The sequence below is a fragment of the Cryptomeria japonica genome, chromosome 8, assembly GCF_030272615.1.
Source record: "Cryptomeria japonica chromosome 8, Sugi_1.0, whole genome shotgun sequence".
Classification (NCBI taxonomy): Eukaryota; Viridiplantae; Streptophyta; class Pinopsida; order Cupressales; family Cupressaceae; genus Cryptomeria; species Cryptomeria japonica.
In genome coordinates this window covers 7,013,690-7,085,778 of record NC_081412.1, presented here as the reverse complement: position 1 = coordinate 7,085,778, position 72,089 = coordinate 7,013,690, and the positions used below count along the sequence as shown (strand labels likewise).

The window sequence follows — 72,089 nt, the reverse complement described above, 5'->3', positions numbered from 1 at the left end:
TGTTGTTATTGTTCCATTTACATAATGACGAGTCCTTTTTCCATTAACTTACTCCATGATTTAATTTTCCATGATGCATTTTTATATGGAGTTAAAAGTGGAAATTTAGGAGAACCCATAGCACCAAAATGAAAAAAAACAAGATATAAAGAGGCACAATCACACATGACACCTCCCCAAATTCACTCAATCAAAGACCCCCCCCCCCCCCAAAAAAAAAATAATAATAATAATTTTTTTTAAAAAAAAATGATGATTGGGCACTTTATACTTAGTGCGTGTACAATGGGCCACTTGCAAAAAATGGCAAAGTTGACTTATGATTTCAAATTTACAACTACCTTAAATAGGCTAGAAGAGACTCCAAAAAATATTGCAAGAGATTTAAACAGAGATCCAAGCAAAATACAAGTACCAAATAGGCCAAAAATGACCAAATATTGAAAGTACAATTTCTCCTCAAAATGGTGAAAATCAGATAGCACTATGTGAAAGCAGACAAAAAATTATGCACTTAAAAAAATGGCACCTGAAAAGGAGATTGTATGACCCCAAACAAAGCCTCTGAAGTTGCAAAATCGAGGATTGAATAGGTATATCTGTGAAAACTTTGTGCATCAAAATCAGAAAATTCCACCACCACTACGAAGAGCATGAAAAATTAGCCCAAATAAAAAAAAATTGCACCAAAAAAGGAGCTAAAATGAGCAAGTTATGGGCCTCCAAAGTTGGCCTACAAAATCAAAAGGCACATTGGAGAGGAGATCCAAATTTTTTTAAAAGACGCTAACATAGTACTAACGTCATAAATCCATGAGGTTAAATTTGACATTCGTCTGCTTGTCACCAAACTGTCACCCTCCCCTATGTAGCAAGTACATACTGTACAGATGTGACATGTGGCAGACTGCGATTGGGCTAAACAATGACATGTCAGTACTGTTGCTAACTTGGCCTATAAGGATAGTCGTGATGGACTTGAAAAGAACTGAGAGGGGGGAGTGAATCAGTGACACCAAAAAACAAACTACTTCAACACTAACCAATAGATGAACTTAACAGAGCTTTTAAACACAATGCATGTAATCCAAAATGATATAACAACATTTACAAAAAGTAAAGAACCCACCATAACACAAGTGTTTGTACGTGGAAAACCCAAATAGGTAAAAACCATAGTGAGATGGAACTCACAAGTTAACTATTTGTAGTAATAGATAATTGACTGGTTAAGGTCTACAAAGTGCTCTGTTAGGTGATAGGCGTTGTGTAACAACATGGGAACTATTGCATACCCACCACTATCATTCTCCAGGACATCATTTGTGTTACTCTCCCTCTTTCTCTTCCTACCGGTTGTTTCCTTTTGAAAAACATATTGTAGGTGCTCTGACTCATCATTTTGCTTTGTTGACACTATTTTCCACATCTACTTTGCTCATTAGAAACACATTCGAGAAGAATATTGCTACAGGTTTCCTTGTTTGTCACAGTAATGCACCCATGGTTCAATTTCAGACCCTTCTTCCTCCTATTCAATACACACACACAAATCCATCAGTGAATTTTCTTAGGAGAGCATACATGATAAACATAATTTAAACAAACTTATAGTAAACATAGCGTGTACGCGTTGTTTATAGTAAACATAGCGCGTACGCATTGTTTATAGTAAACATAGCGCATGCGCACTGTTTATAGTAAACATAGCGCGTACGCGCTACTTACAACATAAGTACCCCGTACGCACTTTTGACTGTTTAGGCTTGGAAATAGGCCTGGATGACAAAGCTACGGTTTGGAAGTTTGATTTCCCTCCATTTCCCTCATTTTTGACGTGTTTTATTTTATCAACTTGGTTTATCGACTTTGTCATCATTAGGTTTACACTTCATCAAGTGGGTATTTCTAAAATTGCCACCATATTTTCACCCATCTTCTGAGCTTTCTAACCATATAATGTTTTTAAAATTTGAACAACAATAACATATTATTATATTGAATTTCTTTTACCAGTGTCTCCATAGTTCTCATAGACATAGGTGCACCATGTTTTTAACAAATTTTGATATACTTATCCAAATTTTTAAAAAATTATATATTATTGTAGTACACTTGATTATTTACAATTTAAAATAAAATAAAATTGTATTTTTGATTTGTTTAGTGCAACTTATGCTTCACGCACGAACATGTACCTAATTTTCAGGATGTGCTCGATTGTAAAAATCATTAAAAAAAATACTCAACAAAAAATTACAAAAAATACACATCTTCTAGTGCTCACTCTTAACTATCTTTTTGCCAAAGGATTTTTCAAAATACTAAATCTAACTAGGACTTTTTTGATGCACGACAGACACAATGTTATGTTTTTCATAAAAAATCAGGGTCTTTTTTTCGTGCGCGAAGGATTTGACCCCCTTAATCTTATCCAATTTTGAAAATGTTTAGTAGTTTGGAAACTAGATTCAGAGTACTACAATATTTTTTGTTTGATTATCTTCATATCTTGAGTGGATGACTTTCAAATTGTGCCTCCAAGTTCAGGTTCACCTAATTTCAGAAAAAAAAAAAAGTGTCCACTTATACCCCCCTTTTTGACCACCATCTTTGTGCACTTACCCAACAAGGGTTAGAGTTTCAAGATGAAATAAAGAAAAATGATAGCTCAATAGAGAGGATAATGCACTGACAAAGAGGGTATAACAACTTTATAAGACATCATACAATGAGCTCAAAGATTCAACAAACGATAATGATATGACTGAGACAATGTCCTGAAAAAAACTCTTCTTTCAATATAGTGAAATGATAAAGACATGGACATGGTTGCATAAGGATAAAGTGATAAATAATAATAAAAGTGTTGTTCATGCAAATAAGAGTCACATACAAATAGCCATAACAACCTCCCTTAGAGCAGTCTTAGCATGAATACATACCTAATACAATTTAAAGCCAAGAAGATATGTATGATAAAATATAGTTTGAAATGGAACATAACAGTCCATTATGCAAGAGTACAGGGTATGCAAAAAGAACATTAATGCAGTCTTCAAGGCATGGACATTGAGAAAGGGGACAATATTAATAAGACAAAGCACACAGGTTTTTGACAGAGAGAAAATCATGAAGCTAATAGCCATTGATAGTAAAAGTTCAGTGTTTTGTAAAAGTAAGAGAGGGGTTTTTGAGAAGTAAATCCTAGTTAGAGACAATCCTTCAAAGTTACCAAAAGAATGATAGAACCTATGATAAAGAAAGTACAAAGATAAATAAGGGTTGTAAAGCCATAGCATACTTATTCTGTTATGGCTATCAAATTAGGATTGACTGTGAAATCTGAGTTTTCTTTCACTGGCAATGTAAAAGGGAACTATTTTTGTAGTTCAAGAATAGAATTAAAACAATGAGAAGACATAAGAGTATGAGGATCCATAAGAAATTCATGAAGCACAAGAAACCACAAGAAATGTTTTGCATTAGTCAACACAATCCATACAATCCCAATGGTGATAAGATCGCAATCATAAGGGTTTTATGTTGTACAAAGTTTTTTCAAATCAAGGAAATCTAAGACAACAATTAGAACATATTGGGCATATGCTAATGTAAATACAATGCATGCTATATAGTCTTTTGGTAGCCTATGAATTGTAAGAGAACATGGTGACAGTATCATAACAGGACCCAAGTAATTCAAAACAGATTCAATGGAAGCAAAAGACATAGGAAGGGCATTTCTCCATATCAAGGATTGAGAAGAAACTACAACATTGGGACAGATTTGAAGACCTTTTCAAGAAAAAATAGTTATTAATGTATCAAATCATATCAAAGATAGAGGATCTTGTCAAGATAATACAAGGACAGTATGGAGACTGTAAATATTACAGTGTGTGGGTGGTCATTTAATCAAGCATGAATTCAAAAAATAGTGACAACAAACCTTAGACAAAATATTTGCAGTCATTTAAGCAATGATAGAGTTTGTGAAGTGTCTTGATGAAGACCATATTCACAAAGTTTATAATAGTCCATTAAAGGCATAATAGTCATAGAGGAAAGACTTAAAGACATGAAATGGATCAGCATGAGAACTCTAGGGAGCAACATAAAAAGACCTTAATGCAACCACAATGAGCAAGATTTCTAAGGGGCATCTATATAATAGGTCAGAGCAACAATGAAAAAGTTATGGTCCGAGCCAAAGAAGATCATCAATGCATCAAAATAAAGATAGTCTTGGCTCTGAAAACATATCAAGATAGAGGTGCAAGAGACCTTGGAATTTGGAAACCCAATCACAATGATCATGTCAAAGAAACTCATAGGTTGATGCCAAGAGTTCACAGTCATGGGACAATGTAAAGTACAATCAAAAGAAATGCAAATTTCAGTGGTAAAAAGATAGTGATACAACATTGAAAAAGGATACAAAGAAGTCAGATCTGCTGATAAACAATGCTAAGATCCTCAAATTCATGTGATGAAGATGATAAGAAAAGGGCAATACATAGTGAACTGTTATAAAAATAGTGTTAGGATGCATTGAGATTAATAAGTACAAGAATAACATAATCCTTACACAGAATAACAGTGGTAGCATCTTACCTAAGTATAAGGCAATCACAATGTATCTCTTAGTCCAAAGATCAATTTTGAAGCCTAAAAAGGTGGGGTTTTACTCATGCTTCATTTTAGGCCTTGAATGCTTCAGTTTAGACCTTGAAAGGAGAGTTTTTAAAAGTTTGAAGCAATGCTAAAAAGCCCATGTCATGGAAAATATATGAGTTAAGGGCAATTTTGAGAGAATGACTAACTAAGTTACTTCAGCTATAGTCCCCTTTTCAAGTAATTTTTGAGTGAGAGGGGGTTGTCTATGAATAAGATCCACATTTTTGTGAGGATTTTATGGCTTGATGAGAAATTCTACACTTGATTTGGAGGCCTCAATGAATTATACATCAGTAAAGATGAGTTTTGAAGCCAAGAACAACTTTTTTCTCTCAGTTTTGACCCTCTTTTAATGAGATTTTCTCTCATATATGACCCCAAGGTCCTTATCCACTTTCTTTGAGCTAAATCAATAATTCAAGAGCAATTCTTGGAGCCACATTAGCATGCCTTCAGTAGTTAACATCCAAATCAACAAGGAAGTAGGGAAGAACTTTTGATTTTACTTCATATACTCAATTTCTTAGCTTCAGAAGGGTCCTTGTCTAAGCATTTTCTTAAATGTAATCAGGTGCAAAATACCTATGGATGCATTTTGTAAATATTTTTAGAGTTGTTTCCATTCTTTGTAATCAGATTCTTCAAGATTAATAAAAATTGTTGTTCCTTCATGTTCTCTTGTATCAATTTCATAGTATTGTATGCAATCATGAAATCCATCATGGTTTAGCACGAGTCCTTTAATTTCTATGCATATTTACTATGTTTCAAGCAAGTTTCTTAAAGTTGCCTAGTTTATATGTTGTGCAAAATCTTGTTTTAAACTTTGTTATTGTATGAATTTCATCATCTATGCAAATCTGAGATAGGTAGCCTACATATTAAATGTTTATGGTCCTGTAAGTTTGAATAGGTTGTGAACAAGGCGGTCTTGAATTGGTCCTTTTGTAATCATTCCAAGCATTCTGGTGCATCACCTCAAGTAGTTGTAGTTTTCATTTCATATGCATACTTTTTACCCCTTTCCTAACAAGGCAAGCAGTTTCGGTGATATCTAGAGGAAATCCCAACCCTTTATTTGGAGGTCTACTTTCACCATAGGATACCCACAACCTAAAAAAATTCCCATGTTGCACATGGTTGCTAAACTCTCATAAGTTTGGCATTAGGCGCAACCCCTTGTGACAACAATTAGATTGTCCTACAAGGGGGGAAAGGAGCTTGGCGAGATAGGAGGCAAGTTTATAGATCAGGGAGTCTATGGTATCCATTATGGGCTTGAGGGGAATACTTGCTTTATGGATTTTTGGACCCCATTAATGCAGGGTGTGACCTCTTTGGTTAGGATAAGCCTCCTTTTTTTTTATAATATAAATGCTCATTTTGATATGATATATACAAGAGTTTGTCTTTGGTAACACATAAGATATACTCTTTAGATCTAGTGATATCATCTACTCTTTGCATGTTTAAAATACCCTTCTTAGGTCTTTTACATGGTTTGCTCTATTTTTAGAAATGAAATTATTTAGAAAAATTCAAAATTGTAGACTCAACTTTGCATATTGAAAAATGAATAGTGTGATCCTAAGGTGAATATTAGTCTTAAATTCTCTATTATAGATCCCATGACACTTCAAATTTCATAACATTCACTTGGATCATTTCTTCTCTGTATATCAAGCTAGCACTATTATTTTTATATTTATTTTTGCATTTTATTATCACAATACTTCATAATCAATGCCCCCAACTTATTTATTTAACAGTCTAGATAAATCTATGTTTGTGAACATGCATATTATTAAATTAGTCTAGACCATCCTTAACCAAAAGAAAATTTTCTCTATACAAATATATATATGAAAAGTTAATAAACAATAAAAAATAAAAATAAAATTGAATTGTACTAATCAATACTTATAATCACATTTTAAGATTATAAATACCAATCTATTTTTTAACATTATCATTAAATCATAACAATAAAAAATAAAATTTAACCAATACAAATAATAATTTACCACTTTTTAATATAAATAAAATATTAAATTATAAAACTTTTGATTATTGCAAATATATTTATACATTAATGACACTAAACAAAATCAACCAACCTTAAACAACAACACACTAACCTTTGACTTAGTGTGTGTTGTTCTACATAGGTCCGCCTCTAACTTGTGTTTGTCAGTTTCTTTGTTAGAGAGTAGAAATGTACCCTGGTTGGTGGCTCGTGTGGGCCCTCCCAACTCCTCATGCTAGATATGCACAATGCATTCGTTGAAAAGGAACTACAAGCTTCCAAACAAATGCGATTTGCAGGTGTAAAACAGAGTCTACAACCCCTACTAGCATTTTCACAACCTGTGTGAAAATGGGAGCTTTGGAACAGGGTATGGACATCCATCAATGACATGAGAATTTCGTAGATGTTGCAGCTGCAACTACCTTAACAAACGTGTATTCAAAATGTGTAAGCATAGACCAAGCATGTGAACTGATTGACAAAATGCCTCCAAGAAATTTGTTTTCGAATTTTGATATTTATCAAGCCATATCTACAAAGTTGTAATAAAGCAAATAAAGAGTCAATTCTATTAGATCTTCACAATCCATGATAATGAAGAGTGTTTAGTTAGCTATAAAGAGTGTTTGTCCACATGTTCTTACCAATTACAATCCACCCCTTATTTGATTTGCAGATAGGTTACATTTTTTAATATAATTATACATATTTCTAATTGTTATTATATCGTCATGAAATTTTCATCTCAATTTTTTCAAATTTCTTACCTCTTAAGTATGTCAAATAATCACATTCACTTTCTTGAGTCTCTAATGTTATAATTAAGGCATAATTGGTTCAAGTTTAAGAGAGAGTCTATATGCCTTCAAATATCAATGTTAAGAGTTTGAAAGTAAATCAATTATATTTTCTCAATAACCTCTTCAATGTTTGCGAGAGTATGTTTGTTTATACTAATGAACTTCTCTTTAGTCTTGATTAATTTAATTTTCCAATTTAAATGCATCCATCCACTCAATAAATAGTTTACATTCTGAATTATTAAGAATATTTTATGCTATCATGATTTTAAAGCTACAATCTTTATCTCTCTAATTAATGGAAAGTGAAATTCCGATGTCAACAACCTCAAATCCTCTTTTTTTTTTCGGTAATAGGCCAAAGACTGAAAATTTTATTGATTTAAAGTATATTACATCTCAGTTCAGTGTGGGCACTGGTAGGAAAGAACCGAGGCAAGAAAACCTCCAGTCTAGCCCAAGGAAGAATAACTTCCTAGAAAAGTACAGAATCTTATGATGGTATTTCTACCTTACATTGCTTGGCATTATTGCCATTGAAATAAAAACGTGAAAATTATACAATTTTGTGGAATTTATGGAAGTTCTGGAAACTTTATATTTTCTCTCAGATATAGACCCTAAATTGAGGCTTGAAAGATATTATCTTTCCCTCCTGATATCCTTGCCTTGCAAAACAGAACACCATACACTCAAAAATCCTGCAAACATCTTGAATTACCATGTCAACATATGTTAGTCCGATCAAGCACCACATTGAAATGGATCTCTGAAACAACTATACTAAATCTCAGATCGAGCCAAGAAAGGAGTTGTATAGCATAGTACCATCAGGGTGGTGGAGACTGAATATCACCAGAACAAACAAAATTATGGATCTGCAGGGGGCATCATGGTGAGTTAATCCACTTATCCTTGAGAGTGAAACCTCTTTTGTCAATTTGTCGAGCATTCATGGTGATATTTATCAGTTATCTTTACCAATTGCACAGTGGTTACAAAAGGCATTTATTTGAATTTATGATGAAGTGACATTTTTAAGATCTGTGTAGATCCTCGTGGCAGAAGGTGATCATTCACCTAGTAGCACTACATATCATACATTAGTGCATATCAATTTTATGGCCGCCCCATTTTTGATGGACTCATGAACTTTGGTGGCTTAACTTTAACTTCCCTCGAAATGTCATGTTTCATCAATGTCTCCTAAGTTTTGATGAAACTACCATCATTGTTAAGGAGCATTGTGGTTACATCGCTCTCTACACTTTCACCGAAAGGCTCTACCTCCCGCATTCATGTCAATGAAAACTTCCATCGGCTCATCGAGACCTTGCTTACGGGGTGTTGGGACTCATAAAATTGTGATGAATTTGGGAGGCCCATTTGAAAAAGTTTGTATATGCACTTCATCCTGGTGTGTTTCTGGCAGTTTTTGAATTTTTTCCTTATCAACAAAACCAACCCCGATCGGCAAGACTTACCTCAATGAGGTCACTGGACTGTGGAATAGACCAGAGTATGTTATCGGGTACCGGGGCGAGTGGTTTTATGCTACCCCAATGACCTGGTGAGCAAGCATGGGCACAAATGGTTGCATCGAGTATCGGCTTGCAAGGTTCTCCCTAAGGCTGATGACTCGATAAAAATGTGGACAGACCGGAGTGGAGCCATCGGGTATCAGGTGGAGCGGTTTAATGTTACACTGGTGACCCGATGGAAGTGCGGAGCACAGAAAGTCAGTATCGGTCATCAGAAGTTAGGTATTATTGTCTTCCCGATGACCCGATGGAGAGTACAAGTTGAGGGAGCGCACCGGTGATATCGGCTATCGGGTTAGCATGTTTGGAGAGGTCTCGGTGACCCGATGGAAAGTGGCCCAAGCATGAGGAAACTTTTGTCCCACATTGGCCGTGGGGAGGAGCATTTTTGTATTTAAGTACAAAGCCCCGTACATATTAAGTGTCAAAAGCTCACGAGCTTTTGACAAGGAGAAGTTTGGTATTGGTGGGTCCCCCGCGTGTGCGTGCATCTTAGAGCAGCCTAATTTTGCAGCAAAAAGGGAAATTAAATAGCGAGCAAGTTGTAGATGATCTGTTGTTCGTCGCTATACCGCAATGGAGAGATGCATGACAGTTAACCATCGCGACTTGGCGACTATATGGTGGGCCCGACAGGTGAGCGGTTCATGTGTTAAAGATCGAGCAGGTTCGAGGGGGATCAATGGTGGTCGTTGATCCGCTATGCGAAGATGCCTGATAGTTACCCATTGTGGATCAACAACTGATGAGGTGGTGGTCCAGTGGCAGGTGAGGTGTTGACCCGATGGACTCTGAGAAAATCCCAAGGTGCCACGTGGTGACACATGGCGGTCCAGTGGCAGGCGCAGGCCAGGTGGTGCCAAGACGAATCTCATAAGCGAATCAAAGGGTGCCACGTGGTGACACGCGGTAAAAGAAGAACAGCTCAAGTGAGCTAACAAGCGAGTCGATCCATCACAAGTAAACGGTGGTCGTTGATCCTCTATGTGAAGATGCACGCCAGTTATCCATCGTGGATTAGCGACAAGGTAGTGGTGGGTCCAGCGAAGGTGTGATGGCTAGTCACGTGGCGGTCTGAGAGGACTCTGAGAAAATCCCAAGGTGCCACGTGGTGGAAAAGAGGCAGGTGAGTTGGCAGGTCCAAGTCCAAGTGGAGGGCCCGACGATGATGATGTTGTGCAGACATGAAATTATAATTTTAGTTTTTAAATACAATTTACTCTTGATTTTAATATTTTAATAAAAAAAAGTTTTAACTGTTTTTCCACAACATCAAATCCTCTTTTTATTTTAACTCTTTGTTGTGATCGAAATCATCATAGATTTTGTGATGCAACAAAATAGATTCATCAATTAATTTTGAACCTCAAGCAGGGAAATTCCTTATCCAACCTTTGATGCCCTTGGTTACACACCCAATCTCATCTACTTTTGGTATTTCTTTACTAGACATTATAATATGTGAAGATATGAAATATTAGAAGATTGTACTAGGTCTATCAAATATTACACATCTTTATTCTTCACGGAATGATGGACATTGTAGTTTATTTTATTAATCTCTTTCTCAAATTTGCTTCATTGTTTCTCAACTAAATATTGGATGACTTTAATCATTATATTTTCACATCTATTTTATCTTTTTAAGTGTTAGGGGTGTCTTTTCCATCTACCTTGTACCTTGTGAATATGATTCATGATAATGGAAATAGTATCGACTTTCTTCGATTGTTGCATTGGGGTAGTAAATGACATTGCCATTGAACTAATCAACCAAAGGTTTAATGACTATTTTCCTCTCGACATTATCTTCCAACTAGACATGAGTAGTTGAGGAATCAATATTTGTTTGTATGGGGGCTTCAACTTGAGTCTTTTGTTCTTTCTCCTGAGATGATTTCTTTCTTAGGAGAAGATACATTTAATTTTTGTCGAGTAAATATGGAGGAATCTTTTCATGGACAAGTGTACTTTTAAAAGATGGAGATTTGAAAGGAGAAGAATCTATAAAATAGGAATCTCTTCAAGATGAGGACATATTATCTCATAGGTGAGTTAGTAGGGGAGGAAAGGACATATTATTTAATGCCTTGAGATTTTCTTAAGTAAGTAAGAATCTAAGGTTTTCCTTCTTGAAAGTTTCATTTCTTTTGATAAAGATTTCTCCTCATCAACAAAGACAAAAGTAGTTACCAAATATAATGGAACCTATTCTTTAGTAGAAACTACAACTCTTATTTTGGGAATAATCATTTACTTTGCTCCATAGAAATATTCACCTATTTACCCCTAAAATCTCAATCAATCAATGGAACTTTGCCTATAAGGACTTTTATTTTGACGCAAAATAATATTTATTTATATGATTCCAACATTGAAGATGATTAAAGGAAACATTATTACTCATATGACATTTATGGATTTGAAACCACCAATGCATCATGAGAGATGAAGTAATCCATGTGGGTATAACATCTTAACACAAAGCCTAGATTATTAATTGATTGGCCAAAAATTGGAGCATTTTTAATGAACGTGTATGCCATATAAGAGTTATTAAATGAATTTTAAACACTGTTTCATGATAAATAATGCAATGTGTTAGAATTATAATTGAGGCAAGTATATCTTAATGAACTTGTTAAATATTTGTTTCTACATAGAGAAAACTAATTTAGACAAGACCTACAATTAAGATATTACATGATGTAATGTCACAAATTGCATACCTTATAATTTAATATTAAATAAACCTACCCCTAGCTCAACAAAAGAAAATTTATTATAAAATAATAATATCATCAAATATACTTCCTTCTAACAATTTGGGACCAATCCCCAACCTTTGAGTTCCTAAATAAGTGCACTTTATATGAACATCCACATGGTGTGAGCTAGCAACTCCACCATTTTACAAACTACAAACTACAAACTGCATACAACTATGATAACATTTTCAAAATTAGATACTACAAAAGTGAATGAAAGTAAAATATTATTAGTTTGTAGATAAATAACAACATAGAAATTCACGACACATGAACAAATTTGTATGGATATAGAGAGCACTAGAGATTGACAACTTTGATGGTAATTGTGTCATGAAAAAATAAAAAGTCCAAATTGTAAAAGGGATTTGAAGTTTTAAGTTTTAGAAATTAATTTACATGTGTGGTGTTGATGAGCACAATAAATATAAAAAATTGAAAGGGCACAAGTAAAGCTGAAATTGGTTTAAGTAACAATTTTTTTTTCACATTAGAAGAGGTGAACGAAAGTGAAGGTGACTTCGATGATCTTGGAAATGATGGTGATCCTAATAGATTTGTTTTTTGTGACAATTGGGATGAGGTAAAAATTCCTTTATTTTGCAATTTTTTATTCTGTAAAAACCCTTGCTATGATTGGTGTGGCTTCATTATTTGATCAAGAATTTTTTCTTTTCATTTTCCAATCTTGAAGGTTACTCAAGAACTCTTCTAGAAAACCATTAGTTTTTAGGAAAGAAGAGCCTTTGTCTTAAAAATGTGTATTTATGTTGCAATTCACTAAATGATATGGTTCAAGTTTCCTATTTGGGTTATATTGTCAAGGCTAAGCTCAGAGTTATGGAATAAATTTTTATACTTGTTGTCAACACTTTTTGGGTAAAATTGTGCTACTAATATGATCACCGAATTCAAAAAGTGCTTCTTGTTTGCTAGATTTCATGTGTGTAGAAAATAAAAAGGTGCTCCACACTAAGATTACTTTATATTTCAAATATTGTGTTTGGGTACAACATGTTGAACTCACAAACTCTCTTATTTTTTATTGTTGTTATAAAGTGGCAAACACTTCAATGACTTATTCAAAAAATAAGAAACACCATTTTGTGTTTGAGTAAAAGGATCAAAGTCCTACTATTATTGAGGAGTTTGTCAAATTCTTTGAGGAGGTGCAAAAGGAGAACAAAAAAAGGAATTATTTTGTAGAAAGTATGATGTTGGATTTCTCTTTTATAACCCCAGGGTTGGAAGAGGATTCTATTTATTTTCTTATGTTCATTTGCTTTCTTTCAAGAAGAGAAAATTTGTAAAGAAAGACCCTTATAATATGGTTAAACAAAAATTGTTGGAACAATTTTCTAAATTACCTTAACTTTGGGTTGGTTATTTGTAAGGTTTTATAATGTATTGTCTTTTGTCTATTATTCCTTAGATGTCTTTTTTCGCATTGTTGGTCTTAATACTAAATATTTACTCTTGTAAGGGGTCTAGGCCCTTTCAAAACAACTGTTTACCTAAACAAAAAATACCAACAAATTTGAATGGGACATGCAAGGAAGTAGGGAAAACTTAACAAGAACATACACAAATAGGAATGTATGGGACTTTCAATTTACAAAGAACAAAATTTGACTTAGATGCCAACCAAAAAAATTTGTGAATAGTTTTGACACAGCTTTAATGGAACATAAAGACCCAAAGTGTAATCAAAATGGAAAATATATGAGAAAACCTAGAAAGAGTGAAGATATCTCAGCACAAAGTAATACTTGGACATGGACTTTTAAATATAGAATACCTTAAAAGCATCAATACAAACACAAAAAATTTCTAGGAGAATGATTTGTAAAGAGATCAAAGCATTATTCAAAATCAAAATCCAAGAAAAAAAGTACAAGTTCCTATATCTTGATTGATAGATTAATAAATATTTACCAATTTATACAACATTTTTCAACCATTGTGAACTAAATGCACTCCATTATGAACCCCCTACTGAGATTAAGAGCTTAACAACATTTTTCTCATAGTGTATAATTGGTAATATTTTAAGGTTTTAGAGTTTGATACCTTTTTCACCATCTTCAAGCCAATGTTCATTTGAATCCTAAAACCTGAAAGCTTTGTTCAAACTAGTCTTTCAAGCTAAAAAATTTAATTACTTCATGTCAAGTGTTGAGAAAACCCAAAAGCTTGAACTACAGGAGGATATTCACCTTTTTAGTTAGTAACTTTGTTTTATTGGATGGAACTCAATACATTTGAAGGCATATAGACTCTCTTTGAAAATTGAACAAATTATGCCTTGATTATAACATTAGGGACTTGAGAAAGTGAATTTGATTATTTGACATACTTAAGAGGCAAGAAATTTGAAAAAAATGAGATGAAAATTTGACGATGATATAATAATATTTAAAAATATGTATAAATGTTAAGATGTGTAACCTATCTGCAATGGAAATAAGCGTTGTATTATAATTCTAAGAGCATGCTTACAAAAAATCTTTATAGTTGTCAATTTTTTTTTATATGCATAATAACTAACATTATTAAAAATAATAAAGAATATACATTCATTTATCTTATTCCTTCATGTATATATTTTCATAAAAAAATCTTTTCCATTTGTACTAAGGAATCTTGGGCATTTATGTTGTATCAAAATTTTCTTGACATTGTATTTTGGCTCTAATTTTATTTTTTTAAATTATATTTAAAATTAATTTATTTGATTTATTACAACTTTGTAGATATGGCTTAATTAATATCAAAATTTGAAAACAAAAAATATTGAAGAGAATATAAAAATTAATATGCTAAACAATTTATTGAAGATGACAATGAGAACAAGTGAGAAGCATATAAAAAGAGGAACAAATGAATGTCGTAATGATAATGATACAAAGAGACTTATTACAGTAAACAAAATGGTATTTGAAGAACTCGAAGAACAAATGAGAAAACATGTGAATGAGATGATAACATCGTGAATGTGAATATCAAAAGAGGATTGAACTATAGAAAGAATAAGATTGTGAAGAGAAGTGTGTTTAAATCAATTTATTGAGACAAAAACAACTATTATAAGAACAAAATTATGAAGTAGTGCAAAGACATCAATAATTGAAACTAAATGTTGAACTTAATTCTTAAGGAGTGAATTCAATGACATGTTATGATTGAGATGATAACATTTTGCACATGAGATGATAATATGTTGTGTTTTGTTTTCCTTAAAAAAATTTCTTACAATTCAAATCTCTATTCGAGAAATTTTATTTTCATAAGACTTTAAGAATGATTTGTGTTAGAGTTGATCAAACTCTAGGTTCTACTTGATCAAATTTGCACTTGCATTAGATTTTAAAGCATAATTTCCTTATAAATAATGCAGAATTATTATTCAAAAAACTCACTGCCAATTTGTATAGTGTGAATAGTGTACATATATTCAAGTTTTAATTGTGAATATGTAAATTTTTAGCCAACATTTTATAACATAATTTTTTATCATATAAATGATTAAAAAAAACATAAAAAAATAACATGATGTAGTGTCAAATATGAAGAATAATTTTTTTATATTTATGATTAAATCTACCAAATTTTTTTTATCATTCCTAAAAAAGAGCTCTTAAAAGCCACAAAAATTCAGTCACAACATGAAGACACCCACATGAAATTCATTCCAAACCCATGTTAAATCCACAGTAACAGATCGTCCCTAGCTATCATATATTGTATGGAAAGTGTGACAAGTACATGTTGGTCTAAGAAAATGCAGTGACAAATGATTTACCATGTATATATCCCATGTCCAACCATGGTCATCCAAAGTGTTTGAAACCTACGAAGGACAAGGTTCTAAAGCCTTTTCAACAAACCCATGTTGTTAAAATCTTGCAATCAAAGTGCTCCATTATAAAAATTGTGCTCTTTGAGGCATTATGTCAAACAGTTTAGTTGTCTCATCTATGAGACCACATTTTACAAATCCTACATTCAGTTTGTTCCATGAGAACAAATTTCTTGGAGGTGTTTTCTCAATAAGTTCACGTGCCTTATGTAAGCTTACACATTTTGAATACATGTTTGCTAAGGCAATTGCAACTGCAACATCTACAAAATTCCCCCATCATTGATAAATGCAACATCTATGAAATTCCTCTATCATTGATGAGTGCCCATACACTGTTCCAAAGCTCCCATTTTCACATAGGCTGTGAGAATGTTAGCAAGGGTTGCAGACTCTATTTTACACCTCCAAATTGCATTTGATTGAAAGTTTGTAAATCGTTTTCAAGGAATGCATTTTGTGTATATCCTGCAAACCACATTTTTGCTTACATGTTTATCAGACCATTCCTAACTGCGATATATGACAATAAGCATTATTCTATCATGCTTCGATGGATGTCCATACTTGTTTCAAAGCATTGTATTTCGTACAAGTTGGGAGCAGGCAGTAATATGAAAAATGCTCGATTGAAAATATGCATATGGTGATTGGTTGGGTGGGAGAAACAGTTTTAAATAATTCAACTTTAGGTGGGACTAACACCGAGGAAACAGTGAATATGAGAGGCCAACATGATGAGTTGGGAGGGCCCACGCGAGCCACTAGCTAGGGTACGTTTTTACTCTCTGACAAAGGAACTGACAAATTCGAGTTAGAGGTGGACCCACGTAAAACAACACACACTAAACATTGATACAAAAGTTCTCACATGATTTAATCCATAAATATTGTATAATAATAACACACACTAAGTCAAAGCTTAGTGTGTGTTGTTTAAGCCAGTCCAAAAAATTCATGATAATGCCTACGACCTACTCTTTTCCACTAAAGAGAAAGGCTGACAATGAAAATAAATTAAAAATTATTAACGATGGTGCTTTTGGTCTCATAGACTGATGGTCTTGTAGATGTCATTAAAACTCATTCATTCATTCGGTCACTAATGTCACCTCAAACTCACATCTGTGAAAACTTTCTTAACTAGATAGGTAGATTCCTAGAGCCGTCTACCTAGACAACAAAATGAGTCTTGACAAGACTCTTAATTGAAATTAAAAATTAAATTAAAAAATCACCATTCAATTGAATGATGATTTTTAATTTAAATATTAAATTCAAATAAAAGTCTTGTCAAGATCCATTTTTGCTACCGGCATAGCCAATTCCCAGATTCCTACCTAAAACTAGACAAATTCATGATAATACGTATTGAATGGTGATTTTTAATTTAATTATTAAATTCAAATAAAAGTCTTGTCAAGATCCATTTTGCTGTAGGCATAGCCAATTCCCAGATTCCTACCTAAAACTAGACAAATTCATGATAATACCTATTGAATGGTGATTTTTAATTTAATTATTAAATTCAAATAAAAGTCTTGTCAAGGTCCATTTTGCTGTTGGCATAGCCAATTTCCAGATTCCTACCTAACACTAGACAAATTCATGATAATACCTATTGAATGGTGATTTTTAATTTAATTATTAAATTCAAATAAAAGTCTTGTCAAGGTCCATTTTGCTGTCGGCATAGCCAATTCCCAGATTCCTACCTAACACTAGACAAATTCATGATAATACCTATTGAATGGTGATTTTTAATTTAATTATTAAATTCAAATAAAAGTCTTGTCAAGGTCCATTTTGCTGTCGGCATAGCCAATTCCCAGATTCCTACCTAACACTAGACAAAATCATGATAATACCTATTGAATGGTGATTTTTAATTTAATTATTAAATTCAAATAAAAGTCTTGTCAAGATCCATTTTGTTGCAGGCATAGCCAATTCCCATATTCCTACCTAAAACTAGACAAATTCATGATAATACCTATTGAATGGTGATTTTTAATTTAATTATTTAATTCTAATAAAAGTCTTGTCAAGATCCATTTTGCTGCCCCCATAACCAATTCCCATATTCCTACCTAACACCAGACAAATTCATAATAATACCTATTGAATGGTGATTTTTAATTTAATTATTTAATTCAAATAAAAATCTTGTTAAGATCCATTTTGCTGCCGCCATAGCCAATTCCCAGATATTACCTATTTTTTTTTTTGTACTGTTCTGTCGCGTATGTTTTCTCTTGGAAAATTCAAGGAAGGGGAGACAACGTGTGCAGAAAGTTTTCCACTAGAGTTTTTATTTCTACCGTAGGGCTAAGTTTGCCGTGTATTCTGGCAATACGTTTACCATTCAATAGGTCTTCCACGCACTATTATTTCTACCCCTCTCTAATCTTCAGATTTCTGCAGATCTCGCCATTCTGATCAAATCCCCAGCCCAGTTGTGTTCATTAGTCTTGCTTGTTTCATTTTGTTCCAATGGAATCAGCTAAGCAGCTTTGCAATGCTTTTGAGGGAATTGCATCTTCATCTACATCTGCATCAAACAAGGTCCGCTACGAAGTATTCATTAATCATCGGGGCGTTGACACCAAGCATACTCTGGCCACTTCTATTTACAATGCCCTCAATGGCATTGGATGAAAAAGAGCTTGAACTGGGCGATTTCATAACAGCTGAAATAGAAGAGGCCATGCGCACCTCTCTAATTCATATTGCCATATTTTCACCTAGATATGCGGAATCTCCCTGGTGTTTGGCCGAACTGTCATATATGCTCAAAACCGGCACCACAATCATTCCAGTGTTCTACGATGTTGAGCCCAGTGATCTCCGCTACCTGAAAGGACCATTTGGTGCTGCATTTGAGGAGCATGAAAACAAGAAGAGAAAGAGATATGCCCCAGAAAAACTGGAGGAGTGGAAAGAGGCGCTATCCAATATTTCACTCCGTCATGGCCAAGTTCTGAAGGGGAAATCTGAGTAAGTACCCCTTCTCATATCATATCATAATGAAGCACTCACTCTATTCTAATTGTACCATGGAATCATTTTTGTGATGCAAATCGATATTCATATTTACATTAGCATATACCCGATATGTTCTGATTGTTGTCTTAGATTTCCTTGATTTGGCAAAACTTTGTACAATGTAAAACCCCTGTGACTGTGATCTTATCACCACTGGGACTGCATAGATTGTGTTGGCTGATACAAAAGATTGCTTGTGGGTCCTTGTGCTTCATGAATGGCTTGTGGATCCTCATACTCTTATGTCTTCTCACTGTTTTAATTCTATTCTTGGACTGCAAAATTAGTTCCCTTTGACATTGCCAGTGAAAGCAAACTCGGATTTCATAGTCAATCATAATTTGACAAGCATAAGAGAATCAGTATGCAATGGCTTCAGAACCCTTATTTCCCTTTGTGCTTTCTTTATCATAGGGTCTATCATTCTTTTGGGATCTTTGAAGGATTGCCTCTAACTAGGGTTTACTTCTCATAAACCCCTCTCTCACTGTTACAAAACACTGGACTTTTACTGTGAATGGCTATTATCTTCATGATTTTCCCTTGTCTCAAACCTCTGTGTGCTTTGTCTTATTCATATTGTCCCCTTTCTCAGTGTCCACGCCTTCAAGACTGCGTTAATGCTCTTTTTGCATACCCTGTACTCTGGCATAATAGACTGTTATATTCCATTTCAAACTGTATTTTGCCATACATATCTTCTTGGCTTAAAATTTATGATGACTGTATTTTGCCATTCATAATAGGTCTGTGACTCTTATTTTCATGAACAACACTCTTATTACTATTTGTCACTTTATCCTTCTGCAACCATCTCCATGTCTTTATCATTTCACTGTTTTGAAAGAATGACTGTCTTTCTGGACTTTGTCTCAGTCATATCGTTGTTGTTTGTTGAATCTTTGAGCTCATTATATGCTGACCTATAAAGCTGCTATATCCTCCTCGTCAGTGCATTATCCTCTCTATTGAACTGTCATTTTATTATCACAATAATTCATAATATCAATGCCCTCAACTTATTTGTTTAGTAGTCTATGTTCGTGAACATGCATATTATTCAATTTCTACACCCTCCTTAAGCAAAATTTCTCTATACAAATATATATATGAAAAGTTGAAAAACAATAAAAAATATAAAAATAATATTTTGTGGTTATAAATACCACTCTATTTTGAAACATTATCATTAAATCATAACAATAAAAAATAACATTTAAACAATACAAATAATAATTTATCATTTCACGGGGCCACCTTACCAAATGCGCCCACTGCATACAGTATATCAAGTATTGGAAGTACGGTAAGTTTGTGTAGTCTCTTGAATTTGTCTTTTTGTACTTAAATACTAACCTTTTCATTTGGTACAATTAATTAACAAAAGCGAACTCTTTTCAATCAATTATAATCTTAATAATATCATATTATATATTATTTCAATTGCCCACGTTAAGGTTTTTTTAATTAATAAATACAACTGCAATGTGTAAAACTAGTCATTAGGGTAATGTTCTTAGTAAATTATAATAGATATTACATATCAATATTATCTATGTTATCAATTTGTTATTTTTCAATTATTTATATAATAATTATATGATAATATATTATATATATTATTTTAAGTTAATTAGGTTCATTATTAATTATTATTATAATTAGGTATTATTCTTTTTGATATAATATTATAAATTATTATAACTATACTATATGATATATTATAAAAGTATTATATATTAACATTATTTAAAACATTAAAATATTAATGTTATTTTATTTAAAGTAAAATTCAAATTAATCATAATTTTTATTTGTTAATATCAATTTTTTTTACTAAGAGCGAGCAACTCAAGGTTATAAAGCTTATATTGATATTCAAAAAAGTTACATAGTTGATTTACAATAAAAAATCATGAAAATTTCTTTTGTCTTTTTCGCTTAACTCCCTATTAAGTATTAAGTATTACATTTGTTTTGGGCATTCCAACTATTCAGTATTTGTTAATATTGATTTCATTTTTAATTAATATTCATATATTCATTTCTGTCTTCCCCTTTTATATTTCTCAATGTATCCATCACTCTATCTCTCACTCTTTTTATCCTTATCTCTCCTTCTCTCCCTACTTAATATATTCATTTCTCTATTCCCCTTCCTAGATTTACTAGCAAAAATTGTAAAAATTTCCTTTGTCTTCACTTAACTTCCTATTAAGTATTACATTTCTTTTGGGTGTATCAACAACTCAATATTTGCTAAAATTAATTTTGTTTTTTATTAATATGAATATATTTATTTTTTCTCTTCCCCTTTTATGTTTCCTAATGTATCTCTCTCTCCCTCTCTCTCTCTCTCTCTCTCTCTCTCTCTCTCTCTCTCTCTCTCTCTCTCTCTCTCTCTCTCTCTCTCTCTCTCTATTTAATATATTCATTTCTCTATTCCCCTTCTATTGTTCTCAATGTACCTATCTGGTTTATGTATCTCTATTTTCATTCTTATCTCTCCCTTTTTCCCTATCACTCCATCTCTCTATTTCTCTCTACCTCTTTATTTCTCTCCTTCCATCTACCTATTTCTCCCTAACCCATCTCTTTATTCATCTCTTTATCTTTCATACAATCTCCAACTCTCTCTATTACTTGTCTCTATCACCTCCTTATCTCTCAATCCCATCCTCTCTATCTCTTTTTCCCATCTTCCCCTCTCTTTCTATATATCTCATTATATCCACTCTCTCCTATTCTCCCCATTTCTTTCTCTATATCTCTTACTCTTTATCTCTATACATCCCTCTCTACCAATCTCTACATATCACTTCCTATATCTTCATCTTTTTCTCTCCATCTCCACTTCTTTCATTGTCTCTTTTCTCCCTCTTCCTCTCTCCTTGCATCTATCCCTCTCTATATTTATATCTCTCTCTCCATCTCTATTTGTCTATCTCTAATTCTCTGTAATTGTTTGTCCCTCTGTCTCCCTCATATCCTCTCTATATCTTCTTATATCTTTATCTCTCTATCTCTTTATATCTATCTTCCTATCTCTCTATATTTACCTCTCCTTCTACCTCTCTCTATCCATTTTTCTTCGTCTTCCTCTCTTGCTCTATCTTCATCTCTATCGTTATCTTCGTCTCTTACTCTATCTTCATCTCTATTGTTATCTTCCTCTATCTACCTTTATCTCTAGACATGTATCCATCTCTCTATCTATACATCCATCTCTCTTTCTAGATCTCTATATCCATGTCTCTTTCTATCTTTTTTTCTCCATATTTCTTCCTTTCTCTCTCCATCTATCTCTAACTCATTATATGTTGATTATGTTTATATTTGCATTATTTTCTCTTTTTTGATAATCTATTTTCAATCCCTATGTTATTACACTTTTTTTCATAATTTTTATTTTTTGTATGTACCATTTATTTTATATTTTATAAATTTATTTATTTACATATTTTCAATAATGCAAGTTTAATTTATATTTTAAAAATATTTCCATTAGATTTATACTAGCCAAAATTAATTACAATGTTTTTAAAATTTATTTTGTTTAGCTTAATTTGAATCTATTTTTGTCGAACATGAATATGAACACAAATCTTGTGACATGATTCTACATAATGACATTAAAATTCAAGTGCATTCAATAGACACATATGTGAAGAGTAGAACAAGACAAGATAACTAATTTTGAATCAAATAGATTGGATATGAATATCTATAAAATCAAAATGCAATGACACTTTAACAACATATTTAACCTATGTGTTATGGAGATGCACCCTTGGCCCTTAGATCCATATCATTGTCACTAATGAATTTTTGAGTGCGTTGGGATGGCAAGAGATGTCCTTGAGTGTCCCCAAAAAATCTTCAAAATTTCAATAAAAATTAAAAACATACTATTACAATAAGAAATGTTTTAGGATGTTTGGTTCTCCCCAAGGAAAATTGGGACTGTTGATATATTCCTTAAAAATCATGGGAATGGCTAAATGTCACTAATGATAAGAAACCTTTTTACAATGTTTAAAAAAATTACTTCATGACACTAAAATAATATTGTTTTTAAATTATTTCATGAATTTGACTTTGATGAACTTATATAATTGTTGATCATTACACACATGTTTTAAAGTTCATATCATTAGATATAAATTTGAATCATAATATATTTTTTACTATATTACTATCGTCATTGTTGTCACTACTGTCTAGATAATTTTATTTCTATTATATTTTTGTCGTGATATATTTATTACTACCATGCTACTGTCTCTATCTCAATTTTGATGTCGTGTTAAACTCAGTATTAATTATTCTTTTAAAAAAATCTCTCTTTCCTCTATTTGTATATATATACACATACTACGATACCTTGCCATCCCCAAAAAATTGGCCTTTCGATTGTTATCCTTGAAATGCATCGCTTGCCATTCTCATCCACGTCCACATTCCTAAAACACTATGTAGCATATCATTTAGCTCTTTCAAAGTTATATAAACCTTATTACTATGCCATGTAGAAAATTAAATCCATTTTTTTCCATTTGTTGGTGCTCACATCATTAGTTATCCTCATTACATGCACTTTTCATACTCTTTGTCTTGCTTAGTTGTAACTATTTAGAAATATTTTGGATATGCATATACAAATGATACCCATATATTAGCTTCAATGAAGGAACTAATAATTGCTATTACAAAATCAAATTAAATATAACAAGAAAGGATATGAGAGAATAAAATAGAGTAATTAATGACACAACAATTTTAACCCTAGGGAACTAGAATTTACGGAAACAAACTGTAGCAAAAGTGAGGCAAATAGCCACCCTTTTCTACTATCTCCAATGAAAAATATAATCTTAGGTTTCTTGGGCCTAAAACAATAATTTTTTTGACTTCCCTAAGATCACTTACAAATTTACAACAATTTTTAAACTCTTTTTCGATTGTGTTTATCAAAATACATTTCTCTTGTTCACTTTCACTGGGAAGTTGGAACACTTGAATCCAAAAGTTCACTTTAAATCCACCAACTTGAATTAAATGTGTTAGAAGTGTGGATCCAACTATTTTATGTATGTGTGATAAAACTACTACTTGGTGCAGCTTGGTGTTTATGAAACTTCCACTTTTTGGAACCAATAGTTGAGTAGATAGCTATTGAGACCTTTGTTGCACAAACATTTGCTAAGTCTTCCAATTGACTACATGTACTACACAAATTTATCCAAAAAAGACCATTTTTTTTTTCTTAATTGACATTCAACACCTCTTCGGCTTACCCATTGCACACCAAGGTGCAATTGCTAGTTGTAAATATATTCATACATTAATGACACTAAACAAATTCATGATAATAGCTAATATCATAGCTTTTATTGCATTACACTCAAATATTTCTAGGGGTGAAACTTCTTGATGAAGTAATTTTATACCATCTAAATTGACATATTTTTCCCTTTATATTGCCATATTTTCTCCCATCTATAACCTGAAACTTCATTATTTTTGACACAAATATATATATGTATATATATATATATACATATATATATATATATATATATATGTATATGTATATATATATGTATATATATATATACATATATGTATATATATGTATATGTATATATGTATATATATATATATATACATATATACATATATATATACATATATGTATATATATGTATATATATACATATATATACATATATACATATATATACATATATGTATATATATACATATATGTATATATATACATATATGTATATACATATATATATATATATATATATGTATATATATATATATACATATATAGATATATATACATACATATATATATACATATATAGATATATATACATACATATATATATATATACATATACATACATACATATACATACATATACATACATATATATATATATATATATATATATATATATATATATATATATATATATATATATATATATATATATATATGCCAACTTGATTTGGATTTCCAAAAATTCCCCCACCATATGAACATAGTTGTTAAAAAACAATCAGCAAATATAAACAAATGAAAATGAACTAGGGTCATATGTAGCCTCCCTATAAGGGAACTAAGAAGTTGGTGTAGAGAATACATATCCTAGATATATATCTCTTCATGTTGTAATAGGAAACATCTTTAAGGATATACCTAGTTGCATCCACCGAAGAAAAGTTATTGTAAAGAATACATATCCAAGATTTACATTTCTTTATGGTACAATATCCACTGACATCTTTAAGGATAGGCCTAGTTACACACATTCTAAAAAAGGTGATTTGTTGAAGGATTATACATGACCTTGGATGTTTGCTCACAACATCATTTCCATAAATGCAATAATAGTAAAATTATTAATGCTTTACTAAAAAATAAATAAATGGAATTAGTAAAGTCACCAACAAGCATGAAGAGAAGGAAATGCATTTCTCTTTTGAGGTTCATTCTTTTCCCTTCTATACCTTAAGTTGTATTAATTAAGTTTTTTATATCTTTTCTTCACACAAGGAAATTGTAGACACATAAATCATCCACTTATAATCACACTTTTAATTAAGTTTTCCAATTACCTTCGTAGCATTAATTAAATATATTCAAGTCATGTTTAAAATAATTTTAATCACTTGTCTCCCTTTCTTCTATAGTTCACCCTTGATTAAATAAATCAACATTTATTCAATTAAGTTCACCTTTCATATCCCTATCCTTAAAAAATAAAATAAATAAAACTTATTTATTTAATTCCCCAATTTTCCACTACAAGCCATTAATTGACTAAAACTAATTAATTAACTAATAAATGTTGAGTTTTTGGACAAGCTAGGACTTGAACCTAGCACCTTCCATTTGTTGTTGGAGTGCTTTACTATTGAGCTATTGGCCCCCTTGTGGCCAATCCATCTTTGGTTTGGGTGGCTTATGTTCAACAACCCACCTTAACCCACTTAGTAGATGCTTGGGGCTCCTCACTTGGCCTAGCTCTAATACCATGTTGTGATTTTTTGCTAGCTAGGACTTGAACCTTGGACCTTCCATGCTAGAGTGCGCTACCATTGAGCTACTGGCCCCTTTGTGGCTACTCCATCTTTGGCTTGAGTGTGGCTTATTTCCAACAATACATCTAGGGGCACATTCTTAAGCATGCTTAAACCATGATCAAACTTACATACATTTGTCACATCAATCCCACATTTCCAAAAATATTCTTATCAAATCCACGTATCCATTCATCTCTCCAAAAAATTCCTCACCTTCACATATCTTCAATTTTTAATTTTTTTTAAACTTCCAATTGATCTTCAATTTTTTTTTTGAACTTCCAATAGATACCATTTTATTCTTCATCCTTTATCACTTTTGAAGATAGCGTTTCCAAGTCAAATATCTTCAATCCTTTCCCTCTTCAAGTGCACTGATCACAAGGTGCCACTTAGAGCAATCTCAACCCTTAATCAATCATCCTCACAATCTATAAATAGTCCCTCTCCCAAGTCTATAAATGCAAAGTCATGTTGTTGGTTTAAAATATTTGAAGCACAAGTCCAGTAGAGCACAACAATGGACATTCTTATGTGTGCAACAAAGAGTTGTGGATGAGACAATGCATGTTTTCTTTCATCTTTTGTTTCATTAGAGGTGTACATCAAGTGTAGATTAGAGTTTAAGTTTGTTGTTTGAATCTTCATTTTGTCTTTTACATCTTCTTTACACAACTAATTTAGATTTTAAAGCAAGCTAAACTATGAAAGGAAATTAGTTTTGATAGACAAAAAGTGATAATATACATTGCTAGTTATAAAAGTGGATTATTTGGATGCTAAACAAGGACTTTATATACTAATATCATAGAGAGCATGTTATGATAAGAAATAGGTACTCTTGACACCTTTACTAATGTGGTAGTTTGTTGAGTTGCAATCATATCTTTTGATTCTACAAGATTTGACTTTAAGAAAAGTTATGTCTTGGACAATAGAGTATCGAGATATTTCTAAACTCAAAAGAAGTATATATGTAACTAAAATTCCTAAGATAGAGGGAAAAGTTGATACTACTTGAGAATCTACCTTAGCATGATTGGTATATATTTCAACCTGACATGTAGCTTAGAAATTTTGTGTGTATTTATCCTATTATACTTTGTGCTAGAAACATACATGTCAAGAGTTTCTAATAAATTATAAAAACTTTAATAGTGCATGAGGAGTGTTTTATTTGTAGAAAGGAAATAGGAAGATATAGATTTCATAGTATGGCAAGGGGTCAAATATTAGACTACACATAAGAGCTAAAAGGAGGCATTTGGAAGTCACAAGAAATAATGGTGGACTTGATTGTTTCCTTATGTCAAAAGCTTGGATGTTAAAAACTTGACAACCTAATGTGAAGATATCATTGGTGGTGAATTGGATCATTTCTCATTATAGTTGGAAGTGGAAGAAGAAAACCATTCTCACAAACATCCCCTTTAAATTCTAATTCACGTGGCTAAAATGTCCTTTGTTTCTTGAAAAAGTGGACAAATGGTGTGAGTGTAATGTATTGCATCCATAGGTTAAATATTCATTTTGAATATGAAATTGAAGATGATTATTAGTATTAAATATAACTGGAGCGAAATGGCAGCACTGGATGGTAGTAGGATCGGCACTAGCGATAGGAGCAGGGTTACCGATGTGCGCTATTCTGGCGCTCAGTCTACGAAGGTTGGATCTTGGGGCGATGAAGCGGACATTGCCTTCCCCATCAAGACAGGTAGATTGCATGCTGTTTAGAAATCGGTTAATGTTGGGAAAGCATATATGTTCTAGGGCAATAGATATTCCAGACCGCAGTTAAACTATGGAAACCCTTATTCAAGTGGTAACCAGTGCCCTATTGACCTGCACAAGTGGAAGGATAATGGTTTCATTTGGAATAACATAGGCTGGTTTCGCAAGGCTAAACATCCCGCATTCAAGGCCCCCCGAAACTGGTATCCACTGCCTGAACCTAGCATTTTCGGTGCGACACTCGAGAGGCGATGCTCACATTGACTCTTTTTTGGCTCCCCCGATTGATCATGGTAATTTTCAAAAGCGGAATGGGCACTTCAGGAAAGATAATTCAAGGGCGGATCAAGCCAGGTTTTGGAGATCCAACTTCCATCCTAAAAATTGGAACCCTTGGTTGAACCAAGAAAGACGCCCTGACTTTTGAAGAGCAGCCTCCCTCCCCTAGCGACCCCGTTTTCATAAACCGGTAAGAAAAACCTCAAGAACCACCATCTTTTTGGATGAGAATAAAATTAATTCTGCTAGGTCAAATTTGCTTGAGTCTTGCCTTTTCATCAAGTGGGGTGGTGGAAAGTGGGTTAAGGACAACTTTGAATCCTGTTGTAGAGCGCAGTGGGGAAAGGATATTAACATTAATATTCTCCTGAATGATTTCTATATGATTGAATTTATGAGCAATGAGGAGAAATGGCAAGCTAAAAATAAAGGTCCATATATCTTAGATGGCATTGGAGTTCACATCATTGATTGGCAGCCCAATTTCAACCCCCGAATGCATGTATTGCCGGACAACAAGGTATGGATAAGACTGTATAATTGCCCCTCGGATTATTGGCACATTGATGTCATTAAGGATATATGCAAAGACCTTGGCACCTTTGTATCGGTAGATGACATCTTGGAGGATAAACTATGGGGAAGCTTCCTCTGAATTTGTATTAGCACAGATCAAATCTCCAAGATCCCCGATGAAGTTAGAATTATTGGGGCAGGGAAGTTTTGGATCCAATAGATTGATAGAGAAGATCAACAACGTATTTGTCCTAAATGCTTTTCTTTGGATCATACCGGTATTAGTTGTGATGTTTCGGTTACGATACAATGAAGTTATTGCTGTATGCAATCTCCTATTGAGGTTAAACTGCAACCAGAACCTCTTATTGCCTTTGACACCGGGGAAGCTTTTTGTAATGATACTCTTGATAAGGAAAATGTTCCACTAACAGGGGCAACCCCTTTGATCATAGTTCCTCCTTCCTCTGGTCAAAGCGTGAGCCAACAAGACCTTCTCACACTTCTAGAGAAGACCAAAACCCTACAGGAAGACATTGAATCCAAGTTAGTGGATTCACTTCCACCCTCCCCTTTTGTGCCCAGGAAGCAACTGGTAATTGAAGATGACAATTTTCACTCTCAGGGTATGGAGATTGGCACTATGGGGGAGATGGGAGGGCAGATCTACCCTACGATAGGCATTGAATTGGAAGATGGTGAAATTGAAACCTCCTCCTCGGAGGGGGAGGAATACTTTGAACCTGACTTAGATCTTATATTGGAGGGTACTTCAAAAGGGTTTGGAAAGTCGGATTCAACTATTGACAAACCAAATTTTAAGCCAAAAGGTGTGTGGGGGCGCAAATCCAAAAAAGTTATGCTAGTAGTGGCCGGTGCTACTAGTGGTCAAACCAAACTTAATTTAGGGAAGGGAAGTGCCCTTCTCCAGGAGCAATGAAACTCCTATCCTGGAATGTTAGGGGCAATGCCCCTGACAAATGGTGCTTGATTAAGTGCCAGATTGATGACACCAAAGGAGATATTTGGCTACTATAGGAAACTAAATGGAGCAAGGCTGAGATTGATGCTAAAATGAGAGTTTGGAAACAATGGAATGGGATTTTTAGGCAATCGGATGGAGCCTCTGGTGGCTTGGGAATCATTTGGAACCCCATGAATGTTAAGATCTCACTTGTTGGGGAAGATAAGTATTGGCAACATTGCTCGGTTACTATTCTTGGACGGAATGAGAATTTCAATCTTTTCAATGTGTATGGACCATCTACTGTTGGTGATAAATGGGCTCTCTGGGATCTCTTATCCATCAAACTAAACAGTATTATTGATGGTAGTTGTGTGGTAGTCAGGGACTTCAATGCGATCCTTTCTGCCATTGAGAAAAGTGGGGGTATTCAGAGGATTGGTACGTCCCAGAAGGACTTTTTGGATTTTGTCGAGAAGAATCACCTTTTAGACATTGTTCCGAAAAATGGAATTTTCACATGGATGAACTGGAGAGTGGGTTTTACTAATAGTGCTGAACGACTTGATCGGTTCCTTGTTACTGGTGAGTGGTTAGGACAAAATATAGCCTTAGAATCATCGATTCTCCCACTTATCAGATCAGATAACTACTCGATCTGTTTGGAGGTCGCCTTGGGTCAGGGGGGGGTTGGTGGAATGAACCGGTTTTTGGGAATCATTCGTGACTACTCATTCTCAATAAAAAGCTCAAGTATATTAAGTTCAAGATCAAAGAATGGAATAAGAGCCATTTCAAGAATATTCATATGGAGAAATTAAGAATTAAGGCTGAACTGGCAGACTTAACCAACTTTGTTATTACTTCAGGAATAACTGAGGATCTATTTATCAAAGAAAATTCTCTCAATTATGAGCTAAATGAAATCCTTTTGTGTGAGGAAATCCACTGGCGTAAAAAATAAGGGAGTTATGGCTAAAGGAAGGTGATAAAACACCAAATTCTTCCAATGGTCGGCCATTGCCATTCGAAATAGAAACAAAATATCAAAGATTATGAGACCAGATGGAGTCACTGTCAGGAATTATGAGGACATTGCGTAGGATGCTGTAAGATTCTTTGACTCTTTGTTGAATGGTGACCATCGGATTGACCATGAAGCAAGAGCCAAAATTCTGAACTCAATCCCATTCGTTATATCTGTCAATCAAAATACAACTCTCTCTATACTCCTATTTCAATTGACGAAGTAAGGAATACTACCTTCCAGCTGAAACCGGATAAGACTCCTGGCCCGGATGGCTTCCCTGTTGCTTTCTTCCATCATTTCTAGGATATCATTACTCGAGATCTACATCTTGCAATAGAAGAATGAAGAAAGAAGATGACTATGTTGGGGCTATCAATCACACCTTTTTGACTCTAATCCCGAAGAAGCAAAATCCACAACAGATGAGTGACTTTAGGCCCATTGCTCTATGCAACACTATATATAAGGTTGTAACAAAGATCATAGCTAACAGATTGAAGCCCCTCCTTAAACACATCATATCAGATGAACAAAGCAGTTTTGCCCCTGGAAGATCCATTGTTGAAGGCATTATCATTGCTCATGAAACGCTTCACACAGCCAGGAAGACCAAGGACTCATGTATGCTTTTAAAACTGGACATGCTTAAAGCTTATGACATGTTGGACAAGGATTTCCTATTTGATGTTCTTAATAAATTTGGCTTTTGCAAGGAATGGCTCTCTTGAGTCACGAGTTGTCTCTCTTCCCCCAAATTCTCTGTTCTGGTCAATGGCTCATCCCATGGTTTCTTCTCTTCGACAAGAGGAATCAGACAAGGTGATCCATTATCACCATTTTTATTTATCATAATGGTTGAAGCTTTAGGTCGATCTATAAGAGCTCTTCAACAAGATGATCATTGGGTTGGAGTTAATGTGGCAACATGGGTTGAAAAAATGACTCATCTTCAGTTTGCTGATGACACCATTCTGTTTGGTTTGGCCTGTAGGAGGGAAGCTAGAACAATTAAAACATGCCTTGATGATTACTGTATGGCTTCCCGATAGAAAATCATTTGGCACAAATTTAAAGTGTTATTTGTCAACACTTCACTTAACCTGCAAGCTGTATTATCAAGGATTCTTAATCTCAGAGTCACAAACTTCCTAGGGGAGTTTCTTGAAACCCCCCTCTTTATTGGCAGTAATAGAACTCATTACTGGAAGCATCTTATTGACAAGTGCAAATCCAAGCTTGCAACTTGGAAAGGCAAGTGGTTATCCTCTGCTGGGAAGATCACTATGATAAAGTCGGTTCTTTCAGCGCTACTGGTTTTTTCCATGGCTTGTCTAAGATTACCGGTGGCAATTGAAGATGAATTGATTTCTCTAATGAGAAATTTCCTTTGGAATGGTTCAGATGACAAAGGTAAATTTCCTTTGATAGCTTGGAAAAAGATCTGCCTACCAAAAAAGGCAAGAGGTGTTGGCATTCACCAAATCTCGATTATGAATTTAGCAGTGGGTGCTAAACTGGTTTGGGAAATTTGTAGTAGTGGGAAGCAAAAATGGGCAAGGCTCCTGAAACATAAATATCTGGACTCCTTGGAGCCTAAAAGGATTCTGACTATCAACAATCCTCCCAGAGGCTCGGCTATCTGGAATTTTGTTGTGGACAACAGGGAAATCATAAGCGATTAGGTTACCTAGGATGTCAAGAATGGCAGGCATGCCTCCTTTTGGTTTGATTCTTGGTCTGGTGAAGATGCCCTATGTCACAACCCCTCTCCACAACCTATTATGGCAGAAACCTGTCGCCTTTGGGGGCACAATATATGTGATTATGGTTATCCAATCCGAGAAAATGGTATTGCTAAATGGAAATGGAACTCTTTGGATCAGCTTCTGAAGGACTTGTTTACTAACATTCTCAACAAAAGGATTGTTTTCCCTTCCCCTGATAAGGACATTATTAGGTGGTATGGCTCCTCCGATTGTAAATACAAAGTATGTTTTGGTTACAAGCTGAAAGAAGCGGCTATAGATAAAAAAGATTGGTCTGTTAATCTTTTTTGGCATCAACACCTTCCCAAAGCGGGCTCCTTTGCCTGGTTGGCTTGTCAAAGAAAAATCTTAATTCAAGAAAGACTCCATTCAATGGGTATCAATGGACCCAACATATGTACTTTATGTCTAGAAGAGGAAGAGACTACGGGTCATCTTCTTCTCCACTGCAAATTCTCCAGTCACTGTTGGTGGCATTTCATGGGAAAACTAAGAATCTTTGGCCCCTTCCCAGCAAGGCTAGATAAGTGGTTTTTGCAATGGCCTAAACCGACATGTAAGATTGTTTATGCTGATTTGATTTTTTATCCTCCCATCACTTCTGATTTGGGAAATTTGGAAAGAAAGGAACCACAAAATCTTCCAGGGTAAAGAAATGAGCCTATTGTCTCTTTGTGGGAAAATTGAGAACCACCTGACTAAGCTCCTGAATGAGGTTGCCCAATCTAAAACATTAAAGAAAAATTTGTTCACAGACTGGGGTTGTAATATTAAGCTGGTTCTTCCAAACCTACTCATCCCACCGATCTTCGGACTGGGCAACCCGATGGATCAGACCAATCCAAGAGTGGGGGTGAAATGAGATGCATTAGAGGATGGGTGGAGCAAGGTAAACTTTGATGGTGCTTCTGCAGGAAATCCAAGTCAAAGTGGTATTGGTTGTATTATGAGGGACTCTGATGGTCTCTGTATAAAAGAAATCTCTAAAAATATTAGAGTGGCTACAACTAATGAAGCGGAATTTAGAGTGGCCTTAAGAGTTCTTCAATGAGGGAAGGAGCTAGGGGTGTAGAGAATTCATTTGGAGGGAGACTCATTAAATGTTATTAATGTGATCTGCTATAATAACATCCCTAGTTGGCACCTTAACCAGTGGCTTCAACCGATCCTGGCATTGCTAGCTACCTTTGATGAATTTTGGGTTAGCCACATCTACAGGGAAGGTAATGGTGAAGCTGATAGACTTTCTAAATTGGCTATAGCCATTATTGACCCCACCTGAATATCCACCGATGATTATTTTCTGTTGCACCGGTTGGTGATGTGGCATTGGTTCCACCGGTTGACATGCTATCCTCACTTTCCATTGAGGGGGATGCTCTTCAGTTGGGTCTATTGATGGTTGCGCGCTCTCCGGTTCTTTTCGCAACTTCCGATTGTGGAGAAAATCGGTGCCTTGCTCCCCGGTAGCCACTTTACCCCCTCTCCACTTTATGGTTATGGTTTTCGGTGGAGAGAATGACCGTCTGCCCCGTTAACCTGTTAAGGTTTCTTCTTATCAATGAGATGTGATGCATTGCTGACATCATTGATTAGTGTCAGTTTTTGGCCTCGTGGCAATTAAATATAAGTGTACTTTATTAATATCTAGTTACAACTAGATCCTCTCAAGATTTGTTAATGATTACTTGATGCTTAAAGTCGGTCGACACCAAGTTGAGGAGCTTTGGCACAGATGGTTTTTTGGATACTGGCAGCTCACGTGTGTGGGTATTTAATGGGTGTGAATTGTTTGCAGGGTGTTGTATTCTCTGGTTTGACGCCTTGCTATTTAGCAATGGATTACCCTTTCTTTCCATTAAACAATTGCTTTCCTTTCTCGGTGACTCGCTATGGAGACCCCAATCCTCCTTGAAGCTACATGGCTTTGTTGGGTGAAATCATGGACAAACGTCTGCAAGAGGTCCTCTTCTCTCGGCATCCTCTTATTCTCCACAACCTTAAGAGGATTCTAGGAAAGGAATTCCTTATAGCTTACCACAGGTACAGAGCCAATGCCAATATCCCAGCTTTTCTTGCAATGATAATTTACATGGGGACTAGTAAGCAGAAAGCAAAACTATTAACTCAAATGATGTTTAAGCATCGCTTGTTGGGGGAAATAGATGCTGTATTAGACAATATTGATGCCAATCTTAGAATTCCGCTTCCCCAAAATTACTATATGTCACTAAGTAACGGAGCGGAGGTGAAGAAGCTTGTGATTGTTAATTCCTTGGATTTCGAGTCTCTCCAAGCAACCTAGCCTGTCATCTCTAGGAACATTGATTTCTTGCTTAAAGCGGCTGGCATACAAAACAGTTTCATGTCGGAATGGAGGGCACAATTTCTCTGTGATGAAGATCTAGTGGGTACTGATGACTTTGGGATTTTGGAGAATGGAGAACGGGTGGATGGAAATGATTGGGGTTTTGGGTTAGGCGAAGAGTGGTTCCCAAACGACTATCGACTCCCTAAGGAGAAGGCAGAATCGGCAGCTCATTTGAACTGTGGCACTGAATGTCCCATTGTCCTAGATGCAGCTAATGCACTTGTGGATGAAGCTTCTGAAGACTCTCTTTGACTTCGGTTGTCATTAGGCCCTCCGGTCTCTGTGTTTTTTGAGATTGTCTGTTTTTGTCTTAAAAACTCTGCATCTTTAAGAGGTTGGTATATGTTTGTACTCATCTAGCCTTCAGGGCTGGTCTTTCTTGTCTAGGGACTAGAGCTAAGGTAGGGGGTTTTCTTCCTGATTCTTTCTCCCTACCACTCTTATTGAATCAAGCCTTGTATTCTCTTTTTTGTTTAATACAAGGGTGCTGCCCCTTTGCAGCAAAGATGATTATTAGTAATTTAAAAATATAGAACAAATAAGTAAGTGGTAATTATTGAAGTGCGTGCTTAGTTAATTTAGCAACATGATCTAATAGACGACCTTTTAGATAGGGAAAAAATACTCTTTTCTAAGCAAGAAGGCATTTTGAAAAAAGAAGAAATTTTTTGGCAATAAAAGGTTAGACATAGATGTGTGAAACAAGAGGATAATAATTATTTTCATCTCATATCTCAAGTTGATTTGCGGGTTGAAGTAGTAACAAGGTGTTGTAAAAATTTAGAGGGGTTATTTCACAATTAAGTGGCCTATTTTTTGCCAAAGTAGAACATTGAAACCAACATTTTAAACCAAAATTTCACCTTTGTCATTTATAGCAATTAAACCATTAAGAAATTGAAGATGATGTGAACTAGTGATTTTTGAGATTTCATGCATAGATTATAAATGTATTTAAAAATAAATAAAAAAATAATTTGTGAAACTTTAATATAAGTTTTAATAACTTATTTTTTGTAGTTAACATTATTTTTAAAAAATTACATTTATTCCATAATGCATAATCTTTTCTAACAAGAAAAGATAAAATTATGAATTCTTAAATGTAAATTGGTAGCACCAATATTTAGCACACTAACTTGTTTTTGTATTTTGTTTTGCATTTTTATCTTTTATTAGTTTTTCAGTTAAAAATAATATAATTTAGATATAGGCATCCATAATGCATAACTTTTTTTTCTATACTTCCAAATTAATATTTTTTTATTGTTGAAACAAGGTCATCAATACTTAGTGCATAAATATTTTTTTGAATTTTATTAATCAAATTAAATATATTTATAATTTTACATTTTGGAAAGTTTACTCCAAGGGCTACGATCGAACAAATTATCTTATCATGTTAATTTCCTTTGTTGGTCCAAGCCAAGGCTTGAAATAGAAAAATATGACTAAGGTGAAGAGGTCTATCCAAGGATCTTTGAAGGTACCTTCTCCGTGACCCCAAAAAATGTTAAAAATTTGAATAACATTCGTTCAAGATGGTACACCTTCATTTGAAGGTAATTATGCAATTAATTTTTTCTCCACAATCATATAAATTTTCAATGTCCCACAAGTGAGATACACTATTGTAGGAATATATAGAGAGAAGCTATATTTGTGTAACTATTTTAAATGATTTCTTTAGGTGTGGAATTTAATTTTCACAAGGATTTTTCCACGTATATCTTGTATTATGAGTTGCATCTCTTTTGTAATCATTTCTAATTTCATCTAAGGAATTTATCATGATTAATAAACTTGAATGCTTTACATCTCCAACATAATTTCATTGTTTAGTTATTATCTTATTTCTACATGCTTTCCTTCAAAGTTGAAGGCACGTCCTTATTTAATAGGATTATAATTTAGAGTTATTCTTTTTTCCCATAGACTATCAAATATAATTAATTATTATCAAACAAGTTTTCAAATATTCTTGCAACCCATGCTAGTCAACAAGAGTAATGGAGTGCATGATTGAATAATTATATGACATGATACTAAATGCATATTAGAAATCCTTTGTAAATTTCAAATTACCCTACAATCTAAATGAATAAGGTTTAAAACAAAGGGAAATTATTCTAAAATCAGCCTAAATAACTGAATTCAATAGTTTAATAGAACATTTTTTAGCATTAAAATGTCTCCAATGAAAGGTCAATTTTACTAAATTTGTGTCTTTATTTCATATTTGTACACATAATTATTGTCAAAGAAATATGGACTATTCTTGTGTCACAATTCTTTATCAATCTACCCTTATTTCATTGTATACAAATTGCACAACCATCAAATACATATAAAAAAATCATATACAACACCTTTCAATTATATGGTATACTATAAAGATCAATTGACATAAAATTACTTTAATGATCTAGATCACTTGAAATTTTATTATTGTTAACTACAATTAAGGCATCATTTTTGGTGCCCAGCCATGCAAAGTATATATCGAAATGATGTTCAGAATTACAATATATGTTGCCTAAAATTGAACAACTTTGAATGTCAAAATATATGCATTTCTTCTAGTAATATCTCAAAATTTATTTATCTTCAAATAAAACCTTATCAATAAATGTTATACATGAAGGTAAGAATTTTACTACATAAGATGTCACAGCCATAAAATATAATAATGTAATAATGTTTAAAAATTATTTAATAACATACAAAAGGCTTTTATTCTTTCGAATGAAGTGTTTTTTTAAAATGGTTTTGGATTTGTAAGGACTCTTTTACTCTATGTCAAACTACTATTCCTTTATATTTTCTCTTTCAATTTTATTTTCCTATAACACGTAAAGTTATTGTCATCTATCTAAAATAATTCTTTATTAAGCCTCTATCCATCTTCCTATATTTGAACAATTGATAAAATCTAATATCTAAAATTTACTAAATAAATTATATTCATATTAGTTTCAATTTTTTTTTCTAACTAAACTAATTTGAATGATTTTGACTAAACTAATTTGGACAATGAATTCTTTCATGGTTTTATGTTGTGTAGTGATGAAGGAAAGTTGTTGAAGAGCATCGTGAATTGTGTGATGAAACACATGAAAACAAAGGTTCATATGGAGGTAGCCAAATATCCAGTGGGTCTTGATGAGGCAGTAGATGCTTTTGAAAGTATACTTGATTCTTCTCAAAATATACAAATTGTGGGGATTGTCGGCATGGGGGGCTCTGGGAAAACGACCCTTGCCAAAGAAATATACAATAGGAAAAGTTCCTTAATAGATAAATCCAGTTTTCTTTTTGAAGTCCGAGATGCAGAAAACAAAAATGAATTGTGTATAAGACAAAAGAAACTTATGCAAGACATTGGTGTTAAACCTGAATTTGGTAATGTAGAAGAAGGGAAGATATTCCTTAAAATGAAGTTGAGATTTCTTCAAGTGTTTGTAATTTTGGATGATGTAGATAGTTTAGAACAATTAGATGCTCTATTACCAGGAATTGACAGCTTGGGACAAGGTAGTTTAATTATTGTTACAAGTCGGGAATTGGGCATTCTTAAATCATGGGGAATCTCATCCATTTACCCAATAAAAGGATTAAATCCTAGACATGCTAAGGAGCTTTTATGTTGGCACAGTTTCCTACAATCTTCTCCTCCAATTGAATTTGAAGATCTTGTTGAGAAATTTGTACATAATTGCAAAGGATTGCCCTTATCTCTTAGAGTATTTGGAGGACTGCTTTATAAAAAGCCTAAGGAGTATTGGAATTCTCAATTGAAAAAAATATCAAGAATATTACCCCATGACATTAAAGAAAAGCTTAAAATAAGCTTCAATGCACTGGATAAGGAGGAGAAAGAAATATTTTTAGACATAGCTTGTTTTTTCCTAGGTGAAAAAAAAAACGTGGCCATTGAAGTGTGGGATGGGTCGGGATGGTGTGGAGTTCATAGTTGGGAAGTGCTTGAGAATAAATGTTTGGTTGAGGTGGACAAGTGCAATAAAATCAAAATGCACGATCAGCTTAGAGATCTTGGAAGAGAAATTGCAAAGGAATGGTCACCCCACCGTATTTGGTCAACGGAGCAAATTAAAGACATTCAGAAACAGGCCACCATGGTGAGCTTAATATATTCTTTTATATGCTCTGTAATACTTGGCATGGAAGCCTTTTTCGTTCGTTGGTATGCCATCTTAATTGTTTTAAAGGATTTTTCTTTTGTATATTCCAATTCAGGAAAGAGTGATATTGATTCGGGGGATTAATGCGGCAACCAATGATTTCTATCAAGCGTGCTCGCCTCATCATGGTACACCTTTTGAAGAGTGTATGGAGATTGTGAGAGGCTATTCTACAAAGTTTAAGAGCCTTACACCTTCTATCCTTGTTGTGGAGGATAATTATTTTACAGAAGAATGTGCAACACTATTTCCAGCCCTCCTCTGGCTGCGATGGAGCAATATGCCGGGGACAGCTCTTCCGTCGTGGCTAATGCTGAAGAATTTAAGAGTTTTAGAGCTTCCATATGCTATGTACTTAAAAGAATTGTGGAACGACACAGATGTAAGTATTTTCATTTGCATTATGAATATTTAAAGAATCATATGTTTAGTTAGTTATTTCATAATTTTTGCACGGTTTGGTCTGAATTGAAATGCAATGTGGCTGCAGCCTCCTTTGGAATTAAGAGAGCTGAAACTTGAAGGTGCCTACAGTTTCCTCAAATTTCCGGGGTCAATAGGATGTCTTAAACATTTGAAAAAGATATCCGTGGCCGTACCAAATAGCTATATTCATAATGACAGTCTTCCAGAAGGGTTTTGTCTACTTGAGTCGTTAGAGCACCTCCAGCTAAATAGATTTGATAAGCTAACATCATTGCCTCGCGAGTTTGGTCTTTTGACAAACCTGCGACATCTAGATTTGAGCCATTGCGAGAAATTGAGGATGTTGCCTGATTCTTTTAAGCAGCTCATAAATCTACAGTATATCAATTTGCGTGGTTGCAAGGAGCTCACCTTAACGTCAGAGAACAATTACATTTTGGAAAATATGACAAAGTTGGAGATTCTAAATTTTTCAGGATGTGAAAAAGTTCAGAACCTACCTCGGGATATCACAAAGCAGTTGTCGTTGAGATATCTGTATGCGCAAGACACCGGGTTAAGGGAATTGCCAAGTAACATTGGCGAACTGAGCAAATTGGAAGTGCTGGAAATAGGGAGTTATTTCTCTTCTTTGAGTGATGATTTAAAAGCTTTACCTGAGTCTATGGGTGATTTGTCTTCTTTGACTAGGCTTACAATTTCTTATTATCAATTAAAAACTTTACCTGAGTCTATGGGTGATTTGTCTTCTTTGACTAGTCTTACCATTTCTTGTGGTCAATTAAAAACTTTACCTGAGTCTATAAGTGATTTATCTTCTTTGACTAGACTTACCATTTCTTATTGTTATGAATTGGAAACTTTACCTGAATCTATAGGTCATTTGTCTTCCCTAGCACATCTTGAAATTGATAAGTGTTGGAAGTTGGGATCTTTGCCAGAGAGAAGTCTTAGTCAGTCAGAAGAACTGAGCATAAAGTCTCTGTCGGGGTCCTGTTCTTCTTCATTGTGCAACCTCAAATCGATAAAGTTGGCCTACACTCTTTTGTCGAGGATATCAATCTCTCAACAATGCTGCCCCCGTCTGGAAACTCTGGACCTTGAGAGTAACCAGCAGTTAGTAGAGATCGAAACGTTGCCAACATCAGTAAAGGCCTTGAAGTTGAGCAATTGTAAAATGCTGGTGGTCATAAGTGCTTTGTCAGGCATGGTAAACCTTGAGACACTGCGTATAGAGAACTGCGGGGACAAGGTACAATTTGAAATCATAGAAACTGCTGACCAACCATCCATGCCAGCCATAAATTTTGAGCATATGGAGAGACTGCAGACGCTACAGCTCTCAGCAGAATGCAACATCTCAGCAATTGAACTTTGCCTTCAGACTATAAAGGTAATACTAATAATAGTTTTGAAGCCATTAACTTATTGTGTATTGGTTGTTCGTAAATTGTATACTAGTGTTTGCAGAAATGGCCATCGGAAAGTATAATTTGCGGAAGGACAGAGCGTGGTGTGGAATCAGTTATGAAGTCTTCTGCCTTTCCTGGTCTCACTTTTGTTGATTCAGGCGTGGTCGAGGGTAGTTGGTTGAGGTTAAAATACGGGCATCCTTCCAACGCGGCAGCGATGGTGTGTTTTCATATAAATTCCACTTCCGCACATCATATATGTTTGTTCCCCCAGAACTTCGGCACCAGCATTGATATGTTCGTGGGAGAGGGGAAATGGGTATGGTTAGGTGTTTTCACACAACCTTCCCTTACGACAGAGGAGTACACGCTATCATTCGACAAGAGATACTGTGATTCAGGGAGGGGAATGGTAGTGATGGGCGAGCAACAGAGAGTTGTGGAGGCTTTTAAAAAATTACTGTTATTTTTTGGCGGTTGTGAATAGGCTGAATGTTTTTTATTGGTGATCAAGACAGAGTGCTCCACTGGTTTAAAAAATTGCTGCTATAATGTAATATGATTTGCATTGAATATAAGTAGAGTGTAAATTATTACAAAAAAAAACTAAAATAGAAATTATTTATGAATGTAACTATTTTAGGAATATATAAATTGAAATTGAGTTTTTTTTAAAGTAGGTTAATAGGTCTTTTTTATTTGCAAAGGGAAAAATAAAATTTCTTAAGATTAATTTAGATTAAAAATAGAAGAATTTTGTTGGTTAATGTATTAGTAAATTTATGGTAATTAATCTATAAAAAAAAATGTAATGGTAAGGGTATTTAGCTTTATGATTGAATAAAGAATGATTCCAATTTAGTGGTAGATTTTGGATGTTTGAATTTGGAAAAATGTGATATTTGTCTAGAGCTCTCTTGTGGATTGTAATAGTCAATTTACAATGGAGTTCAAGTTCGCAGGTCAGTGAAATCCTTGTGAATGCATTTTTTAATCTTTATAAGGCTCCTTTTTTTGATAATATAATTCAGGGACACAAAAACCCATACTATATTTCCCATGGGTTGACGGAAAGTAATCAATTTAATTTTTTTTCTTTGGTATTTTCTACATTTTTCATAAATTGCATTTTCAAACGTCTTTAGAACATCTTTAGGGTCTAGTTTCGACTTTTGAAGATCTTTCCAACATACCAAATAAGTTTGATTTTTACACTAGCTTTGGCATTAGGACTTCACATATCTTTTGGTGGGCATTTTTCGAAGGAGAATATTAAAAATATTAGTAATTATTATCCTCTAGAGGACAAGTGTTGCAATTTGGAATCAAATTTGTGCCTTTTACATTTAAAAAATGTAAGAAACTTCTTCATTTTAGCATCTCATGTTTTATGTACCAAAATTTTGTTGAAATTGTTTGTGCACTTAATGTTCATTCATCAGTTTGAGGACAAAACCCATTACATGCAAAAACTAGAGGAAACATCCCTTTTGGTTTTTAAGGGCAATTTGATACAAATGTTGCATTACACAGTTCAAATATTGTTTTTTTTTTTTTTTGTGTAGTTCTTTAATATTTTATTTGTAGGATTTATTAAAGAGCTTCGACATATAGAGTTTTCTTTGCAAATTTGAATATATTTGCAAACAAAACACCTATCACACAAAAGAAATCAAGCAAAGATAATAAGCTTTTATAAAAACCCTGGAATTTTGTATTGATTGCACAAATAATATTGGAGATTACATTAACAAGAAGTGAATGAATCCTTATAAAATGTTGAAAGAGACCTTGCATGCAAAACTCTTATCCTAAAATTAGGAGAACTAAAGTAATGCAAAATAGGAGCTAAATTAAGCTCAACTATAGCTGATCTGAAACTAGGAAAGCAAACTCTAGATGAAAAAAGCACCTAAGTTTATCTTGAGTGAAAAATAAATGGACCTAATTAATAAATAATTAGATAAATATCCTAGTTACTCTAACACATGTTTTACTAATACAAATTAGTTCCAACATATTTGGAAAGTAAATCATTGATTAAGCAAAAAAAATCAAATTGTGTTGATTGTTTTAATTGAATTTGGTTCATGTATTTCCAATATTTATTTGAATTATATTCAGATTTTTCAGATCTGCTATTATTTGCAAGAATATATGTTTGGATCATTACACCTTTTTGTGCAAGAACAACTTAAATTAATGTGAATCCTTGATTTTTGTTGCATGCTCGAGTTGCTTTCAATTTTTCTTTTATTTGAGACTAGCAATGTTTAAAGTACATTTAGAGGAATTTTCTTGCATTACAATGGGACATGTGTATATAGATCAAGCTTCAAATACCTAGGATAAAATCAAGGACAACAATTCTTAGCATTACAAATACTCTTAAGATAAATGTACATTTTTGGATTCATTTTTAACTACTAATTGAGTTGTTCTTTCCCTTGATGAAAATATTATTTGAATAAATACTTATTGATAGGACATGGTAACACAAGATTTGAAATGGTTACAATTGAATTCTTTTAAATTTGAGGGCATACCAACAAATTGTGGAAACTTACATGATAGCATCAGATATGAAATGAATATACTTAAATGCTTTTAAATACAAGGGAACAATAACAAATCAAATAAACTTGTATTAAGTCATTCCCAAATGGGAAATAAATACATGGAAGTTAACCAAAATTTGAATTTTAAAATTAAAGTGGAAAATCTAGGCGTGCAGGGTTAACCCATGTTTGCAGAAATGACTTAACACATGAAAAAGGGCTAGTTTGAGGTAATCTTCAATAACCATTTTTATATTTAGACCAATTTATTAGAATGTGCACTTGGTATTGTCCTTGCTGACATGGTCACCTAGTTGCTTCCCATAAGAGACATTGATCACACTATTAAGGAATTGCCTAGCATATAGTTGCAAGCTTTGGTATATGATAGCATGTAAAATTAGAAGCATTATAGCTTGGCCAAGGAGATTGGAATCCACATAGATTACAAGATTATTTATTTATTATAGACTCAACATGAACTATAACAAGGGTAGCATAAAAATGGTGTTCTTATCTTCAACATTTTCTTTTGAACTTTAAGATAAGAAGGAAAATCCCACTCTAACTATAGATTGTATGATTCATTTGCTATTTTAATTTCTTATTTCTATTCTTGAAATATTTGGACATGAAGCCATATCACGGTTAGGATTATATCCATTAGATGTGTGTTTTATAAAAATTATAAAAAATTACTTTGCAAGCATTAAATTCTAATTTTCTAATTGTACATGGACTCCCATACCACCTTCGCCACGTGTGCATCCCACATAAGGTAGAGAAAAATAAGATAATAAGGATCTTTTTAAAAAGGTTGAAACTAAAAATACCCTTGTGATGTTGTAAAAGTATGTCTTTTGGCCAAACCTTGGATCAAATGACACCAAATATATTAGGTCTTGTAATGTATATGCAACTGCCAAACAAATCTACAAGAAAAGTGTAGCAAGGGTGTACACACCTATACAAATTCAAAAGATATTGCAAGAATATTTTCCATGGAGTTATTCTTAGGGAATCCTACTACCAAACATGTAATGATTGTGTTTTTATAGCAACTGACATATTCTTAAAAATGAAAATTTTAATTTTTTGAAAGAACAAAATATTAGCTCTAGAAATAGCTCAACTACACTATTATTATCTCTAGATACAATTTAGAACATAAAAAATATTTTGTTAGATAGAGATATAAGGTTCTTGAGAAATTTATACAAAGCATATTGGTCTATGCTAGAAAAATAGCTCAAAAAGTCCACTGCATTCTATTCCCAGACTAATGAATAGAAATGAGTGGTTAATAGAATGATAGGTATAAAATTTTAGAATCACCTCACTTGGGACGAAATCCCACCTTTCATTTAATATAGCTACAATAGATCTTTGCACAACTCTACTACACATAGTCCTTTTTCTAGGTCTACATGGGTTTCTAACCCCTAACATCCATAGACATGTGTAGTTTATGCCTTTCCACCATAAATGACAACTCTTTCAAATCAAAAGAAAGTTGACAAATTTGTTTAGTTCATTGAAAATAATCAATAAGTGTAGTCAATTCTATAGCAGGCTAGAGCAAAGGACAAGTAGCACCTTGAAAAGCATCAAACACTACATATTTTAGGTTTGTGATTGAGTCTAACTATATTGGATGAGGAAAGACTAATAAGATACAACCACAATCTTCATCAATTTAATATAGGATCTATAAAATCATCAAGAAAGTAAGAGATAATGCCTACAAGTTTAATTTTTCTTTTTACCTTTGGTTGAATCAAGTCTTGAATGGGGAACCCTTATTCCATTAATTTCTACCTATGTTGAATATTTCAAATGTTGTAGAGCCTATTTAATAAATGAAGATCAATACAAAGTGCTTCCTACATAATTGTACCAAATCACAAACATTAGGGTAACATGAACACATCAAGAACATGTCTCTCTCTTCTAGATCATCGAAATAGGTCAAGTTTCTTCCATGGAAAAAGATAAAAAAGGTTTAGGTTACCAATGTTATATTTTGCTAGATGAAGATAGCTACCCAAGATCTAGAGGCCTAATGAAAAGCACAAGAAGAGAGAAGATCAACATGAAAAGAATAAACTATATTCCTATCAATAATGCAAATATCATGAATGTGTGCAAATGTTATGAAGGCAAGCCCTTGATTATTTAGGCCAAGGTGAGAGATGAGATAAAAATGCCATAAAAACCCTTTTGGTCTTGCGAAAAGCTAGCACTTCTAGAAGTGTGCCAAGGTATAGGAATTAGATGGAGTGTTTCTTCTTTGCTTATAGGTCATCGATAGCCTAGATGAGAGAACTAGGGAGTACACAAAAGAGAATAAAATAAAGAAGACACAAAATTGAAGTGTTCTTGTAAGGATTTGGTGCTACAAGATGGATATTGAAGGTGATCGTATATTTGCAAGGTTGGAAGTGAGATTTGTAAGGGGAAACTGTATAAAAATTTCTCCATTATTGCATAGAATGTTGTATTTCACAGCGTGGGATTGAGATGAGAATTGACCCATGTTTTATGTTTGAGGAGAAAAAATAATGTTTAGAAATATTGTTACTTGATCATCTATGAAACTTAATGTAAATCATTTTATGAGAAGAGCAGTAAAATCACTATTTCCTCTATGTGCTCATGTCACTATTTTGATTCAAAAATTCACATAAGTGATAGGTTATTGATGTAGAAGCATTCAGTTGCATGAGCGATCCTCTTTAAACAAAAAAAAATCAGTTTTGTTCAATGTTTTTTTGGTTTTTGTTTGTTTTTCGATAAAATCACAAGATTATGAACTTGTTTCAGAATATGCTCAAGTTCTTGAGCTTTATTTTTCATCAACAAAATAATTATTTGGGAAAATGTAAGGTTCTTGAACTTCTTTTTCTTCCACCAAAGCTTGTATAGCGTTTTGTCTTTGTAAGTTTCCAAAGTTCAATTGCGAGGTTTTATGCTGAAGGCAATTTTCCAAATTATATTTTCAATTTCTTGAACTAACAAGAATTTCGACAAAAGCATTTAAAGGAACGTTCAAAAGCTTTACAAAACCCTAAAACTATGAACATGAGGTGAAGAGTCTTCATTCAGTGAGTTCTCCGATTCGGGAATTCAACGAAATTGGAAAATAGATTTGACCAAAAAGCTATAAGGTTCAGGCAACTTCTAAATAGTGTAGTGTCCCTCCTCAATCCATCTTTTGTTTTGTGCATCGGTAGACTTGTTTAGAATTATTGGTGGTATTTTGATGGTTACTTATGACTTTATCTATATCTCATATGCTTATGGATGATGCTAGACATTTTATATGACATATGGTACTTGACGATTTATATGGATGATGGTACATTCTGGACTATCTTGATGGATGGGTTTATATTTGATGATCTATATGCATTGATACTCATATATGGATTATATTGCTTCTAATGTCACGATGATATCTATATGGTACTAACCCCTACTACATGATTATAATTGTATGAGATGAGTTGATGTTGGGATTGTATGATTGTCTTACTACTGTATTTGTGATAATAGACGATATCATACCACTCATCATGAGCATGTTATGATGTCGTGATTCTCTTTCACTTGCATGATCATTTATGATGTATATGTTATCACATATTTTGTGATGTGGTTATTGGTGGTTGCGGGATTGCATGTTCTAGACATCAACTCCACCAGATCTCACAGGTTTGAGTGTGTCTTATCCTAATGGCCAGTTGATCGGAGATGACACAAGTTTCCTTCTTCACACTCTTGGTTTAAGTTGTCACCCTTGTCAGTTGTGTCATGGCTTGAGTTGTCTTGTAGCATGATGTGGTATGTGGTTGGACCCTTGTCAGGTTGCCTTGTGGAGTATGATTATTTATTAGATTAACAATTAATTTATTGTGTAGTTTATTAAGTAATCGGATTAATTTAACGTGTGATTATTATTTGGAGATTTATTATTTATTTTTATTTATCAAGCGATTTAGTATTATTTGTGATTTGGGGTTTAATGTTTATTTAATTATTTACATAATTGAGCCTTTGATTTAATTAGATTTATTGTTACTTAATTAATATCACTTGATTTATTTATATTATATGGTTTGGTGGCTTTAATAATTATTTGGGTGCATAAATTATTATGCCCATGGTTTATTTTATTCAATTGGGCCTTTTGATTTATTGATTATTATTTAATCTTTTTACCCTCCTTGGTTATTTAATTTATTATTTATTCTACCTACATCGTTTTGCTATTGGTTAAAATATTTGGGGGAAGTAAATTATATTATTTATGGGATGGTAGGTAAGAAATACTATTTCCCCAAATATTTTGATTGGCTGGGCTTTGGCTATAGTTTTGTGTTTAATTTTTTTTACATATAAATATTCTTTCCTAAGTTAGTTCGAGGGTTGGCATTTTTGGATATTATTCTGCATACTTTGAAGATTTTTTTGGCTGCTTGGATTTGGCTTGGGTTTTGCTAGATTTTGAATTTATAATTGGCTTCTCTGAATTTCTTTGCCATCACTTCTTGCATTTCATTTCCGAAAAAGATTGTTTGCGTAGTGCCAGCAAAAGACTATTTTCGGGTGTGCTAATTATATTGAGTATAAGTTATAATATATAGCTAGGATGTCTGTTGGCATGTTTGGCATAACTGATGAAGATGAGATGATGGTGGATGATTGTACTGGTAGAGGAAGATGACATGATCAGTTATTTATATTGTCATTGATGGTAACTAGGTTCAACTGATGTTTAATGATGTTTACAGTTGGTTTTCGGTGATTGACTTGTTGGCTAAGTGATTTGGTCTACCAGAGTAATAGTTTGACAGAGTTTACCGACAAGATTGCGAATTAGGACCTTAATCGGTAAAGCAGATAAGTTTTGATGGAATCGGGTAATTGGTGATGTTAGGTGACTTGTGGTTTGATACATAATCTTTTATGATAGATTTGAGTATGTAACCAGAACCACATCCTATGATGGTTATTGGAAGTCATGTTTTGAATTTATGATAAATTTTTGCCAAGGTTTAAGAAGGGTTTCACGATCGATAAAGAATTCTCTTAACCGGTAATGATTTTTGGTTTGGCGGTGATCTACATCAAGTTCATGTGTTGATGATAACGTGACACAAACCGCGTGATGAGTTTGAAATATGTTTTGGCACGTTTGGAGAACAAATTTCTTGGGAATGTGCAAAGTCCTTAGCAAAATGTGTGAAGGGTTTGACTTTCTACCAGATCGACTTGCTGTGACGATTTATGATCATTCAATGGTCAATATTGATTTGTATTTGATTGTAATCATCCCTATGATGATCTTTAATGAATTGTAAAGATTTGTGATGATCTATGCAGTAAGTCTTAGGATTTTGATGCCGACCTAGTTGTAAAAGTTATTTATGTCGGCAAGGTTGATGTTTTGTAGTGTCAGTGATTTTGAGAAGTGTGAGAAACCAAACCAGTGTGTGTGAGAAGATCTGCCAGAGAGATGTAGACTTAGAACTTAATTGGATCTGATCAAGAAAGCAGTAGAGTGCTATACACAGTGTAGACACCCAAAATTATCCTGTCTAATTATATAAATATTTTATTTATTTAATTATCTAAGCCTAATTCTTCTATTAATTAAATAAATCTTTATTTATTTAATTAATTCATTTATCCTCTTCTAGCCTTATGTCTCATTTGAATAAATACATTTATTTATTTAAATTATCCTTTTCCTAAATTAAATAAATATTTATTTATTTAATTATCCCATTTCCTCTATTAATTAAATGAATTTTTATTTATTTAATTAATTCATTACCTTTTTCTACACATGACACATGTCATTCATCTCTTAATTCCTACACTACCTACCTCTCTCATTATTTTATTATTTCTTCTACCTACCCTCTAATCATAGCTGACCTCCTTTTTACACCTCTCAATCTTATCCCTCCATTTCACATAGTGTCTTCTATTTAAGGAGATGCTTCCTTCATTATCAAACCCTAACAACTTGATCAATTGACTACACTACGATCCTACTTGCAACCACATTCCATTCTTTGTTGAGCTCTTGTGCACATAAAATCTGAGAGCAAATATATCAAGCAAGATCAATGGAGATAGGAAGAATGGAGATCAAAACCCTATTGGACATGTGATGGTATGATCTTTGTGATTTCATTTGATTTACATTGTCTTAGGTAATCTTCATATGTTATGGTGGATCTTTGTTGTTGTTAGGCTAGGGTTTGGTGGTTGAATTCATTTAGCCTTTCAATCTTGTTATTATTGTTATCCATTTTCACCATAAACATTTTGGCATGCCCGGTGGGACTCTTGTCCCTTTGCATTTAACCTCTTTGTTGCAGATGTTGCGTTTTTGAAGTTGCAGATCGGACATTTTCGACAGCATTTTTGGTATTTCCGCGTTTGCGCACTTTTGGACCGCGTTTTTGATTTTCTTGCGCGTCTACAACATCTGGATCCGCGTCTGTGTTTTGACAATATTTTATTTTGCAGGTTCCAGGAAGGCGCGTCTGTGGTGTAAAGTCGCGTCTGCGTCGTTTTAACAAGCATCTGTGTCACAGAAGCGCGTCTGTGATCTGTAGGCGCGTCTGTGCATCACAAAAATGCGTCTATGTTATCCAATCACGTCTGCATTAAGGGTAACCGCGTCTATGCTCGCCCGATTCAAATTTTGGGTTTTCATTGATTCAGTTTTTCGGATTTTGCATTTAGGGTTTTAGATCTGGTTTATTTTGAGCTAACATTTTCAGATCTAAGCTAACAAAAGTGGTGCAGCTTGCCTTGGAAGCAAAATAGTTTGGTTGAAGGCCCCTATTTCACAAAGTCTTTTGGGTTTTAAAATTTACCTAACTTGTGTGTTTGCAGGAAGGGGTGATTATTTCAAACAACCCAAACTACTAACAACTTTTTGTTGCAGGTCCTTGGCAAGGGTTTTGAATTTTTATTGTGTGCCTTGTTGTCACAGAATAGCAAACACTTCCATTGGTGCACTAAAATTGAATCATTTTATTTTGTGTCTTGAGCAATAGGCTCTTTTTGTTTAATCTTTAGAGGGCCTGTCTTCCCGTGTGGTCATTAGGACTACTAGTGAGAAGAGAACGACCCAAGTGGTAGCAAAAGAAAAGCCATCTTCTTCCAAACCACTATAAACAAATGTATTCATGGTGAAAACTATGAATAATGTGTGCTGATTAGTTCATACCAACATTATGTCTCCCCATAAACCCGTTTGATCAAATTTATTTGATCAGTTGTAGGGCGTAACCCCTACCGACTGGGAGCCTTCTGTATTTACAGAGTTGAAAGTGCCGCATGTATGGCCACACGAGCGGATGCCCTTACTAGCACCTTTTTGTTTTAGAAGCCCAAATCCTTCTAGTTGTTGGGGCAGGAGGTCGGACCTCTGGTAGTAGCCCACACACATACGGTTCTTAGTAGAGATACAAAGTTCGCCATGGGGAGTTTTCATGGGGACTGATGCTTGGCTGACCCGAGAAGTGAGTGCTGAGGGTGGAGCCAGTGAGGTCAAGCATCTAAGTATCCGCTCTGAATAGCGTAGCCTCGGGGGTAAAACCCCATGTGGGATCAACAACTATTGTCTTGGCCAGCCATAAGAATTGTGCTTGACTTATTTTAAACATTCAAACATTCAAGACCAAACAGCAAAACATTATGTCTTTTGTGTCTTCAAGTGTATGCAAAACAATTTTACATCAAACAACACACTTTTCTTGGAGTCATTGTCAGTCTAAACACTTGCAAACATTGGGTCCTCATCAAGATTGTGTCCTCTTGTCACGAAAAACAGTCAAACATTCAGATTTGGTCACAACAAAATGACTTCACAAATTGAAAAAATTGCACAAATTTTACAGAAACGTGTCTTTGTCTATTTTAATCGCGTCTGTGTTGTCTAAGCGCATCTGTGAAGGGCAGAATCGTGTCTGTGTGTCTAACAGCGTCTGTGTTGAATAGAGACACGTCTGTGCAGTATACAGGCGCGTCTGTATTCAGAATTGAAAAAATTTTATAGTCCAGCAAACAAACATAGTCAGTTTCAGAATTCTTGAGCTTCCTAGGTTGTTTCTCCAGGTTTCATTTAGCATTCAACCTATCTTTGGGTCTCATACAGTCCATCATTGCTTCACATCTTGCTTTACATTCACACTTGTCTAAACTTGAGTCAAAAGGTCACTTGCTTGTCCTCACTATACTTTGTCAACACACTACATACAACAACACTTTGCTAAGTGGTCCCTCATCAAGGTCTATCACCTTTGGGTCTCATTTGGTCTTACTTAGAGTCAAGGTCAACTTACCTCATCAAGAGAAACTATCCTCTCTTTGGAAGCCACACCTACTCTACTACATACATACTTGGTCTTACGCTTTGGACATTGCAAGTACACCTCAGATTCATTTACATTCCATCCAACTCTTGGTCTTCCATACTTTTTCCATTTTCATCTAGTCTCACACATCTTGGTCAATACCTAGTTCATGGTTGAAACTCGTCTTCAAAAATATAGGAGAGAAACTAAAGAGGCTCAAGAGTCCGCAAACATGAGTTCTTATGAGTATGACAATTATATCTTTTTCAATCCGGATCACACTACATTTTGACATGGATGTCTATAGAAACATTCCAAATGTTGAGAACACAGACACTACAAACAACAATGCTAGACACAATGACAATATGGACAATTTTTCAATACATTCAGCAGATGTGGAAGAATCCATTATGAATCCCCATTTCAATCGGTTGGTTGAGGAAATAATGAGGAGGGATAGACAATACTTCTTACAAATGATGGCACAAAGTGGAGCCAAGATACCTCATGATTTTGACATGTCTCAAATAATGGAAAATCGACCTTTGCAACAAACTCACTCCAACATGGATCAAAGGAGACCTAATAGTGGAGGAAATAGAGGACCATATATGGTACCTGAATCACCATCGTCTTTGCTTCAAAAACTAGAGGTCCCACACACACATGGTCAAGCATATGATACTCACCTTCGCAGACTGTTATGGAAGTCTTACGTAGACATATATGCTCAATCACATACTCAAACTACGGATCAACCAAAACAATTGGATATTCAAAGGCATGCTCAAAATTTGGACACAAGGAAACCCCGTGTCAAATTTGGGGGCAACACATTAGAACATGACATGCCTGTAGAGTATGGTATACATGCACAAAATAGATATGGTGTTCCTCAACACGAATCTATACCAAGTGGTCCATAAATGCAACATCACTATAGACCTCCTCCATATGAACATGTGTATGATCAATATCATCCATATATGCAACATGCTCCTCCTCCAATGGGTGCCTCAAACATGGGGTATGCTTCAAGAAGTCGATCTCCACCTAAGAGAAATTTGGAGCAACAAATCAGGGACTTACAAAAGAAAATGGAGGACATAAATACACCGAAGCCAACATACACAATGAGAGACATATGTCCTTATACATTTGACAAGAGCATTCCAATGCCTCCATTTCCTACACACTTTGTGACGCCTAAATTTGATAAGTATAGAGGAAAAGGGGATCCTAAGGCACACATAAGACAATTTTTCACAGCTTGCATTGAGGTAGCAGCAGAAGAGAGATATTTGATGAGATTATTCTCACAAAGCTTAGGTGATCAAGCTATGGAATGGTTCTCCCAGCTCCCACCTGGTATTAAGTCATGGAGTGACTTAGCAGAGGCATTTATTCAACATTTCTCCTACAATATAGAGATAGACATATCAGTCACTACTTTATGCAACACCAAGCAAAAAGAGGGAGAGTCTTTTGCATCATTTTTACAAAGATGGAGAAATCTAGCTAGCAGATGCTCTTGAGGAATTCCACAAAAACAAATGGTAGAAATGTTCACCCAAAACGTTAACAAAGACATTGGCTATGATCTAAGGAAAGCTTGTTTGTCCACCTTCAAGGATGTCATTGAAAAAGGCTCAGCAATAGAAAAGGTCCTAATTGAACAAGGAGTCATTAAGATATTCAAGGAAAACAAAGATGACTTTAAAGGAAAAGACAAGCCAAGATTTTGGAATAAAAACAAGAAGATAGTCAATGATGGTGTTGTTGATGCCAATACAATGCGACCCAAATTCATCTTTTCGGGATCAAGTTCTACAAACAATCAAGTGAATACTCAAACAACTTCTAGATCACAAAGGAAATACACCCCATTGGGAGAACCACTTGAGTCAGTCTTCAAAAAGCTTGTGGCAAACAAGGTGATCACAGTTCCAGATTTTCCTCCATATGAACCAAAGGTTAAACCGAATTGGTGGAATGATGATGAGTATTGTGAATTTCATAAGAGCAAGGGTCATAAAACAGGAAATTGTCATCGACTGAAGAACATCGTGCAAGATCTCATTGATAGAGGTGACATTGAGATTGAGGGACACTCATCCAACCAAGAGCATGAGATGTTCAAGGAACCATTCCCAAAGCATAACAAGGGAAAAGCTAAAGTCACAGATGATCAAGCCAACTATACTAGAGCACCTTACAACTATGATTCAACTATCAATCATATCTTGATGGACAATCATGTCTCTACTATTATCATCAAGGAGAAAAATCTTGAGAGTTCTACCCAGCAACCCAAGATTGTCCTAAGAGGTGTTGGATCTTCTTCCGAATCTACCTCTGAATGTCATGTTACAACTCATCGAGGTAAAATCACTTTGCCAGGTGCCTCCACTAAAAATACCGCTTCTTCATCAACCAAACCTGAGTATGACCTTGTAGAACAGTTAGGGAAGACACCCGCACTCATCTCCATACTTGAGCTCTTACGTATATCCCCTTCTCATAAAGCTATTCTTGACAAAATCTTGAGAGACACCGCCATTCCCACTGATCTGAACGTGGACTAGTTTCAAGCCATGGTGGGATACCTTTCCGTTCCACATTCCCTTACATTCGCAGAAGTCGATGACGCCTTCGTAAGTCAGCCACATAATGCACCATTACACATTGAAGCCTTCATACACAAACATAGAATCAAGCGAGTCCTGATAGATGGAGGAGCTGGTCTAAACATTTGTACATTGAGCACCATTAAACAATTGGGATATTTTGATAAAGCTGTGAATTCAACAAATCAAGTCACCATCAAGGCATATGATGATGAAGAACGCTCATCCAAGGGCACAGTCACCTTACCTCTAAGAATTGGACCAGTTACAAAGGATGTGGTTTGTCAAGTCTTGGATCTAGATCTCACTTATAATATATTGCTAGGACGTCCTTGGATTCATGAAATGAGGGAAGTCCCATCGACATATCACCAATGCATTAAGTTTCCTCACAATGGAGTCGAGGTAACAGTTAACGGTGATCCTAATCCGTTCATATATTGCAATAACCTGAGATCACATACTGAGACCATCATTCCTAGTAATCGTGAAGCTGTTCCTTCTTCGGCATACATTGATCCTGAGTCATTGAAACCTTCGACATCAAAACAAGGTGAGCTTAAAGGCAAATTTCAGGACAAAGGCATGGGAGAATACACTTTAAATCAGACCATGTACTTACGACAAGTCATGAGCTCTCCAAAAGAATATGGAAGGCCACATCCTAACAAGCAAATATCCATCATGGTATTCAAATGGGACCCTACTACCTTGCAAAGATGGGGCGAACTAGAAGAGGAAGGTTTATACAAAATGCTCTATAAAGACATTGAAGATGACACACAAGACCACATCAATATACCTTGTGAGAAATATGGCAAAGGCTTCAAGATTCTACAAAAATTTGGGTATGATGGAAAAAGCCCTCTTGGGTTACGAAAAGAAGGCATTATGGAGCCTTTACAACCTGAATTGACTATAAAAAAGGAACGCTCGAAGGGACTTGGTTTCCTGACTTCCAAGATCCACACTAAAAGGACAGAAGAAGCATTACAAATTAAAGTTGCCAAAATTCAACAAGAGGATCACTATTCCACAGACTCCAACGAATGGGAATGGGGTTCAGACAAATCCTCCAGTGATTACGAGCTCACCGAGACATTTAGAGAGCTAGATGAACCCACAAAAGAAGAGGAATTTTATAAAAAGTTCAGAGTTGGTCAAGAAACAACCCATAAGGAGGCCACACAGTCTTTGTCTCAAGGTTCTAGGTTGAAATCACATAGGATGAGAACACCTATCCCAGAATGCACTACTAGTGATGACAATTTGGATTTGCTCGCGATTGAAACTAATGAGGAGAGTGCCATCGATGACCTCGATGATTACCTTGATATACCTGAATATAACCACATCTTCACTCTTAGCCTCGCTAACTCCGAAGACATTAAAGGCCTTCCCCTTGTTCACCATCAACTTATTGACTGGGATCATGAAGGACTAGCACAATTTGATACATTCCAAAATGATGAAGCTATTATTGACTATCTTGGCATACGAGATGATCTTCCCCTCGGGGACCATAAAGCAGGAAACACTATAGAACTCAACAACATGGCATATTTTGGTGAGGGTGTCGGACCTTCCAATCAAAAAAATGTGAAAATAAGAACAAACCAAGGATCTTATGGTGAAAACCACACTGTGGCGCTATCTAATCCCAAAAAAGTAAAAAGAAAGGACGTATCTGAGGGCGAAAACCTCTCTGAGGCACCCGAAGATGGAAGGCTCGACATTCTCCCAGCATCATATGAAGAAAAGTCATCTATGTTGGTCGAAGAGACTATCAAAACAAACATTGGTACAGAAGAGGTTCCACACAATATATTCCTGGCTCAATCTTTGACAGAGTCCGAAAGGTCAAAATTCATAAGTTTCTTCAAAGAGCGACAAATCAACTTTGCATGGTCATACGCTGATATGCCTGGGTTGGATCCGGATTTGGTAATGCATCATTTGACAGTCAAACCGGGGGCAAAGCCAGTGAAACAGAAATTAAGAAAAATGCATCCACAAGTGGCATTACTAGTCAAAGCAAAACTTGAGAAATTATTGGATGTTGGATTCATACGCCCAATTGATTATCCTGAATGGATCTCCAATTTAGTACCTATCAGTATACCAGATCGTAGCATCAGAATATGTACAGATTTCAGAGACATCAACAAAGCTTATCTAAAAGATGACTTCCCATTACCAAATATTGACTTGATTGTTGATCTCACAACAGGTCATGAAATGTTATCATTGATGGATGGATTTTCTGGTTATAATCAAATAAGGATCGCACCTGAGGATCAACACCAAACATCATTCACTTGCCCTTGGGGAACTTTCTGTTGGAATGTCATGCCCTTTGGGCTGAAAAATGCAGGTGCTACATATCAAAGAGCCATGACTACTATCTTTCATGATCTCATGCACGTAACCATGGAAGATTATGTTGACGATCTCTTGGGTAAATCAGTGGATAGAGATACACATTTGGACATACTTTCAGTTATCTTTGATCGGTTGGAAAAATACAAAGTAAGATTAAACCCCAAGAAATGTGTCTTTGGAGTAAAATCCGGGAAGCTCCTAGGATTCATTGTGTCCAAAAGAGGAATCGAAGCCGATCCAGCAAAAGTCAAGGCCATCTTGGACATGCCACCACCTAGAAATATCAGTCAACTTCGATCCTTACAAGGTAGACTTTAGTCCATACGAAGATTCATAACACAACTTGCAGATAAGTGTAATCCTTTTCAGCACTTGCTACATAAAAACATCAAATTCAAATGGGATGATAACTGTCAACAAGCTTTTCAGACACTCAAAGATTATCTTTTGAATCCACCAGTTTTGATGCCACCAGTTCCAGATCAGCCTCTATTACTATATATTTCAGCTACTTCAACAACACTGGGGGTACTCCTAGCACAACAAATTGCTGATGGCAAGGAAAAGGCAGTATACTATATCAGTCGCACATTGGTGGGATATGAGCTAAACTACACACCAATTGAACGTGCGTGTCTCACCATGGTCTTTGCTTCACAGAAATTATGACATTACATGCTCACTCATAAGACTAAGTTGATTGCAAGAATCAATCTGTTGAAATACCTCCTCAACAAAGCAACACTTACTGGGCGACTAGCCAAGTGGGTAATGATCCTGAGTGAATTTGACATCGAGTATGTGGACAGAAAAACAATAAAAGGACAAGCAATCGCAGATCAATTAGTAGATGCCCCCATGATTGATGATGTTCCTCTAAATTCAGAATTTCCAGATGAATCCATTTTAACAATATCAAATGCAAAGCCATGGCAACTGTACTTTGATGGCTCATACACACGGCATGGGGCAGGAGTGGGCATCCTCTTCATAACTCCTCAAGGCGACTCTATACCAAAGTCATAGTGCTTATCATTCCCTTGCACTAACAATATAGCAGAATATGAGGCATTAACAACTGGATTACGGATTGCAGTTCAGTGGAAGATCCAGGAACTTCATGTTTTTGGGGATTCTCAATTGGTCATCCGTCAAGCAACTGATGATTACCAAACAAAAGATGAAAAATTAATGCCTTACAAGCAAATGGTGGATGACCTGAAACAACACTTTACAAGGATAGAATTTGAGCAAATACCAAGAGAGCAGAATCGCGCTGCAGATGCCATGGCTACAATTGCTTCACTGATCGATCTACCTCCAAATGAGACATGCTATGAGTTCTTGGTGGATAACCTTTTGGTTCCTTCATATGAGATCACTCCTACTGGAATGATATGTGTTGTTGGTCCCGAATCCCAGTTATATGGTTCCATCTTCACATACCTTCGTGACAATACCCTACCTCCCGATCTATCAAATAACCAACGTCGCACCATCATTCGCCAATCCTCTCGATATGTTATTTTAGCTGATATCCTATACCGGCAAGGTCTAGATGGCACTCTTCTTAGATGTTTAGAAAGCGATGAAGCTCAAATTGCATTACGTGAAGTGCATGAAGGGATATGTGGTCCACATGCTAGTGGTCCTCCCTTGGCCAAGAAACTCATTAGGACTGGATATAACTGGCCCAACATGGAAAAAGACTCATATCAGTTTGTCAAGAAATGTAAGCAATGTCAAATTCATGGAGACCTCATACATGCTCCAGCACAAGAACTACAACCAATTGTGTCTCCTTGGCCCTTTTGTCAGTGGGGACTCAATCTCATAGGCAAGATTCACCCTCCTTCTAATGGTCATAAATTCATTATTACTGCCATAGAGTATTTCACAAAATGGATTGAAGTCATGCCTCTCACATAAGTCACTGGAAAACAGATTGCCACGTTCATCCTTAACTATATTATTTGCCGATACGGTATTCCTTTTTCCATTATCACTGATAACGAGCGTCGCTTCAAAAATTAGGATGTTCGCGAACTCTGTGACCACTTCCATATTTCCCATCATTTCTCCACGCCATATTACCCCCAAGGTAATGGCCAAGCTGAGGCATCTAATAAAACAATCCTTAAAATCCTTAAGAAGACAGTTGACGACGCTGGCCGTAATTGGCATATCCAACTTAATCCTGCACTTTGGGCCTATCGCACAAGTGTTCGCACACCTACAGGAGCTACACCATATTCACTTGTCTACGGCGCTGAAGCCATCTTGCCTATTGAGGTCGAGTTACCTTCTTTACGGGTCTCTTTGCAAAACATCATCAACGATGAAGACTATAGGGTCTCTCACTTACAAGAACTAGAACTACTGGATGAACGGAGACAAACTACTTTTAATCATCTCAAGGCTTACCAACAACGAATGAGTCGTAGCTACAATCATAAAGTCAAGCCTCGCACATTTGAGGTAGGTGACTTGGTTCTCAGAGAAAACCCCAAGAATTAGCAAGACAGAGAGAAGAAGGGCAAGTTTGAACCAAACTGGCTTGGTCCCTACATCATCACAACAGTATATGGATCTAGGGCATATCAGCTCTCAACTACAGAAGGTGAACCTTTGGAGGATCCTATCAACAGCATGCACCTTTGCAGGTTCTACACATAGCTCTTTGGAATATCCTAATTCAAAAATACAAAAAAAAAAATCAAAAAATTCAAAAATACAAAAAAAAAAAATTAAAAAAAATCAAAAATACAAAAAAAAAAAAATTATAAAAACAAAAAAATCAAAAAAATCAAAAAAAAAGTAAAGAGAAATAATTTCGTCCAACAGTGAAAACCACTTCAGTGGCGCCCTGGGCAAGTACCATGGTGAAAATTGGATCACCAGCGCCATGTGTAGAGACATTGCTCCTCCTCCCTCCTTCAGGATCCACTTTTATCCTTTCACTTCACACACACTCACGACCAATTCATCTTTAATAAACTTACCTATTCCCATCATGGCTTGTTACTGATCTACCTAAGATTGGTTAGCCATTCATAATAATCCTCCCTTTCCATCCATAATAAATCAGATCCTATCTGTGGCTACGACAAATCTTACGTCTAGTGATGGGTGTGGAACTAAGAACATCACATGTTTCGAGGAGTACAGTTTCTTCCAGCTTCCTTCAGTCTATCCATGCACAATTTGCAATAAAGCAGCACTTGCATCACAGATCCGCAATAAAGTTTCATCTTCTCCGCAATAAAGTATCAGTTTCATGGATTCAGTCAGTTTCAGATGAGACAGCAGCAACAATGAGCTTCAACAAATCAAATCTTTCAATAGACTCAGACAACATATGGTTCAGTGCTATCTATCCTTTTTGTGAAAGTAAACATTGTGACCACAATCAAATAAGACTTATACAAGTGACAAGAGACACTAAACTTGAGGACTACAGTGGATGTTGGTGTCGAGTCTTGGTTTTCTTTTGATTTTATCTTTTGGTGACATGTCTTTTAGCTTTTCCAGGATGTCTCTGACTAGAGATTATATCTCCAGGATGTCTTTGACTAGAAAGGCGAGGATGGGGTATCGTCACCTATTTGTATTTGTTGTCTGTGGATTGTCTTTTAGTAATGCTATGACTTGTCCAAGGATATGAGGACACTGTGAGTCTAGTATGAACTAGGGCATTCCTTGTTTGTGACTGTCTTATCTCCATGCAAATAGGTACAATGACTTTCTGGGTTGAACATATGCCTCGATTGTCATAACCTACTTACCATAATAAAGCTCAATGATGATAACACACAAGAAGCTCTTTCACGTTCATATCTTCTATCTTTCATCCCCCTTTCTTGATTGACTTCCATCATCCTTCTTGAGTCTGTATAGCCTGCTATCACATGACTGAGTATAATGACACACCAAAAACATTTGCATTTCATGTAGTTGCACCTGCATTACCACATATAAGCATTTCATACATACATATAGACATCACAACTACATCACATCCTACACACAACACCTGTTAGCACAATTTACATTTACATTATTATATTCATCTGCATCACATACATTCACATTTGCATCATGCATCACATATACAACATAAAAGAACAAAAATATTGCATTTCATTATATACATATTTGCATCCATATTATAAGCATACATCATGAAAAATCTCATCACATAGGTACACATGCATATAGCTACCGCAAAAATGAATCATCTCATATATATAATCAAAAAGTGTCATGATACAATGATGTCAAAAATACATATGGCTACAATCACCCATAGGTGTCTACATCATCATACAAAATGGTACAATACTGATACAAAGGGAGCCCTCTGTGGCTATGATGAACTCCCTCCCTCGGAGCCGCCTAGCCTTGGTGGAATCTGAGCCCCTGAAGGACCCGCCCTAGGATCATCCTGCCTATCCCCTCTATCTGGTGGTGGTGGAGGACCCATAACCCCACCACTCGATGCCTATCTCCTCTGACTCCCTCCTGTAGCTGTTGCTATACGCAACGGTCTATGGAAGCTCCTCGCCCACTGATTTGCTGGCACGACACCATAGTAGAGGTCCCTCCAGTAGGCAATCTCCTCCCCTGCTCGCAGGACATAAGCATATCCTGCCCCTGTGTCCTTTGTTGCCTGTCTCCCAGCCCTCAGTGCTGTCTCAGCCTCTGTATAGCATTGAATAGCCTGGTCTCTCTCTCGCTCAGTATCTCAGAGTCTCCTCCTGAGCCGATCCCTCTCCCTCTCCAAATCCTAAATCTCATCTGCCTATCCCTGGCAGATCTCCCTGAGCTCAATCAGCTCATCCTCCTCTGGGTCAGCCCCCTCTACCTCTGCCTGTGGCTCCCGCTCTGTGGGTGCCTGCCCCTGTGCCTGTACCCATACCTATACTAGTGTCTGTACGGGTACCTGTCTCCATCCATGCCCCTGTGCCTATACCTACCCCTATGCTGCTGGCACCTGTCCTTGTACCAGTCCCTATCTCTGTACCTGTCGGGGACCCTGTGCTACTGGCACCTGTACTGGCAATCCACCATGCCCCCTCACCACCTGAACCTCTCTCTCCTCTCCACCCTCCCTTTGAGGTGCAACCCTCCTCTCTCCAACTACTCCCCTCCGCCTCCGTCGGCCTCTGCCCCCATCACCTCCACCATCATCATCATCATCTCCCCCCCCATCTCCCTCCAATGCCTCTCCTGGATCTGTCAACCGTGGGAACAGATGCTCTGCCCAATAAGCTGTATACTCGGCATCCATGGCGGCATCCTCAATCTTAGGCCACATATCTCAGGGTAGGGGCACCATCTCTGCCAGCTATGTGACTGCCTGATCATACGACAGCAACGGCCCAAACTGTGCCTGATCTTTAACTATGCAGGCATACATGCCCGAGCCCTGTGGCATCCTCTGGATCCTGCCATACTGCTTGCAAACCCTATCCACAAGCTGTCTCTCTAGCACATAGGGCATCCGCCTAATCAGGTACCTACTCCAGAAGGTGTAGGGCAGCTCCTTTGTGTCATCCTCCCACTCCTCGCAGCCCATATATGGTCTCCATATGACCACATCGATATCGTCCAACACTCGCCGCCAATGCTCTAACCTACCAATCCGCGGCTGGGATGTGATCATATCATACAAATGTACAAAGCTGCGTCCATGACCTCTACCCCTGAAGTGTATCGGTCAGGTAACTGGTAGATGCTCGTAGGCCCATACCTGTAGTAGTGTCACTCCATAGCCCAATCCCACTGATCCATGATAAACAAACTGATGAAGCTCATAATACAAATGGGCCAGCACACACGGTCCCCAGGCGTATCTGGTGTGCTGCATCACTAGTGTCTCCAGTGCTCCTCCCTAGCCCACAGCCAAACCCCGTGTCGCCCTATCCAGACACAAGAACCCACTGATAGCTCCTCCTATCACTGCCGATAGCGCTAGTCCTGTGGCTGTCATAGTGTCCCATGCCATGTGTCCTGCCCTCATCTCCAGTCCAGGGTCCTGAAACACCCATCTCAAGGCCTCTCTGTCACCGTCTTGATCGTATGGGATCAGCTCTCCATCGATTGGTACCCACAATGTCCTGTAGACATCCTCCAGGGTGACTATCATCTCACCCATCGACAAATGAAACGTACATGTCTCTGAGTGCCATCTCTCAGCCAGCGCAGTCAGCAAACCCATGTTCGCCCGAAACTCAGGCACATATAGTACATGTCTCAAACCCATCTCCTCAATGGCAGCTCAGTCCCCAAGTGTCAACTCAGGTCGCAATCTCTGAGTTGATGGGAATCTCTCCCGTGACTCTAGCATAGGCAAATACTCCTATAGTCAAGCAAATCAATCATGTCAGTTATAGTGGCATTCACTGTTCATCACACAATGCTACTTTTTATCTAAATGCATATGGCTATCTATCCTAGTGACACTCACTATTCATCACAAAGTGTTGCTTCTATCTTAGTGGTACTCTCTGTTCATCACAAAGTACTACATGTTTGGCACTCCCTATTCATCACAAAGTGCTGCTCACATTTGCATTCACTGTTCATCACAAAGTGCTGCTCATATTTTAGTACTCTCTGTTCATCACAAAGTACTCTATCTTAGTACTCACTGTTCATCACAAAGTGCCTTGATCTATCCTAGTCTTCCCTAGAGGACCTGCTTGAGTGTATCTTCTCAGTAGCTTATCCAATCGATAACGTATGTTCATCACAGAACTGCCAATTTGACCTGGAAGACGAAAATTTGCATTTTTTGGACACAAATGCATTTTTCTGACATAAATATGCATTTATTAAATTACCTAGCATGCATTAATGACAACAATAAACGCATCAAAGTACAAGGAGGTTTTGTCGTACTTACCGGCTCTCCTACCTCTGCTAGCCTCTGAAATCGGTGAATGTTGTCGAATCTATGAATGAAAGCCATCGCTACTGACTGCTACTGCTCTTTTCTCACTCTGCACTCTGATCTCGTGGATGTGTGGATGACAATGAGGATGTCTTTTGCCCGTGGTCTATCTTATAGCCAACCCTAGCCTTCGCCCTCGTTCCCGAGTCAGTCTTCTTTATCCCGTGACTTTGTCACTTTATTCGGTCAGTCCATTCTAGCCTTTCTTTCTTATCGAGAGATTGTCTGCAATCTTTTCAGATGTTTTCATCCAATCTCTCGAGGGGGCATATCGTTCCCATACTGGGGCAACTTTGTATCAGTTCATCTTATCTTCTTTGAAACAACGCGACAAGCCGCATTGTCTCAAAGAGGGGCAAAATGTAGACACCCAAAATTGTCTTGTCTAATTAAATAAATATTTTATTTATTTAATTATCTAAGCCTAATTCTTCTATTAATTAAATAAATCTTTATTTATTTAATTAATTCATTTATCCTCTTCTAGCCTTATGTCTCATTTGAATAAATACATTTATTTATTTAAATTATCCTTTTCCTAAATTAAATAAATATTTATTTATTTAATTATCCCATTTCCTCTATTAATTAAATGAATCTTTATTTATTTAATTAATTCATTACCTTTTTCTACACATGACACATGTCATTCATCTCTTAATTCCTACACTACCTACCTCTCTCATTATTTTATTATTTCTTCTACCTACCCTCTAATCATAGCCGACCTCCTTTTTACACCTCTCAATCTTATCCCTCCATTTCACATAGTGTCTTCTATTTAAGGAGATGCTTCCTTCATTATCAAACCCTAACAACTTGATCAATTGACTACACTATGATCCTACTTGCAACCACATTCCATTCTTTGTTGAGCTCTTATGCACATAAAATCTGAGAGCAAATATATCAAGCAAGATCAATGGAGATAGGAAGAATGGAGATCAAAACCCTATTGGACATGTGATGGTATGATCTTTGTGATTTCATTTGATTTACATTGTCTTAGGTAATCTTCATATGTTATGGTGGATCTTTGTTGTTGTTAGGCTAGGGTTTGGTGGTTGAATTCATTTAGCCTTTCAATCTTGTTATTATTGTTATCCATTTTCACCATAAACACACAGATCATTCAATGTTGTTCTCTAACAATTACAACAACTAAAATCCCTTAAACGGATAGGCCCTAATAGGCCCCACATTGTAAAATCTCCTAATAGGGTGACTCAATATCTGAGTTCTAAATCCTCTTGCGAGGTTGATCCTAACAGATCAAAGCTTCTAACAGGATTGAGGTAATGATAGGGAGATTGAGTGAGAAGTTGCTCAATAAGTCTAAATTGGTTTTAAAAGGACTCAAAGGACATGCTTTTATTTGTGTTCACTTACTGTTTACAATGTCAATCTTCAACACCCACACCTCTTCTCAAGCAACCACCCCGTTATGATGTTACACTCCCTTGTTCTAGCTTGTTTCCTCAATGATACTCAAACCCTCCACCATAGGTCCACATTTCAAGATGGTATCTAAATGATCAATTTTGATTGAATTAGGCTCCTTGAGTGTCTTTTAACTATTTTTCACAAGTTTGGAAGGTTCTAACACCCTTGAGGCAATCGGGTTCAACTTTTTAGTTAAAACAGGGCTAAAAGGCTACTAGCCCATGCAGGCCTAATTGGAGTGAATTTTGCTTGTATAGTGCAACGATGGTCATAACCACCATGGAACCTGACTTAGAAGGTGTCAACAAGGTCCAAAATCAAGTATTTTTATGGTTTTATCTCTTGAGAAGGTAGTGTAATGATTGTCCACATTTTGAGGCAATGAAGTAGGGTTTTGAGAGGGTTTTGCTCATACAACATAGGAAGTCTCTCCTACACCACAAACCAAGCTTCCAAAATCTTCTAGAACCTCTACCATATCATTTGGAACTATTCTCCAACTCTGCCCTGCATGACATTACATCAAACATTTGCCATACAATCTGAAAAAGGCAATAAAATGACTGTTACATGCACTGTCACTGCTAATTCACTGTTTTATCTGCACGTTGAAAGGTTAGACTTCATGGAAAACTTAACCAAAGTATGTAACAACCTCCAAACACTTTTTCAACACTTTTCACAAGATTCCAAAGCATGGACATGTTCATAAAGCAATTTTGGATTCAAAAAGTCATTAAATTTCCAAAATAGGGAGTTCACTGCGAGCTACAACTCAACACCTTTACAAGGTAAAGTAAACATTGTTTGGAACTTCAAATGCCTCTAAAACTCCAAGGTGACTAGTGCAGACCTTTGTCTTAAGTTTTCTCACTCAAATTGACCTTTGAGCACAAACAAATTTGATCTTTGTTCACATTTGCTAGCCAAATCCATCTCCAACTTGCCTAGCATATACTCAAAAGCACTTCTTTTGCACAACCCTGGCCAAAATATGAAATATATGCACTGTAAATATGCAATAAAACTTTTCTAAGTCCACCCATGGGAGCCCAAACCTGGATTTAGACAAGTTGATGCATTTTGGAGTCCAAAACCCTTGACAGGGCAGTCAAGGAGCAAAATGAAAACAATTTTATAAAACCAACTTCCAAATGCACAACCTGTAAACTAATTACATAAAGAGAAATGAATATACAATAGATACACTCTTCAAAAGGTACAGTACGGAAAAGATAAGCCCCAGTATGGACTGCTATCCAAATGGAGTTCAAAACATGAGAAAAGTCATAAAAATGCTTGCTCTTTCAATTGATTATGATAGAAAGTACAAAAGCCAAACCTATACCAAGAAGAGGGAGGCATATAAATAGAATTTGAAGGTAGTTATCAAGTCCTATTCAAACATAAGGCATTTTTGTCTTCTTTTTACAAAAAGTGTCCAAAATGACAACTTTTACAAGCAAGAATGACAACTTTTGTTGCTCCAAGTGGCAATTTGAGCAACCTAACTCAACCAACCTTCCAAAATAACCTAGAAATGATTAAAAACACTTTCTAAACATGTTTCAATGCTTCCCAAAGCATGACTAAGCCTATAAGGCAATTTTCCACTTTTTAGCCTTATTTGGCCCAGGAGCACAAAACTGACAACTCAAACCTTAGGAAAACAAAACTTGATCTCTCAAGCACAAAATGAGATTAAACATCTATGAAATGACTCAAAACAACCTATGAGAACATTGCAAAACTAACAAGACACTTAAGCATGAAAAATACCAAAAATGGAGAGTATAAGCAAAACTACGTGCTCCTGCACCATACTCCCCCAAAGACAAAGAAGTCATGTGACTCTGTGAGGTAGAAAAGAAGAAGGAATTCCAGATTGGGAGAACTCAGACTCATGTACCCAAGTGGCTTCTGAAAGTGGTTTATCTTTCCACTTGATGAGATGCTCCATGTACACTTGATGGCAAGTCCTCTTGTAAACTCTTGAGTCCAACACTTGTTCAGCTTGTGGAATGGATGGAGGAGGGAAAGATAGGTCTGAAAGTGACTTGTGAACATCTGAAACTCTATCATCCTCCTTAGGAAGCTAACCTTTGAATGCCACCAAATTTGAAACATTGAAAATAGGAAAGAAAGAAAGATCAGTAGGCAAATCAATTATATATGTATTAGAACCATACTTAGCCAATATCCTGCAAGGACCTATCCACCTCATTTGGAGCTTGTTGGGAACTCCCTTTTGCAATCTATACTTGTTCAAATGCACCATCACAAAGTCCCCAACTAAAAATTGAATATCCCTCTTTGATGCATCCACTCTAGCTTTCACTTTCTGTGAGGTATCCTGAAGAGTCTTTTTCACTTGCTCATGAACTTCCTTCATTGATTGAGCCATGTCATCTGTTGTGCCACTCTTTTTCTGCAAGTTACCAAGATCTCTTAACTCCATGACACCCCTTGGGTGCATACCATAAACAATCTCAAAGGGACTCTTACCAATTGACCTGTTAACACTATCATTGATGCTCTGCTAAATGGATAAGGTTAGCAAATGACAAACAACACAAGACACAAGAAAATTGTTAGTGTTAATCAATCGAAAACTAATCTAAATAGACATATCAAAAGAGACACTAAAAACTTGAAAACATATTTAACTAAAGAAGCAAATATGATGAGGCATCTCCAAATACCTCCTAGCATGCTCTTAGCTCCTTCACCCTTGTTCCTCTCCTCTCCAAGTTCCAAAATAGTGTAGCTCTCAGCAGCTTTTTGCACTATGGATGCTTATGGAGGATTGAGATTGAAATATTGCTCTAAATGTAAATAAAGAAGCTAATATTAAGCTATTGATACTAAAATGATTTATTTTAACCAAAATGACAATATATGAGTTTGCTATGCTAAATGTTCTCTAAAATGCCTATAGGTTAAATGCATACAAGTTTTTCAGGATCTGGATTATGAAGAAATGGGCTCTATTTATAGGAAAAATGGAGAAATGGATGGTTGAGATTGAGCAATTTCAACAAGGGTCAGGATTGAATGATTTCAAATCCATGTGAAGGCTTTCAACCCAATCCAAGGATGATAAGTGTCAATGTGAGATAGGTTGAGAGGAGAGGGAATAAGCATTAAATGCTTGATATGACCTTGGGAGTTAAAGTCAAGGTTAGTTGAATGAATAAACTCTTTATTCAAAGAATAAAGCTTTTATCCAATGGATAAATTCTTGTGCAAATGTGAAAAGGATAAATATGGTCAAAACAATAAATGTTTGGGGGGACAAGTTTGAAATAATCATAAATGGTTATGTAAGAGCCATAAATGGTCATGTAAGAGCCATTAGTGGTCTTGGAAGACTTTGGGGGTTAAATTGTTGAACACACAAAGCATTAAATGCTTTTCAAAGATTTTTGAAGTCTGACTCCATTTTGCGTAGGAATGTGACGACAATTAGGGGATGGATTAGGCTAATTAGGAAGGGGTTAGAAGAATCTAGAAGGGGATTAGATTTCGCAAGTGGATTTGGTGGGTGAGGGAAAATAGGATTTTTATTAAAAATAAAAATTCATTTATTTCAATAAATGTGTGCAAGTTGCATTTGTAGGAAAATGCAAGTGGGGGGGGATAATGATTTATATAAATGTTTTATTTAATTTATTTAAAAGAGGAAAAGGGTGATTTAATTAAATAAATCGATTTCATTCATTTAATTGATTGTGAATTTGGTTTAATGAATTAATTAAAATAAATTGAATAATTTATTTAATTAATAGATGAATGTTTGGGGATAAATTAATTAAATATTAATTTAATTAACTGATGGCTAGTAGATTTTTAATTAAATAAATAGCGAATATTTATTTAATTAAGTTGGACAGATTTGTGTGACTACATTTGCCCCTCTTTGAGTCGGTGCGGTTTATCGCGTCATTTCAAAGAAAGAAAAACTGGTGTGAAGAAATGCCCCATAAAATGTAAATTTAATGGGTGGTATGGCCCCTCGAGAGATGGGCCAAAAAATTATGAAAAATCGGGCGATCTCTCGAAAAAGAATGAAAATTGGCAGGGTGTTAGAAGAGAAGAAGTTAGCCATACGGGTGAAAAATAGAAGAAATTGGGGGAAAAATGGAGAAATGGAGGGCTCGGGAAGTTTACGGGGACCACGACGGTGAGCAGAGGGAAGTTACGGTGACGGCGAAGGGTATAAATGGGGTGAAAGGGATGAAAACAGGATCATTTGTGACCGTGACCAGTGTGAAACCAGAGCTCTGATAATGACATTTTGAAGGAGCGAGCAGCAGTCAAGATGCCGATACTGATTGCAGAGCACAGATTTGAGCGAATCCGATGGTTCCAGCGCCCAGACAACTACGGACCAGCGGTACGCAAATTTGAATTTTCAATTTTTATGCATTTTTGATACATTTTAAGTTGAGTCCAAGTCGAGTCGGAGCAAGAGTGCTGGAACTACGGTTTTGGCACTTTTGCTCCATTAACTAGCGCTACTGTGCCGCAATGGCACTATTGCATCATTGTTTGAGCGCTTTTGGTTTGTTGTAGCACTATTGTAGGCAAGTTTAGGTGCTATTGATTAATAAACACTATTGATGGCTTGTTTGAGCGCTATTGATCTTGATTGTGGAGTTGTTTTAGCGCATTTGCAGTTTGAGCGCTATTGGATAGTTGATTGAGCGCTTGTGTTAGGGTTGTAGCACTATTGTTGGGAAACTAGCGCTTTTGCTGGAAAAATAGCGCTTTTGCTTTAGGATAAAGAGATGCCCCAGTTTGGATGAAGAAAATTCTCCCGATGCCAATGATGGATGGACGGCGATGTGAAGTGGGAGTTGTTTTGAACCATAGCAGCCTGATGAGACTTAGGTCATTTGTAGGATAAATACCTATTGAAGTCTAGGTGGCCATGATTGTTTACCTGTTGAGACCCGAAGATACTTGATCAAAGTATTTGATGATAGTCTAGGTTTAAACTTAAGAAAGTTTGAAAATAAAACAACTAATGGTGATTGATGAATGTCCATGTGCAGGAGGAGCTAGGCGTGTTGCAGTTACGCGAGTGCCATCTTGCAACACAGGGGTTGCGGGATTGATTGACAGAGGCAGAGATTGATTGCATTGCCACAACGGACTATATGAGGTGATGCACATGCCCATGATTCGTATGAATCACGGATTGATCACAACACTAGCAGAGCGGTGGCACAGCGAAACCTGCACAATCCATCTGATACAGGGGGAGATGACAGTGACCCTAGAGGATGTGTGGCGCATCCTGCAGATTCTGATTTGGGAGGAGTTGGTCACATACGACAGATCTTGGGGGACTCTTGCAGTGCAGAGGATTTTTGATGAGGACGTGTTTATTGATGATGGCTCTATTGCTTGGGAGGAGATAGCTACTTTATATGAGCCACTACCAGCCGTCTTAGCAGGTATTGTGGGAGGACTTCTTTGTCCAAATAGGCGATGACATGGTTTGGCCATGGGGTGGGGGCAGGTGATCGAGATGATGATTATTGAGGGGACTCGATTTGCATGGGGGTCGTGCATGCTGGCGCACCTATACCAGGAGCTCCATGAGGTGGTTTATCGGGAGAGGGGTTCCTTAGCAGTGGGCATGATGCTGCTACATATTTGGGCCTGGGAGCACCTACTAGTGACTCGACCGGTGAGTCTGAGATTCCATGCGGTAGATCAGTCGTACATGTTCATGTATAGCAACATGATGAGTCAGCCCCACCTGGAGAAGTTAGAGTGGTGGCGGTGGGCTTTAGACGATCTGGATGCAGTGATATGGCGTCCCTACCTGGAGTGTGAGCCATGGGATGATGATGCAAAGGCACTGCCCTTCGTTTTTATGACTCGATTCCTGATTGGGAGGACCTCATACCATGTGGAGAGACAGGTGCCTGGGAGAGTGCTGAGATAGTTTGGATGGCAGCAGGGACTGCCCAGTGGATCAGGAGAGTATGCTCGGGTTATTCAGGAGAGGTATGCATGGGGTCCATTGCTACCGTATGATCAGGCACTGGCAGAGTTCCAGACACTGCAGGTGAGACCGTGGGACATACGACCGAGGGTCATGGATGCAAGTGTTACAGATGAGTACACGCAGTACCGAGTAGCGCACCCGATCCTATGGATATCAGATCCAGCAGAGCCGATCCCAAATTTTGAGGATGAGAGGGATGGAGACAGAGGAGGGCAGGAGGTCGAGGACCAAGGGCAAGTGGAGGAGATGGAGGAGGTGGAGGAGGAGGTGGTGGAGAAGGTGGTGGGTTGGGGATGCAGAGTCAGCGGAGAGGGAGAGGTGGACTGCCTCTACAGATATCACAGGGACCATTGATACCAGGAGGAGTTCGGTTGAGTGGGAGGGCGATGGAGAGGGAGATCCCGATAGACAGAGGGGAGGGGACTACTAGAGAGGGTGGTACAGGTGAGGCGGCTATGGATACAAGGAAGGGAGCCACTAGAGATCTGTGAGATCATATGATAGCTCATTTACAGACCCGGATAGAGGATTTGGAGGAGGAGGTGGCAGCTAGGGATGTGCAGCTATTTGCACAAGAGGCAGAGCTGGCGGTGGTGCTGCGGGAGAGGGATAGTGCAGTGGAGAGATTGGCCAAGCTACAGGAGAGAGTCTGGATGGGAGTAGGAGCATAGGGACCTACAGGGGAGGTGATGAGGGAGATGCGATGAGCACAGGCAAAGATAGATTACTAGCGGGGTTTATATGAGTAGGTGGTGCCAGTTAGTCAGCGAGCTCTTAGCTATTCTCAGATGCGGCAGGCTAGATTAGAGCGATCGCAGAGGGTGCAGAGTAGTGGTGGTGTGATGGGTCCTCTACGGAGGGAGAGATCAGGGGATGCAAGAGCGAGTGGTGGTTCAATGAGGCCTCCACGGAGAGATGGATCAAGTGGTGCAGGCACCAATGGGAGAGCAGGTGGCGATGGTGGTGGTGGTACAGCATCTGGCCAGAGTGGCATTTGAGAGAGCATTTGTGCATATATTTATTGTATCATTGTTTATTTTTGGACTATATCTTGGATGGATCCTGGTAGCCGATTTTTGTAGACTTCATTGTACTTTGATATATAAGATGATATATATGAGGAGATCCCATATTTTGATGATATGCAGTTGATTTATATGGATATTATGCAAGATGATGAGTGATTGCTTAGATG

The 72,089-nt window shown here is 35.9% G+C and overlaps 1 protein-coding gene across 1 annotated transcript; it reads left to right on the top strand.

The window, feature by feature from the left end:
* Positions 1 to 18,321: 18,321 nt before the first annotated feature.
* LOC131074242 (disease resistance protein RPV1) lies at positions 18,322 to 41,199 on the top strand. Its single transcript, XM_059209788.1, has 5 exons — positions 18,322 to 18,674; positions 37,548 to 38,622; positions 38,741 to 39,067; positions 39,176 to 40,504; positions 40,582 to 41,199. Exons 1-5 carry the CDS (start codon positions 18,322 to 18,324, stop codon positions 41,008 to 41,010), a joined length of 3,513 nt encoding a protein of 1,170 aa, XP_059065771.1. The 3' UTR covers positions 41,011 to 41,199.
* Positions 41,200 to 72,089: the final 30,890 nt, after the last annotated feature.

Excerpts from the sequence above, each read along its gene's own strand:
- LOC131074242 (XM_059209788.1), top strand. The coding sequence starts at position 18,322 with ATGGCATTGGATGAAAAAGAGCTTGAACTGGGCGATTTCATAACAGCT. Across the intron at positions 18,675-37,547 it reads GTTCTGAAGGGGAAATCTGA|TGATGAAGGAAAGTTGTTGA; the intron begins GTAAGTACCCCT and ends TATGTTGTGTAG. Across the intron at positions 38,623-38,740 it reads TTCAGAAACAGGCCACCATG|GAAAGAGTGATATTGATTCG; the intron begins GTGAGCTTAATA and ends ATTCCAATTCAG.